This window comes from Cibotium barometz, chromosome 6 (assembly GCF_041138505.1).
Source record: "Cibotium barometz isolate CiBa-2024 chromosome 6, ASM4113850v1, whole genome shotgun sequence".
Classification (NCBI taxonomy): domain Eukaryota; kingdom Viridiplantae; phylum Streptophyta; class Polypodiopsida; order Cyatheales; family Cibotiaceae; genus Cibotium; species Cibotium barometz.
The window spans coordinates 47,905,179-47,977,267 of NC_141051.1; the positions used below are offsets into that span (position 1 = coordinate 47,905,179).

The 72,089-nt window shown below is 42.2% G+C and overlaps 1 protein-coding gene across 1 annotated transcript; it reads left to right on the top strand.

Annotated features, from left to right (window-relative positions):
- The first annotated feature begins 11,858 nt into the window (after window positions 1–11,858).
- Window positions 11,859–58,608, top strand: LOC147637813 (threonine--tRNA ligase, mitochondrial 1-like). The gene is made up of 22 exons (XM_086799644.1): window positions 11,859–12,177; window positions 12,784–12,895; window positions 46,984–47,109; window positions 47,245–47,304; window positions 47,390–47,479; window positions 47,641–47,715; window positions 47,855–47,983; window positions 48,065–48,154; window positions 48,379–48,467; window positions 48,624–48,720; window positions 48,825–48,911; window positions 49,205–49,289; window positions 49,616–49,710; window positions 49,804–49,836; window positions 50,041–50,127; window positions 50,386–50,478; window positions 50,551–50,643; window positions 57,183–57,404; window positions 57,500–57,571; window positions 57,650–57,721; window positions 57,811–57,927; window positions 58,135–58,608. Exons 1-21 carry the CDS (start codon window positions 11,870–11,872, stop codon window positions 57,907–57,909), a joined length of 2,214 nt encoding a protein of 737 aa, XP_086655770.1. The 5' UTR covers window positions 11,859–11,869; the 3' UTR covers window positions 57,910–57,927; window positions 58,135–58,608.
- The last annotated feature ends 13,481 nt before the right edge of the window (window positions 58,609–72,089 follow it).

Below are 72,089 nucleotides of genomic sequence, written 5' to 3' on the forward strand. Positions count from 1 at the left end.
TGAGTGTACAAAGTAAAACATAACAGTGATGGAAGCATAAGCAGGTACAAGGCTAGATTGGTAGCCAAAGGATATGCGCAGACATATGGCATTGATTATGTGAGGAAACTTTCAGCCAAGTTGCCAAGATGGCAACAGTGAGAGTTGTGATAGCAGTGGCTGCGTCAAAGAAATGGTCTTTACATCAGATGGATGTAAAGAATGCATTCTTGCATGGGGATTTGCAGGAAGAGGTGTATATGTTACAGCCACCTGGTTATGGGGATGTGAGTCACCCCGAGCATGTGTGCAGGTTGAAGAAAGCCTTGTATGGCTTAAAACAAGCACCAAGAGCATGGTCTAACAAGATTTTTGAATATCTTGTCACTATTGGCTTTCATGTAGCCAATGCAAATTTCTCGCTGTATGTGAGACACAGTGATAGAGGGGTTATGCTTGTTGTCATCTATGTAGATGACTTGATCATTACGGGGGGTAGCTGTAAATGCTGCCATGTACTCAGCCTCACAGCTAAATGTGGCCACTTCAGTTGTTTCTTGCTGAGCCATGATATGCATGAACCACAAAGAAAGAAATAAAATCTGCTAGTGGACACTTTGATGTCGTAATATCCTGCCCAGTCCGAATCACTGAAGGCATGTAGTTGTGACTCACCCCCCTCAGATAGAAGAATCCAAGGAACTGGGTGCCTTGTAGGTAGCGATAAAAAACTCACTTGACAATCTGTCAATGCCTAGTACATGGGCAATGTATAAATCTACAACTGCGAGACTCCATACTGAATGTGTGACCTCGTGTCACATAGGTAGATCAAGCATCCAACAGCCTGTTAATATAGTGTTTGATCAAAAGGCTCTTCAGAAGCCTAAGTGCTAAGCTTGGCACCAGTCTCAACTGGTGTAGACATAGGTTTACAATCCTCAATATTAAACCTTTTAAATAGTCTCTATATATACTTTGACTATATAAGGACTATCCCATCATCACATTGCAAGAACTGAATCCCTACCTAGTAATGCAACAAGCCCAAATCTGACATCTCAAAAAATCATGTAATTCAATCTTTAATGTCAAAATTTAATCCACATCCAGGCCTAGCATGTCATCAATGTATAAGACGATGACCAACAAATCTTCTTTTCTCTTTTTGACATAGAGGGTGCTCTCTGTGGGACTACTACAAAACCCATGTGAAACCAAGTATGCAACTATTTTCTCATACCAGGCTATGGGAGCCTGCTTAAGGCCATACAAAGCCTTCCATAACCTACGCACTTTGCTTTCTTGACCTTCTGAATAAAGCCATTTTACAAAAGCATAATATGGTTGAATGTATGCCTCATGTTGAGATCCCAGTAGAACATGTATGTGAGGGCTGCATTCTAGGCAAAAATGCATCAAAAGCCCTTCCTCGTTATAGTGGTGAGAACTAAAACATATATCTCCTCGCACATATCACCATTCAAGAAGGCGGTTTTAATATCGAACTGATGCACAGTCCATCCATGGCATACTGCCATAGCAATGATGCTCTTGATGGTGGCTATACAAGACGTGGGAGCAAAGGTCTCATTATAATCTATGCCCTTTTGTTGTGCATAGCCCTTTGCTACAAGTCTGGCTTTGTAGTGATCAATGATACCATTTTTCGACTTTCTCTTAATCTTATAGACCCATTTCGTACCAATAGCTTTCCCTTAATCTTATAGACCCATTTCGTACCAATAGCTTTCTTGCCAAAAGGCAAGTCAACTAAATCCCAAGTGTCATTTTTCAAAATGGAATCACATTCTTATTACATGACAGGCATCTAATGATGATCTTCATGTGCTTCCTCAAAGGAAACTGGTTCCTCATCATCATTACAAGTAGAAAGCAATGAGAGCATGATCCACAAAAATGCCTAGATGTATGGCGAGAACTAGAACATGTTTGCCTTGCCAACAAAGCCACTACATTGCTATCTGCAAGGTTTGCAATAGCCAACGAGGCACCGATTTAGCTTGCTGTGAATTGTTGTCCTCTCTTCTTCCACTGCATCATCAATGTCTACCTGATCAATGGATGCAACATCTAGCATAGCTGATTGTTGATTTATAACCTCTATGGATTGATTTTCACTAAAGTATGGGCTAATTTCTAGCCATAGCTTAAGTGTCCATATGCCCAACACGGTATGTGTGTCCTGTACAAGGGGAGAAAAGTATCAAAGAGATCCTATAAACCAATAGATGGCTGTTTTTTGTTTTCACTCATCTCGACTAACCATAATCTACTAAGAAGCAAGATAGTAGAGATGGTACCCTTTACTCTCTGCACTATAGCCCAAATACATTTCACTACCTTGTCTCATCAAGCTTGGTACAGTGTTGTTCAAGCTCAAGAGCATAAGCCAAGCAACTAGAGACATGCATATGAGCCACATATGGCTTTCGATAATGCCAAGCTTCGTATGTCAGGAGTGATAGTATTTAACGCATTTGTTGGACACCTGTAAATACATATGCTGCACACATAAGAGCTTCCATCCAAAACTTGTGAGGCAAGCTTCGACCTTTAACCATACATCATACCATCTCCATGAGAGACCTATTCTTTCGCTCTAATACACCATTTTGGTGTGGTTTATAAGGCATAATACATTCATGTTAAATGCCTCTTTCTCACAAGAAGTATGCATTAAACTCTTTTAACATGTACTCCCCCACTCTATCTATACGAAAGGGTCTACACTTTGCAACTTGACACATTAGCCATGTGTTGAAACTAAAGCACATAAACACCTTTGCTTTTACCTTCATAGCATAGACCCAGCTAAATGTCATTAATGAACTTGACAAAGTAGAGGTATCCTCCAAGATGGTGTCCACATCGAACCAAAGACATCACTATGTATAAGCTACAATTTCCATGCAGTCCTCACGGAACCATATTTGGGGAATGATGTGTGATGCATTTTGCCTGATATGCAACCCTTAGAGACATGCTTGACAGGTGCATCAAGTGGTGGCCAAGCTAAAACCATGTCATGCCTTTGAAGGCACAGGACGACTACCAAAGTTTATGTGACCAAATTGAGCATGCCATAGTTCAACATCCGTCATCCTAGATATACTGCAAGTGTATCATGTGAAGCTCTCTTATATACATCAAGCTTGTAGAGACCATGACATAAAGTGCCGGATGCAACCATGATATCTCTATCATTGTAATCATGTACACTGCATTTGTCATCAATAAAACGTGCAACTAGGTCAGCCTAGCAATGGTTGAAACTAATAAAATATTCTTCTTGATCCATGGCACATACAATGTATTTGAGAGCATGATTGTCCCATCATTGGTGGCAATGAGCACAATCTTCCCAATTCCTACTACAACATAAGAAGAGTTGTTGGCACATGTAACACTACCCCCCTTGGGTGAATCTCCCGATGAGGTAAATAAATGGTGATGTGACGTAATGTGCTTGCTAGCACCACAATCAAAGTCCCATACACAAGAACATCATATAAAGGGTCATAGCTACATTGAACCTGGAATGCCCAATCATCTTGAGCATAGTTAATTGTTTCCTTCTTTTCAACACTAGGTTGTGATGCGTCACCCACAAACAATATGGAATCTTTCTTCTCCTTTTCCTTACCAAGCCTCTTCCTGCATTCATTGATGCAGTGACCTAGCTTATAATAGTAATTGCATTTGGCTTTTTTCTTGGGATTCTCACTATCCCCTTTGTGTGCATGTTTTCAATCCATTTTTTGGCTTTTAACAACTGGCACCAGATGCTTTGCGTAACTATCCAGAATCTACATGCATCTACAACACTAAGCTAGCACACTCACATAAAAAGACATGAATATCAATTGATAGATTAACTAACAAAGCCATAGGCTTGATAGCTTTGGTTGGATTAGGTGATACACCCAAGTATGAGAATACAGTTAACATATAGAGACATGAAAAGCAATCAATAGATTTGCTAACTTAACTATTATTTATTTGGCCATGTGTTAACATTTTGTTATCATGTTCATTGCTCATTTTGTATAGTTGGGGGCTGCTAAGTTGGATTGGGTGATGCACCCAAGTATGAGTCCTCAAGGCAGCTCGCCACCTTGTCCACAATGACTATCCATGTAATTGATACTGACAATCACGGGGTTTATCAACCCTACTATTTACCTTACCCCTACTATAGTTGGGGGGCCGCTATGTTGGATTGGGTGATGCACCCAAGTATGAGGCCTCAATGCAACTCACCACCTTGTCCACAATGACTATACATGTAATTGATACTAACAATCATCACGGGGTTTATCAACCCTACTATCTGCCTCTCAAAGTCTAGTCTATATCTAGACTCATACATTGTTGGTTCAAAACTAAATTATGTATACACCACTCTCTTACGAGATTATTAACTAACTCATAATAATTAAATGTTTACATGTGTTGCATTTGTGTTAAGGGTAATGCCCCTAAAGGTGAGAGTTATTACTTCTTGCATGGGTGCAAACAAAAAGCCCACTACTATAGTAAATAAGCACGACTTAATGGTTGTAAGTTCATAAAAAGATGATGCAACAATATTTTATGTTGGAGAAGCTTCCAGAGTGGTGTGAAGAAGACCAAGAGAAACTTGAAGGACATATTCTTTAGTTGTGTAAATTTAATAAAACACTACACATACATGTGCAATGATCATATGCTTTGAATAAAATTAATGTATCAAAGCTAATGTAGCTTTGAAACAACAATACAAGAACATATTCTTTAGTTTTGTAAATTTAATAAAACACTTTCATACATGTGCAATGATCATATGCTTTGAATAAAATTAATGTATCAAAGCTAATGTAGCTTTGAAACAACAATATAAGGAAAAAGTAATAAATTGGCAAAGGCTCGACCGCCGCTGCTGCCATACTTGATCATATACATAAAAATGCACATCAAGCAAACATATAACATGGTGGAATGCACACACATGAGGTAATTCTCTAGGGCTAATGCAACATCCATGAGAAGGTAGATACCATGTGACAAGTGACCAAACCATCGTAGTTTTTCAATATGTTCATCTAGCCCTTGCCATTTAAAAAATGCTATGGTAGAAATGGGGAGTTAATAAAATTGAGCGATTTTTGAGAACAACACCCTTCCCTAAGCTTGGCATTGCAAACATTCACTATTTTGTTTTTCTTCCCTCTTCATGAAGAGTAACCAAGTTAACATAGGTCATCGCATACTTGATTGGAAGAAATTTTGTTGGCTACCCTATAGAAAGCAATAATTTGATCCACATTTAATTTTGTTAGCTACCTTAGAGAAAGCTTAGCCATGAGAGAAAGGGAAGTAAGATTAGATGTGGATCAAATTGGTGATGCTATTATTGCTTGCCAAAACTCTTTATGAGTGATTGTTATGAATGACACCCTTCCTATGCTAGGCATGCGAACATCCGTGATGTGGTTATTTCTTCCCTCTTCATGAAGAGTAACCAAGTCAATAAAGGTAGTGGCATACTTTATTGGAACAAATAATGTTAGCTACCTTAGACAAAGCAATAATAGCATTGCCAATTTGATCCACATCTCATTTTGTTGGCTACCTTAGGGGAAGATTAGCCACCATGAGAGAAAGGGAAGGAAAAATAGATATAAATCAAGTTGGTGATGCTATTATTGCCGAATTAAGAGGCTATATTTTGGAGGTTGAGTTTTTTTTTTTTAAAGCCAAAGAGAAATTGTTGTATAAGCTAGTTGCCTATCTACAAGCACAAGTATGAAGAAGAAGTTAGTAACATGAGGAGGTTGTTGAAGGGTGCCAATTGGTGCAAATTACCAAACCATTCGATTAAGAGGCCAAGGCCAATTACAATACATAACATTAGCATCTCCCTTCCTCATGAGAGCATAAATATCTTTAGTTTTTCCATCCTTCAGTTTAACACCATTAGACCATGCCCAATCCTTGATCTAGACTGAAATATATGTGGTTGTGGAACATAACTCACTTTGCAGCAGCTCCAACACCTGTATCATCAAGTCTCTCTCTTTTCTGGTTAACTAAAACTCCAAGGATAATGTATTTAACTCTTTCCGTCCAGCAGCATTACTGTCCCAACAATCAGCTAGGTGTCTAATACCTTTGTTATTGAGGGACTTAGCCACCTCAATATCCAATGATGCAAGAGGAGGGTCAAACTTGTGAGTCCACCACCATAACCCAAGTGACACCCAAATACTCTTCCTCCACCATCCCAGACCAAAAGGCTCAGATTCTCTTTCAAGCTGTTGCAAAGCATTTTACAGAAATCAGAGCATGTAATTTTCAGAGGAGCAGCTGAAAACACTTTGTCTATCCAAGTTAAGTTCCCCCATTTCCCTCTGGCCAAGACCTCATATAGTTCCACCATCTCCCTTATCATCAAGGACCAAGTGGAGAATTGAGAGAGCATCCTAGGTAGCATTAAGCTCCTTCTAGCTTCACAATGGGTGGGCAGATGTATGATACCAATGCCTCCTTCATTTTTGGGCACTGCCAATTTCTCCCAAGCCAACCATGCAGGAACTCTTTTCTTACCTACATCATTTCTCCATAGAAAATCCCTAATAGGACCAGTAATCTCCTTCCAGTGACACTTCCCAAATTTAAGCACTAGACTTAGAAACATAACATAGGCATTCAACACTAAGTTGCATAAATCAATTCTGATATGAAAGGGTACTCTCAGACCTTCCCACTTCTTTAATTTCTCAACAAACCTGTTTATGGCCCACATGACCAGCTGTTTATTGGTAAGACCCACACCAAAGGGAACTCCAAGTAGCCTCACTATGTGGCCCTTTTGTACTACCTCACATCCCCACCTCTGGAGATCAAAATCATTATCCTCTGTCAAACTTATGATCCTAGATTTTAGAAGATTGCATTTAGACCCTGAGGCATCAACAAACTCTTGAACAATATTTAAAGCCATTCTCACATTGCTGTTCTCAGCTTTTAAAAATAAAAGAGAATCATCAGCAAAACATTGAATGACCAGCTGCTCACTATGTTTGAGTTTTAAGCCAGTAATCTTGCCTTCCCTACAGGCCATCTCAAGTGATAGGATCAGAGGATGAGGAGCAATAGCAAACAATAGAGGGGCTAAAGGGCATCCCTGTTTGACTGACCTATTGATTTCAAAGCCTCCTACTATTCTTACATTAAGGAGTACATTAGAGAAACCACCCAGGGAAAGAGAAAAGATGCAAGTAGCCATTCTTTTACAAACCCCATTCTTTCCATCACTCTTGCAATGAAAGACCACTGTATCCTATCATATGCTTTCTCAAGATCTAGTTGCATCATGATACACTTCTATTGGGTTTTAATGGCCACATCTCTACCCAATGAAGTAGCATAAATGTTGTCATATATGGATCTGCCTTTAATAAACCCATGTTGTTTTTTTGAGATGATCTCTTGCAAGACAGGGGTAATTCTGATAGTAAGCACCTTAGCTAAGATTTATACATCATAGTCGGTAAGGTGATAGGCCTCCAATGCCCAAACCTTTTGTTGCAAGCAGTGTGTTTGGGGATGAGTTTCACCAATCCTTCTTTAAAGACTTTATCCCAATGACCAAATTTGAAGGCTTTCTTACAAATGTCAGTCACCACCTCTTTTAAAGAGGGCCAAAAGGTAATAAAGAACTCAGTTAAAAGACCATCCCACCCCCCTTCCCAACTTCAGTAGAGCATACCAGCACTCATCCATCTCAATATCCCTTTCTAACCATTTAGCATTATCAGAGTTCATTTTCTGATTAAGAAGACCAAGCAGCCTGTTTTCAGCTTGGAATCTCCTCAAAGAGGAATCTTCTTTTAAGCTCAATGTAGACCCCAAATATTTGACCCATTTCAAAGCAAGCAGTTTGTGGTCATTTCAAGGAGTGCCATCCTCATCTAAAATGCACCCCCCATCACTATGTCATTTTTATTCTTGGAAAGTTTAAAAAACTTATTGTTAGGTTTCTTTTTATTGCTGAATAGACTCTTTCTGGTCCAATATTCATGTTCTCTAAAGCATTTATCTTCCACCATTTTGATATTAGCTTGACACTTAAAGTACAGCTTAGTGTCACCAGAATCCAGCCCAATAGTTTGTCTTTTCAACAGCAACTCTTCTAAAAGAGCAGACCATTTTTATTTCTCAGCTCTCCTTTCCTAAGCTCTCAGTTTTCCCACATCCCTAATAACACCTTGAATCTCATTGGCAAACTGTTTCCAACAGCCCTCAGCTCCCATTCTCCTTTTCAAATTATTAATAGCTGCTTTAGTATATTCCACAAAGAGAGGTCTTTCAACAATAAATTATTAACCTCGGGGTAATGAGATAAGTCCAAACCAGACCCATCACAGTGAGACCAACCCCACATTAAAGGGAGATGGTCAGATAAAGTAGAGTTGTAATCCACAGTCACCTCAAAGTGTGAGGCACCCAAGCAGCCTGTTGACTAAAGAAAACTCTATCAATTCTTGATGAGGAAGAAAGATATTGCAAACTAAAATATGTATGCCCTGGCTTATCTCTCCAGTCCCCAAGATACCAGCTATCTTTAAGTCCCAGTCTCCTTCTAAGATCTTCCCACTTCCCTTTTTCCTTCCCTATTAAAATAGTGCTACCACCACATCTGTCCACCACTCTTTCTACCATGTTGAAGTCTCCTAACAGAACACAAGGTACTTGAACATTTACACCAGCAATCCAATCCCACATGCAGCTCCTAACCTTGTGATTGTGAGCCCCATAAATATTAATGATCCATATTCTCTGACCATTAAAAATGATCTCTACTATCAAAATCCTTCCCTCAGGATGATTAGCTATAATACTAGGACTGAGATCCCTCTTAAATATGGTCATAACCCCACTAAAACCTAACTTGATGCGACCATAAAATATATCCCATTCCCCAAAACAATTCATCCTCGAAATGTTACTAGAAAGATTATGTTCTTGGACAGCTAGAATAGATAAGTCCCAAGTCTTCACTAGATCCCAAAAAATGTTATATTTCTTTTTGTCTTTAATCCCTTTTACATTCCAGGTACCTCCTTTAAGCTTTTTATGGTTCATTATGATAATGGAGTTTCCAATACCATTTCCACTTCCGCACAATCCTTCTGACTACTTTGAGCCAGATTAACCTCCTTTTGTAGCTTCACTATTAGCTTTATCAGGGCATTGATCTATCAACAAGGAATTCTCTCTCTCAAGAAGTGGACTAAAAGGGTTAGAAAAAATAATAGAATTTTGATTATCCCCCCTCCCACTCCTCCTATTCTACATAGCTTTCCTAGCTTCAGCTTTACTCTGCCTTACATTGGGTCTAGACTTGACTTTATCCCACCCTCTTTTCTTCTCTTTATCCCCGGAATCTATCATCACTTCCTTCCCCTTAGGATCAGCTTTTTGAGACTCCAACAGATCCTTCTCCTTATCAATTCCTCCGCTATACTCCTCTTTAAGATCCTCTCTAGGGATCACCACAGTCGGACAGTCTTTGCTAATATGCCCAAAAGCCCCACACCTGAAGCAAGCTCGAAGGAATGCACCAAATTTGAGACTCAGTTCCAGTTTCCCTAATCGCCCTAAGTCAACTTTGACAGATTTCGGAGTCTCAATAGAAGGATTCCATGTAATATATACACTGTTCCCTTGTTTTCCTCCTACCTCATCACCAGGGACAAACAACACCAAACCCAGAGATTGAGCAATATCACGCAAAGCTGGTCTCAGCCAAGGGGGCAACCCTATCACCTCGACCTAAACAGGGTAGGCGTTTTGCAGACTTTTATTAACATCAAAATATTAACATCAAAAAGAGGGTCAAAGGGAAAGACATGAATTAGCCTCTGACCAAAGAACAAAGGGCCCTTGGCAAACAGTTCAGTCACACAGATTGCCCTTTGATAAATAAAACATTAAAAAAACCCTTACCAAGATAGAATATCTTAGAAATAGCATAATCATGCAAGATGGATTCCTACAGCCATCTCCTTAGTTCTCCCTTCGATGGAGGTTTTCCTAGACAGAACAAGAACACACTACACATAGAGAATAAACCTACTTGGCTTTTGATGAATTTCGGGCTCAGCTTCAGGCATACCTTCTCTTTGACTTGATTACATAGACGTTCGTTAAGCCAATCAGGGGCACACTTCCTTTTGATGCAAACCGCCTCAGCCTCCTCACCTCTTCGCTTCATTTCCTCCTCCGCCTCTGGGTCCCAATCTCCCCATCCAGTCGCCCCGTCATCCTCATGAAGGAGCCAACTACTAAAGACGACTGCCATGCAAGACGCGATACGCCAACCACCCGTCGACGTACACAATACATGCACTCCCACGAGCCGATTAATATCACCACTCGCCCACTTGCGCCTCGCATGCGTGACACGTAGAGAATCAGATCGTTATGTACTGTAATAAAATATGGAATGTAAAGTGGACTGTTTGGCAAGTTGGAAAAAGAGATGGCATGTGCTATGGAACTCTCACATGCCTATAAAATTTTAGTTTTTTTTAATGGAAGGTTTGTATGTGGGCACTTCCTATGAGGTATAAGATGCAGAAAAGAAACATGGCTAGTGGTGTATGCCCTAGATACAGGTCTTCTTTGGAGAGAGTGGTAAGCATCTGTTTTGGGACTGCCCTACCCTAAGAAGCACTTGGGGCAAAATGACGAGGTGGATATAAAAGGGATTAAATTTATAATTTTTTTGGGAGGATTGGTTTCTTGGGAAATGGGCAATTAATGGTGAATGCAGTGGACTAGTTTTTAACATTATTACAGCTTGCATCTTATGGGAAATTTGGACCAGCAGAAATGACATAGTGTTTTTGAAGATTACTTGTACAGGACTGCAGGACTCTGAGCTGATGTATAAATGCATTTGCATGTGTTGGTCTTTCTATAATGTAAATAAAATCTGGTCTGTGGAGTTGGATGTGTTGATTTAGAACTTACAGAGGAATATCTCATAATGATGCCCCCTTTATATTGGCGGAACTTCTTACATACTTAGGGTTACTCCCTAATGTGGACTTGCTGGCTGCTGCAGGTTAGATGTTGGATTGAGAAGAAAGGGGCCCCCAGATTTGGGCCCAAAATCGAGAGATGGTACCGTAAGGAAAAGCAAGTGGATCACACATTTGTGGCTTTTATTGAGAACCCGGTTGGCACAAGACCTACTGTGAAGGTGTGGTTAAAACACGGAGGATTGCTGGAGAAATAGTCTCCTTGGGGCTGCACTACTAAGGCTATGATGGAGGCTTGTTTACTGCTAGGATATGCGATTTCTTGGGATCAATCCAGTTTTTTATGTGAAGATGATAGATGGGATTTCCTTTGTAAAATTCTGAATGAGATAAAAAAGGAGTAAAGTAGTGTGGATGTGGGGTATTAGAGGTTGTGAGAAAGTCAGGTGTGGGTGTGATATATGTTGTTGGTCTGACTTTCAATAGTTAATATATATACTTTATTGTTCCCCCCCAAAAAAAGAGAGGCCAAGGCCAAAGAGTGATTGATGCTATCCTTGATGCATTCATGGCACATGCAATCTTGAGGTAGAGACTATGTAGGTTAATGTAATGCTTATGAAGCCATATCACACCTCACAACCCACAAGAAGAGGACCTAGATTAGGCCATGACCAAGTTCTAGCTAGACACTTGGATAAAGGGCTTTGGTGGCATGGGACATGTCACATTGGATGGAGTTTGGGCAATGTGCACGCTTGGTGTAGGTCTACCATAAAATCTAGGATTTTACACACCTTAGTAGGGATCCCACAACCTGTGGGGGTTATCACTTTATGAACTTTGGAAATGGAACTTTAAAGAGCATCAAACTGATGATGCTGTTAAGAGGGGGCTTTTATGAAGCAAGAGAGCATGTGAGGGTTTTGCGCCTTGGCTGCCGCATCAGCTGTTCTTCTTCCCGTCTGCCCCTCCACCCCTGTTACGCCATGGCGCCTGCGCAAACTCACCGTCGGGAGAATGTCCCCGTGTCCAAGGACCAGGCCTACCTCGACTCTGTCTTGCAAAAGCGCATCAATATGTTCAACAGCATCCAGAAGGAGCAGGCTCTCCGCTACCAGCAGATCGGAGGAGCACCTCTGCAGTATGCATTCTCGCGTCATTGTCGCCTTTCTGCTTATGTTCCGGCCTGCTGTGGGCAGCGAGGCTTTTGAACAGTATTCTTTCTGCATCCTGTTAGGCTTTTTGGACAACATCCTGTCCGGGGTTTGTGAAAACATACTTGCTGCGAGCTGCTAGAGTCATGAAGTTGCTTAGCTGCTTGGAATCGTGAGCATGCTTTTTGTGAGTATTAAGGCGTGCTTTTTGGAGCATTAGGTGTGCTTGAATGGTCGGACGCCATTTCTTGTTGCTTTGACTTTTTGTATTATTTAGGTCTGCTTTGGTGAGCTTCTTGAGGGTTTGGAATGTGCCATTGATCATGTGCGATCAGTTAGTTATTTGCCCGAGCTTGTCTTTACCATGTTGCTTTGCATGGTTCCAACTGTGATATGCTAGGGCTATGATGTGGTCTTGCCTTTTCTAGGATTGTGATGTGATATTTCCTTTTAGGCTTGTGATGTGGTCCTTCCTTTTTATGTTTCTTTGTATTACTCTCACAGCCTGCAAGCAGTTAGGGGTTTGGATGAATTTTAAACTTTGCATCTGTGATGTCTGCTTTTTGTTCACTGTAGTTTGTCATTTCACTCAGGATCGCGCTTCTCAACGGTGCTTTGAAGCAAGGGAGGAAATGGTTGACTACTCCAATGGACATAGCCATAGAAATTAATCCGAAGAATTATCATAATTGGCTGATTGCTCAAGTACGTCTCCTTTTGTGTTCGTTTCGCTAAGTGAAGTGGAAACTTTTTTAAAATGCTTTAATACTTTTCACGATGATACCTCTTAGGAAAGACTTCTATATAGTCACATTTTTTTGAGCAGATTTTTACATGACCATGGTTCTCGAGCAGCTTGTTAACATGCGGCAGTACTATTGAGTCTTTTAGTGTGGGAATTGTTATGGTAGTAACGTCGTAACTTTAAATGTGGACATTGTAATGATAGCTTATGCCTAGTAAACAATTTTCAACTCTACATCTACCATAGAGGGAAATGGAAGAGATCTTCAGGTTAATGAAGGTTTTTACTTAAGGAGGCCCCCATTGGCTTTGTGATATCACATTGGGTAATTTCTGATTCTGCAATGATAGCATGGCTGAATGCTCCAATTCTGGGCAGCCCAGAAGGCTAAGGACTCTCCGTTTTGGGCACTGGGCAAGAGCGGATAGAGTATGGGCTGTTAGAACTTAGGACAGCCCATGGGAACTTAATAATATTTAACTTATTTTTTCAAGGTTGTTGAGGTGTAGGGCAGCTTGACAAGTGTAATGCAATCCAAAGTCAGTTTCCAAGCATTCAAGCAAAGGAGATGGCTCAAGTGCCAGCAACAGTCCATGACCGGCATAAACTCGCATTCAGTTTCTCTTGGGCTCACTAGGTCCCCCGCCCTGGCAAGACTAGCAGCGCTGTGTGTGCAGTTGCCTTAAGTCAGCCGTGGAATCAATCCAGCGCATCATCAAGAGGTCAAGGCTCTCATCGTCAAGAGGTCAAGGGTCTGGTAATGCCACTTTGCACTTTGTATAATTTAGTAATTCAAGCAAATACACTACAGGTTGGTGAGGCCTGTGGGTTGGATTGAGACTTAAACTCGAGTACTATTTCTCATCTCTCTCCCCTCTATGCTCTCTTTATTAAATGCATTGCATCCTTAATCTCTATGATCTTAAGTTTTTTTTGCAATGCATGTAACAGTGGTATTAGAGCTTCAGCTTTGATTGAGGCCTTGATAAGGCGCTTTCAAGTTCATTGAGCTCTTAGAAAAACTTGTAGAGCTGCGTACTTCATCTCTAGTGGATGGGTGTTATGTGCTCCAGTAAACTCGTTGAGCCGCCTACCTATGAGTGCTCATGAAGAGAGCATGATTCCTGAGGAGACTTCAGAGGCCTCACCCTTGGTGATGCTTAGGGTGATCACCAGTGGCACCCCTTCCCCAATGAGCCTTGGAGATGATCCTACGATGTCATAGATGCTACTCATGTAACCAAAGGAAGAGAGTGGAATAGAGAGCATCGGCGCTCCAACGAATGTGTTTGGCATCAAGGCTGACTAAGAGAGGAAGATTGCCACTAAGTTGCGGACACTCGATGCGGAGTGGAGGATAGGGCCTGTTGCAAGGTGAAGAAGGATTGTTGCCAAGCTGAAGATGATTGATGCCACTTGAAAATATTTGCCTCACTCCAATGAATATCTCAGGCAACATCTCAAGTCAATTATCCACGAGAGAAGATTGAGTTCAGTAAGTATGATGTTAAACTTGATCTCAATTACTCATATGTGTGGGTACATCAATTTGGAATGTATTTCTCTATTTCTCATCAAATGTTCGTAAAGGTCAAAGTTTGGCTTGTCGCCCCTTATCACTTGACGGGTGAGGCTTGCCTTTGGTGGCTCTATTGGTCTTGACAACACAAGGATCTTGAAAACTTGCGTTCTTGATTGTCGGTGGGCCAATTATGACGAAGACCTCAAGAGGTTTTTTTGCTACCAGAGTATCCCCCCCCCCCCCCCAGGATGAGTTCTGGGACTTGGGCAAAGTTGGTATCAGGTACCATGTAATCATCTTTGCCAAGAAGCTCACTCAACTGGCCTTGTAGTTGCCAAAGTCCGATAAGGACAAGCTATCACATGAGCGATACAATGGAAAGACTTAAACATATGATTAGCATGTGAGATTAATGCTAATCAAAACTTAGCAAGATACAAAAGAGAAGGAGAGATAAACCTACTTCATAGCACTGCTGGCTGAAATTAGGGTTTTTGTAGAATTAGGGTTTTTGCAAAATTAGGGTTTTTGAAAAGTAGGGTTTCAGCTTTTGGAAGAATTGTCAGCAACAGAATTGCTGAAAACCCTTGCCATCGTGTAGAAATCCATGAAAGAGTAGAGGATTAGGTCAATGTGGGGCTAGAAACTTGTAATTTGATCATCTACAAGCTCCACCATGTAAAAGAACCTCAAGGAGCTAGCAAGAGATTGCATGGACTGTTTTGTGCGTAAATTCCTCGAAAATTCCCTTCCTTGAAGTTGGTGCCCCATTCAAGAGAAATGAGGGAGAGAGAGAGAAGGTTTACATTTGCATGGTGGATGGCCATTGGTCCATCTCAGCATAGGCCACACCTTTGCATAAGTGGGGACGGTGCTTGGTCAATAATGTGGCCGATCAGAATAGTAGATGGCCCAACATTTGTCCGCCCACTCATTAATGAAGTGTGGATGCCCAAACTCACTTATAAATTGTTCGATTGCACTTTAATGAACTGCGGACACGCAAAACAACAAAGTGAACTACAACTCTAGCAAGCTTTAACAAAGAGTTTAGAGTCACACCTACCACTTGCCTACAGCCCACAAGAGAGGTAAGAATTCAAATTCACATTGCACGGTTCACGAGAGGGCGTCCCGTGCTTGTAAACTAGACACAGATCTTGCAAGCAATACATTAATTCACTCGAAAAAAGTTCCAAGCATGCAAGTATGCCATTCATAAGAATGTGCTAGACAATCTTCCTTTCGTTTAGCTTGTAATGAGCAGTCATTCCGAGTGTAGACATTACGTCCACGGGCCAACTGGAATACCATACTCTGAGTATGGGGTCGAGAGTGGAAATTGTGTCTCTCCTACAGTCAGAGAGCATGTCCTCCTACGGCTTCCTTGTAGTGGAGGGAGAGATCGATCACTGTCACCCAGGCAATAGCTCTCCATGTGATGATACTCGAGCATGTCCTCCTACGGCTTCCTTGTAGTGGAGGGAGAGATCGATCACTGTCACCCAGGCAATAGCTCTCCATGTGATGATACTCGGTGAGGATCTCCCCGTCGTGTAGTTGCAAAGGGGCTTTGGTATGTGGCTTGTGGGATTGAGGCACACCGTGCCTTACATGTAGGCCAGCAAGGCGTTACAGGTACACCAATTTGTGAGTGAATTTCTTTGTGCTTTCGACCTCTTGACGAGCTTTGAACCTATGGACGAGCTCCATAGTGGTCATGATGCCTTATGGTAGGGGACTTATGTCAATGCCAAGGGTCATGTGGACTGGCACAGTGGCACCTCATGGCCGGGGACTTGTGTCTACATTGAGGGCCAATAGGCTGGATATGATTTCAATCTGTTGGCATGTATGGTGAGCCCGTTGTGGCGAGGGCATCAAAGAGTCCCTCCCCCCCCCCCGGCAACATGCAAATTTTGTCTTCACTTGTCCCAGTAAGCAACATGTCATCCACATAAAGGATGATTACAATCAAATCCACTTGTCCCAGTAAGCAACATGCAAATTGTCTTCACTTGTTCCACTAAGCAACATGTCATCCACATAAAGGATGATTACAATCAAATCCTCCTTGTCCTATGCATGGATTTTCTCATACCAAGCTCGAGGAGCTTGCTTGAGACCATACGACGCCTTTCGTAATTTTCACACTGTCTTCTTGACGAGGCACCACAAAACCAATGGGCTCACTCACATAAAACTTTCTCATGCAAATCCCCATTGAGAAAGGCTGTTCTAATGCCCAACTGATGTACTTTCTAGCCGATGCAATAACACATCTAATGGTAGTCATCCGAGATGTGGGAGCAAAGGTCTCATCATAATCAATCCCTTTCTGTTGGGAGTAGCCCTTCGCTACAAGTTTGGCTTTGAAACTGTCAATAGATCCATCTGCATTGCTCTTAACCTTGTAAACCTACTCTGCCAATTGTCTTTTTACCAACATGCAAATCTACCAAATCCCAAGTACCATATTTCTAAATGGCATCCATTTCATTTTGTATGGCTCTCATCCAATGCTGATTTTCTTGAGTCTCTCCAAGTGAATTTGGCTCCTTTGGATCACATAGACTACTCATCCAAGCAACATCAAAATGATTCAGTTTCAAAGTGTTTCTAGAACAAGCCCGTGTCCCAACCATTTGCCAGCGCATAGAAGAACACCAGAGGTCAGCAGTACGGCTAGCGCAAGTGGACAAGAGAGAGAGCTGTGCTGTGCGGCTATTTTGTACGGCCAGGGAACATTAGAAGGGGAGTGTCTGTCACAGAATACGCAGCGGAGATGATGACCAAATCTGGAAACACAAGAGCAAACACAGTGCAGAAAAACAGTACAAGAGAAGGAGAGAGAGAGAGGCGTGTAACTCTGCTCTATATACACAAAGAAGATCCCGAATAATGATACACAATGGTGTGGGGGCTATGGGGCCATTTTATATGGCCCCAAACATGCAGTCGGCCTGTAGAAAAGGCAGCCGACTGGACCTAAATGTCCATGACCAGCTATATCCACCAATCGGCTAGCTGTACACAATTGGCCAGCACACATGAGAGGTCGGGGACCGGAAGGAGCAGTCGGCCAGCATCTAGGACACCCTGACTAGCAGTCGGCCAGTGTCTGGATCAGCCAGGAGCCACAAAACTATCTCCCACACCTTGTAAAAATGGGGAAAAATACGCGGAGAGGGGAAAAATGAGAAAACACCTAATAAGGGCGGGCACACCCACAACAGAGGCCCTGGTGTATATATATAGACAAGAGATGACTTCTAACAGTATCTACATTGTACGGCCAGCGCAAGAGGGAGAAAAGGAGACAGCTGCTGTCACATGTGTATGACCACCACACAGCAGAAGGGGAGTATATGCACTATACGGCCAGCGCTAGGAAACCACCAAAGATGTCCATCGTCCTTAGTAGGGCCACTGAGGGGAGAGATTCAACTGTAGTCGACCAGGGAGCTTGAGCGCATGATGATCAAGATACAAGCCCCCCCCCCCCCCCCCCCCCCCTTTGCTTTTTATAAAGACGACTAGCTCTACTTTTGGATTGTGCTTTTCTCTTTTTGCCATAAGTGGTTGAGTGTTCCCAAAATATCTGCTTTTATGCTTTTCCCAGTTTGCTTCCCAAGTTTAAGCTAGGTGTCTCCTTGTATCCACTTATACATGCCCAAAATAATAATAAGTCCAGCCCGTCTTTAATGAGGTGTGAACACACTGACTTATAAACATTATAAGTCACTTTATTGATTAAATTCCCATGTTGCACATGCGTTGTAGCCGACTTTCAGGCCAATCTTTCTAGTGAATGCTTCAGATTTCTTATGTGGAAAATCCCTCTTCTCGTTTTGGTTCTGTTCTTTGTGTGGGCTTGCTCCAAAACATTGATCAAGATTTGTGAAGGGACCAAATGGTGACATGTGGACATATCTGAACAGAAGGTGCATGACTTGGAGTGGAAATTGGTCCCATGTGAGCTCAGTTCGAGATGAGTCAGCCAGGGTTCCAATCTAAGTGTCCAAGGTCAAGTGTGCATTTGTCACATGCACTCTGCACTGTGGTGCATAGTGACAAGATGGCTCATCATCAGTGCATCTTTGTACAACAGTAGGACCCTTTAGGATATATGATATTGTCCTATACCGTGGCTCCATGGTAATCCCCAGTCCGAGATATGTCAAGCACGAGCTATGTAGGTCATGTCAGTCAGTCAGTCAAGTCCCTTAACCCACTTGAAGAGAATCATTCATGCATGTAGAAGTCAGTAGAAGCTTTAGGGTTTGCATTAGAAAGCATTCTGCATTGCATAGCATTCATCCCATGTGCATGTAAACCCTTGCATAAGCCTTATCCATATTTATCATCTAGTTGGTAGCATTATTGCTAAGTCGGCCAGCTTATTTAGCATTAAAATCATCATTATCATATTATACAAGTCGTGTAGCTGCAGTCAGCCAGCTCTATAACTGGTCGACCAGCCACCCACCTCATATAAATAGCCATTGTTTTGCATCATTCCATCATTCAGTCATCATCGATTCAGCATTCAGCCATTGGTTCATCATCATCGCTTGAAGCATAAAGGCATTCAGCAGCAGAAAATGCATCACCATCATCAGCTCAAGGAAGAAGCATTTCAGTCCATAAGCGTTTCTCAGCCTACAGCAGATTTCAGCATTCATACACTTAATCGTTTGCTCCATCCTCCTGGGTGAAGGTAAACACAGCATATTCATTCATTCATGTTGCATATTCACAGCTTAGAACAGTCACAATTCAGCCATCTCTCAGCCACAGTTTGCAGCCTTCCTACAGCCCCTTGGAAGAGTGCATTGGCCTTGAGATTGGACATCATTGGTGCTTCTACAGCAGTGTACAGTCAGCCTGACTCTTGGTCTTCCTAAGGTCTTGCGTTTGGCTTATCTACAGTCCCAAGTTAGTCATTCTCTTCTAAGTAATAAAGCAAATGCTCCTAGCAATAGGAGGGGGCCCTTCAGTGGGTAATTTGGGACCCAATAAGGTGTACAAAGCTCTCTCTTTCTCTCTCTCTCTCTCATCTCTTAAAGTGTGAAGTAGATTGCTAAAGACTCACGAAACTCAGGATAAAGAAGGTGGTGTGAGACTTTGTGTGATAGGATTGTATATCTACGCATAATTCCGTTGCATGTTACATTGGTATTAGATTCAGCTTGTCCACACACACTGCATCCTAGCATGAGAGTGTCCTTGGATGGTCAAACTTCGCTTGGGCATGACCACCGACTTCAATAAAATGTCTACAGAGGAGAGTACACATCAGGAGGAAAACGACTCCCTAGAAGGAGACCATGCTTTTCCACCAGCAACAGATACCATTGCTCTACTACAAGCATAAAATCAACTTCTCATGGAGTGCCTCCAACTCTTGGAGGCTACTATAACAAGAAGTCAAGGGTAGCTGGCAGCTACCCTTGACTTCATCTTCCTCTTCTTTTAGATGGAACAACAAAAATGAGAGGATGAGGCTAGACGACGGGAAGAAAAAGCTGAAGCAGAAGCAAGAAAGCAAGAAGAAAAAGCAGACAGATTGGAATACGAGGAAGCTCCATGTAGGCTTGAAGAAGACTGGCATTAGGTTGACCTCGAAGCTCGAGAGCACCAACGAGAGCTCGACTGAGAGCGAATGATACCCGAACACAAGCGAGAAAGGAAGGCCATGCATCTGCAATTTCAACAGACCCCTCTTCAATTTCTCCATTCATAGGTGCCATCAGCCAGACTCCCACGACATCCACGACCGTCATTCGGACTCGGCCAAATTTTAGTAAGTATGATGGTAAGTGTGATCATGTAGCTGTCAATCAATTTATTCATCAGTTTAATGCATATTTTCTTTGGCAATGCTAACAGATCCTTAAGCTAAAGTTCGCGTAGCGGCTCCCCACCTTACGGGTGAGGCAGTCTCTTGTGGCAACATTGGTCTAGTTTACATATAGACCAAACCACAGGTGTTATAGCTTTTTGCTAGGATACCTTCGTCCATGACCAAAAGACCGGATTTTTCCTTGCCCAGTATTTGACTGACCTGGTAGATGAGTTCTATGGACTCAAACGGAATGAATTACCTATAAGCCCAGCGAGACGTGCGGTGACAGATTCAATCATGTGTCCGAGAGAGAGAGAGAGAGAGAGAGAGAGAGAGAGAGAGAGGTATAGGGATCTTGCACTGTACGCCACATTGAGGAACATGCCATGCTCCCTTTTAAGAATTTATTTAGGAACAATCCACAAGCACGCTGGTCAGGACCAATACAATCAATGAATACAAAACAAACAGATGTGCCAATGTAGGATTATAAGAAGCATGGATCCCTCGTCAATCCATAAGATCAAGCGTGTGGCAGTGCAAGGAGACCAACATCAACATCATCGTTATCATGTCAAACTCTCCACCCTCTCCATTCGCCGAATCTAGGGTGGCGCCTCCTTCTTTTGTCATGTTCCGTCGCCGTGCTCCGCTAGCTTAGCTCATGCACCGTCGTCAGGCAGCCATCGCGCCGCCAGTTGCCTTGTGCAGCGCCGCCAACCGCCATGTGCAATGCCAGCCACCACCCTAAACCTCCTGTGCCACTTGGTTCCTCCCATCGCCACCAGCCGTGACAAGTGCTGCGCTGCCTTGCCCCTACTGTCGCCGCTCGCTCTCTCAGTGCAGCATTGTCGCATCCTCTGGGCAGCCTTGTTTCTTGCAGCCGCTTCCACTGCCTCATCCAGCCAGCCACTAGTGTGAGAGCCGCCAGCAGTGCCAGTGCATCAGCCACCCACTGCCTTTGAAGTGCCGCTTTCCGCCGTGCAGTGGTGCTACCCTCCACCACCAAGTATTGCACTTTCAGCTTTTTATCCAAGGATTTGATCATGGTTCAAAACTCCACCAAAAGAGATTAAGGTTAAAACACCATCTTTGTGTTTGCTCTATCGAAAAGATTTTCTTGAAGATCTTAAAACCAACCCTAGAGAGCTGGAGTGCCATCGGAGCATAGCCTGAGATAGTGACTTCGTGAAGAGGTCCACTGCACTGTCCTTTGTCGAACAGAACTCTAGCAAGATGTCATCAGCAAGGATCTTTTCATGAACAAAGTGCCTCTGGATGACCAAGAATTCCACCACTGGAAACCCAATCTTGCCAAGTAACCTCTGCAACCTCACCACCTCGCAAGCAGCACCACAAGCGGCCCAGTACTCTGCCTCTATCGACAAGGCAAGAGATAGTTGCCTCTTTGCTCTCCATAAAACTACTCCTGAGCCGAGGGTAAAACTGTCACCTGAAGTAGATCTCCTCGTGTCTGGATCTCCTCCCCAATCTGAGTCACTCCAACCTTGGAGTCTGACTCCATCCATCAATCCCCCTCCTATGTAAAAGAGTCCAAGATCCTTCACATGCTGCGAGAACCACAAGATACGCAATCCTGCCTCCCAGAGCCATCTGCAAACATGAGCTCAACAGCCTCATCAGGAAGCTCCCGTCCAATCTGGTATGAATCAACAAAATCAATGAACCATTTTGCTTCCAAGTCAAAGAGGCACCATACTGCTCACAAGGATCAACAACTGTTACGGTGGGATGCCAAGTCCTGGAAATTTGCTGAAGACCACTCAAGGCCTTCGGAAACTTGTAACCAACCCCCTCTAAATCCGGAACCACAAAGCCTCGAGAATGTGCTACCTCCACCTCCTTCTGCAAGTAATCAACTATCACCTACCTGGCTTTCCAAGAGGTCCCCGTGGAAAGAACTTCCTCATCTACAGGAGCTTCTTTGTCCCGAATACTACGAGACATCAGAGCATAAGTTACCTGTTTAGTTTCCTCTGACTGACAAACACAAGAACTACCAACATCTGTACTGGAAAGTTCCTGCCAACTGCTGCTATCAACTGGCAAGCTATCCTCCATCTGGTCCCGAAAAGCCTGCACTTGCAGCGTATCCACACTTAAGTGGCAATTACCAGATTGCCACTCATCACAAAAGTGAGGACCTAGGAGAGAGAGTGCTGAGAGCTTGTAAACTCCATTCTCCACTCCGCCTTCCCAAACTACCTGGCATGTTGCCTTGTCCCGGAGAGCAACAAAATGCTCATCAAACTCCACCTGTATGCCAGTCTTGCAAACCTGATGCACTGACAATAGACGAAAACCAAGTGACGGAACATACAACACGTGGGAGGAATGCTTCCCCCCTTTGCCATCGGGAACAATCTCCAACCTACCCTCACTGTGAACTGGGATAGTGGATGTATCCCTAGTAAGAATGTGACCAGAATACCTGTAGAGATCCTGTAAATCGGAACGGGAAGGAGTCATGTGCCTGGAAGCACCACTGTCTAGAATCCACTCCCGAGTATCCGAAGCGGCGAGTCCTCCAACCTCCTCCTTGCCCGAAGAAAATGAAACATCGGTGTCCATCACCTCCAGGTGCACAAATGTTGGAGTCTTCACGGTTGCTGCTGAGGAGTCTTCACCCTTCTTGGTGTTTCGCTTGGGACACTGCCTCCAATAGTGGCCTTTCTCGCTACAATCATTACAGGTCCTCTCTGCCTTCAGTTTCTCTTGGTCTGAGTCGGACTTCTTCTCAGAAGACTTCGCCGATGAAGCCTTCCCTTTGCCCTTGTTGTTACAACCTTTCGATCGTTGGCCAGTTAAGGCCTTCGAACCTCCGCCCTGTGGAGGGTTCGAGAATCTTTCCTCCTGGTCCAAAACCATAGGCACAAGCTCCTCCCACGAGATGGTGCTAAGCCTGCCACTGGTAATCAAAGACGAGTAGAATGCTGAGTACTGAGAGGGCAAACGTGACAACAAAATGATGGCCATATCCTCTAACGATATCTCCTTCCTAGCCTGAAGAACTTCCTGCTGAAGAGCCTGCAGCTTGTTAATGTGCTCCCGCATTGTGGATGACTTCGCAGGGTTCATAACCCGCATCTGTACTTCCAAGGAAATCCTCTTCATGGGCGATACCCTGTTATAAAGAGAAGCCAAATGTTGCCATATATCTGTGGCTAGCGTCATATGCTTTACATGATTAATTACCTACGGTGTGCAATTGAGGAAAATGAAGGAATGGACCCTAGCATTGACACGATCCCACAACTGTGCATGTGCCTCGCGTTCCTTCCGTATCGACGGTAACTCCCCTTCCTCTACCTCCAGCCGTGGAACCCCAACAACAGTGAAATCAGCAAGGTCATAAGAATAGATTCCATCATTACCTTCCAGATGTCCTAGTTATTCTTGCCCAACTGACGGTCCACTGGGAACGTGAGGAGTGTCGGGATCTTCACATGTCTCTCGGACATCTCAAGCAGATCTGCCATTGTGGGGATGTAACTGAAAAGGGTGGGTGGGTAGGAACAAAGAAGAACTTAAACCTGCAAGTGGTTGTCCAGCAAATCAGCCCACCTTCCTCTTGCTTCTCCTCTTCCCGAACAGTCCACCAATCAGCAACACAACAGTCCCCCTCTTGCTCACACAATTCCCAAGATTTATCAAGAGCCTAGAGCTTTGATACCATGTCAGAATATGCAGCGGAGATGATGACTAAATCTGAGAACACAAGAGCAAGTGCACTGCAGAAAATAGACAGCAATGGAGAAGGAGAGAGAGAGAGAGGCGTGTAACTTTGCTCTATATACACAAAAGAATCCTGAAAATATGATACAAAAGAGTGGGGGCCATGGGGCCATTTTATATGGCCCCGAATATGCAGTCGGCCTGCAGTAGGGACAAGCGACAGGACAAAAATGTCCACGACTAGTAAATATCACCGGTCGGCCAGCTGCTCAGGATCGGCCAGCAACAGAGAGAAGCCGGGACTACCAGTGACCCTAGTCGGCCAGCTTCTCAGGGTCGGCCCTCGCACGTGTGGAGTCGGCCAGCAGCAGAGAGAAGCCGGGACTACGAGTGTTCCCAGTCGGCCAACATTTGGTACAGCCAACAGGTCCAATACTGCCTCTCACACCTAGAAAAATAGGAAAAAATGGAAAAAAAATATGGAGAGTGGGGAAAAATGAGAAAACACCTAATACGGGCGGGTACACCTAATACGGGCGGGCACACCCACAACAAAGGCCCTGGTGTATATGTATAGACAGAAGATGACTTCTAACATCATCAAAGTCTTAGGCATTTCATGTCTCAACCTAAGATATCTGAAAAGCATATAAGATGAGCTAGTTACTTGGCCCAATTTCATTTTCAGATTATGCACACCCATGGTAGAGACAACAAAGTAGCAGATGCTTTATCTCGGAGACCCATGGCTCATGCAGTTTCTATGGAATATCACATGGGCTTCTCTACGATGAAAGATCTTTATGCTACAGATGAGGATTTCGAGGAATTGCATAATGAAGACTTGGTGACCTCTTATGTCATCAAGGAAGAGCTCCTTATGATGCAAACCCGATTATGTGTGGACGTGAGGCCAAAAGTAATGGAGGAATGCCATGCTCCACCTTACATGGGGCATAGAGGTATTTTGACAACAACTCAAGCTTTGGAGAGTTATTTTTATTGGCCTAGCATGAGAAAGGGCATTGAGCAATATGTTTGAGAATGTTTGGTTTGTCAGAGAGTCAAGTCTGATCGACAAAAACCCAAGGGATTATTGCAACCTTTGCCAATTCCCAATGTTTCATGGGAGAATATTGCTATGGATTTTACCTTTGGATTGCCAAAGTCAGGATTTGGAAATGATGGAATATGGACTATTATTGATAGATTCAGCACTTTATTCTCGTAAAGAAGAACATCCACACAGAGCATATAGCAAGATTATTCATTCAACAGATTTTCAAGCACCATGGATTACCCAAATCCATTGTGGGGGATAGAGATTCTCGGACTACTAGTTCCTTTTGGAGAGCTGTTTTCAACAATATGCAGACAAAGTTGAATTTCTCTTCGGCTTATCTTTCTCAAACGGATGGACAAAGTGAGATAGCCAACCTCACTATTTGTTAAAGTGTTATGCCCTCGAAGCGAAGGATCAATGGGAGAAGTATTTGCCTTTGGTTGAATTTGCTTACAACAACACCGTTCGCTCTTTGACTGGCAAAGCTCCTTTTGAGATTATTTATGACAAACCATTGTTGCTGCCCATTCTTAAGACCAATGAAGAAATCTTCCATGCGGACAAGTTTGTTCTAGATTTGGATATAGCCTTTACTCGCTATTGAGACATCTTAAGCAAAGCAAAAGAAAGCTGCTGATAAGCATAGAAGGAAGGTCACCTTTGAACAACGGGATTGGGTCTTATTGAGATTCCAAAAAGCCAGACTTAGAAGAGAGTCTAAAGCTAAGGAGCACAAGGAACCCAAGCTTGCCTCTAGATATTATGGACCTTTTCAGGTTATCGAGAAGATAAACAATATATGCTGTCGATTGGACCTTCCACAACATTGGAGGATACATAATGCCTTCCATGTCAGCCCATTGAAACCATATACCTGACTACCTTCAAAGGAGCTTGTATTGGAGGATCCACCAGAGGTGGAAGAAGAACAAGAAATTTTGCATTCGGAACAAATTGTCTTCCATTCCATGAGAAACAGAGGAAAGACGATTTCCTCTTGAAGTTTACGAATTAGTCGCATTTGGATCAGAAATGGATGCCAGAAGAGTGCAGAAGGTAAGTATAAATTTATTATATCTAACACATATGACAAGCTACGAAGATGTACCATCAAAGACAAGGACATCGATCAAAGAAAAGGCATTGAGATGTTACCAAATGAGCAGAAGGCACCACTTATATGAGGAAAGACCAAATGCACAAGATCACCATATGGGGCTAGTACCTTGAAACATATGGATGGACATGATGTACCATGAACATATAGTACATTTGTATTCCACAATTAAGAACAACTGCAATATAAGAGGGAGGGATGTAACTATTTGGCCCTCCTAGCTCTTGTTCACATGATGGAACTCATGCCCAGACACATGGATAGATGGATGAAAGCATTGGAACAGGGATCTTAAATTTGGCTTATGAAAAAACACCAAATTTGGTCAAAAAGCAAGGAAAAGCAAAAAGTCAAACTAAGTTGACCAAAAAATAAGGGCACCGTTAGAAAGAGGAGACTGAGCCGAACCAAAAAGCTAAAGTCCGCTTTTCCAAAAAGTAGCTTCAGGGCCAAAAAGCAAGGCCTTGAAGCTAGTGAAGTAAAAATCAAGAACTTTGAGCAACATTTGATCATTATTAAAATATAAAAGACAAAAGCAAAGTTTAGGCTGCTTTTGGCAAAAAGCAAGGGCCTCCTTCAAGTAATCCAAGTCGATGTCGATGTTGATGTCAAGGCACAAGATCACTGATATACCAAGCACACCTCGAGGATGACCCACAAGAATCTCTTCACCGGGCTAGTACCAAAGAGTCAAATCCCCAAATCTCAAAGATGACCAAGAGAACTCAATACTTGAATTGTAGTTAGCCAGGAGCTGAGAGGGGGTGTTAGAAGTCATCTCCTGTTTATACATATACACCAGGGCCTTTGTTGTGGGTGTGCCCGCCTGTATTAGGTGTTTTCTCATTTTTCCCCACTCCATATTGTTTCCCCATTTTTTCCTATTTTTCTAGGTGTGGGAGGCAGTATTGGACCTGTCGGCTATACCAAATGCTAGCCAACTGGTCACTGGCAGTCCCGGCTTCTCTCTGCTGTTGGCCGACTCCACACGTGTGAGGGCCGACCCTGAGAAGCTGGTCGACTGGTGATATTTACTGGTTGTGGACATTTTTGTCCTGTCGGCTGTCACTACTGCAGGCCGATTGCATATTTGGGGCCATATAAAATGGCCCCCACTCTTTTGTATCATATTTTCGGGATTCTTTTTTGTATATAGATCAGAGTTACACGCCTCTCTCTCTCCTTCTCCATTGCTGTCTATTTTTTGCAGTGCACTTGCTCGTGTTCTCAGATCTAGTCATCATCTCCGTTGCATATTCTGACAAATGAATCGTCTTGATAATAAACTCGATACCCATAAGATAGTGCTTCCAAATCTTTAAGGCATGAATGATAGCCATTAATTCTTTCTCGTATGTAGGTGCGGTGTTTTTGGCTCCTTGAAGTCTTCAACTCTCATAGGCCACAGCATGGCCCTCTTGGTTAAAGACTGCTCCAATGCAATCTCTTGAGGCATCGCATTCTACCATAAAAGGCTTTGATCAATCCGGAATAAACAACTCGGGTCCTTTGCATGCTTCAAAGGATTCTTTTTCAGCTTTGGTCCTTTGAAATCCCACGGCTTTCTTTGTCAAATCATGTAGTGGACTAGCTACCACAACAAAGCACTTGATGAACTTTCTATAGTAAGAGCATAAGCCAAGGAACCTTTGAACTGCATGCACACTTGTCAACTCTGGCCATTTCATAATAGCCTTGATCTTGTTTGGATCCATCCTGACCCCTTCCTTGGACACTATATGGCCCAAGTAGTGAATTTTTTGACAAAAAGAACTCTCTTCTTACTGTTCACATATAACTTGTGCTTCCATAGTTCCTGAAATACCATATCCAAATGCTTTCGATGCTCTTTCTCATTCTTTGAAAGCATAATGATGTCGTCAAAGAAAGTAGCTGCAAACTTTCTATGTGGTCGAAATATTCGTTTCATCATACTATTGAAGGTAGTCGGGGCATTGGTAAGACCAAAAGGCATCACCAAATACTCTTAAAGTCCAAAAGTAGTCTTGAATGCGGTCTTGTGAATGTCCTCTGGAACAATCCTGACTTGATGGTAACCACTCTTCAAGTCAATCCTGCTAAAGATGGTGACTCCATCCAATCTATCTAGGATGTCATTAATCCTAGAAATAGGAAACCTGTTCTTCACGGTGATCTTGTTAAGAGCCCTATAATCAATACACATACGCCGAGAAAAATCCTTTTTGTGAACCAATAAGATTGGAGAGCAAAATAGTGATGAGCTAGGTCTAATCAAACCCTTTTTCAGTAGCTCGTTCACTTGCTTCATAATCTCCTCTTGTTGTGGTTGACTCACACGATGTGGAGGTCTGTTAGGAGGTGAACTTTCTAGCTTGATGTCAATCTGATGATCTTCCGGTCTCTTTGGAGGTAGCTCTCTTGGAAGAGTATCTGCGAAACAATCGTCATATTTCTTTAAGAAGTCTTCCTTTCATGATCAAGAGTTGGGAGTGATTCATCACTCTCAGACTCCTTTGGATCTCTGACATATATTAAGTACAAAGAAATAGATTGCTTTATTGCTTTTGGAACCTGTACATGGCCGATGAGTGGAATAGAATTTCCCTCAACTCTTACATCAAAAGTTACATTCTTGTCCTTGAAGGGAAACCTTATCTTGTTTCTAGCCCAATCAATGGCCGGATCTATCTTCTTATGCTAGCCAAAATTACATCACAATGTCCAACTTTTCCTACAACTTCTCATGGTCCACATAATCCCCAATCTTTAACCGAAGCTTTCCCAAAATAGGGGTCACCTTTGCTGACATTTCCTCAAAGGTAGCACCTGGAGAAATAGAAGCTCCGAATCTATGCGGAGGGAGGTTCATAGCTCCAACTACTTGGGGATGAGCATAGTGCTGGGTAGCACCACTGTCGAAATGGAAAAGCATGGGTTGGTTAGCCACTTTGTCCAAAGTCTTGAAAATTTGCCTTCTCTCTGGTGGTGTATCATCCTGATGTTGAAGTTTCCCTGGCAATACATTGGTTTGGGCCGGCTTGGCTTCTTGGTTTGGCCTGTCAGGACATTTCACAGCCATATGTCCCTTCTTTCCACATTGGAAACACTATCCTTCTTCAAGTTGCTTGCGGGATAACTTCTTTTGGTAAAGTGGAGGTTTATTCCCTCCCCTTGTCCTTCTCCTCCTATGGCTTATTTCTTCTTTGAGATCCTCCTTTGAACCTCTTCTTTTGGGATGGATCTCGATTTTCGTTCTTTGATTTGCCCACCATCCAAGGTGTATATAGGGCTTCAACTTGCAGGGATTTGTCTTGTGCTTCTTCCAAGGTTTTCGATCCCGCCATGTAAATTGCTTGCATAAGCTTAGTGATGGAATGGGAGTATAAGAAGTAAATTTCAATGAGATGGCTGAAAAATTATTAAGGTAAGGTGCCACATTCTGACTGACTTTTTGCTTTACCTCATTCCAGTCCTTCTGCACATCTACTTCAAAGTTTGCGGGAAGGAACTTCTTGTTGAACAAGGTCTTGAAGTTGGTCCATGACTTTGGTTCGGTCTCATCTTGCACCACTTTTAGCAACCAATTCCAGATGACATCCTTTAAATGCATACGAACCATGGTTGTTTCTCGTATTGATACGAACCTATTTGTACCATATGGTTCATACGGTATGGTTCCGTACAACATCGTACGGTACGATTTATTATTATTATTATTATTTCTCCCCCTCCCCACCTTGAGAAAAAAATCCCAAATGCTCAACAAAAATAGAAATCCTGTTCAACGAAGATCCCAAGTGCCCGCAATACTTTGCAACTTTTGTGTCCGCTCAGCATTGCATATGGGGTTGCTGAAGTTGCAATATTAGAAGCATCTATTATGACTTCAAAAGGAAGATTGGGGTCTGCAATTGCCAATATTGGGCTTGTTGTCAAAGCAACCTTTAGCTTGTCGAAGGCGTGAGAAGCATCATCTGTCCATGGAAAAGCAGGGGCTGACTCTTAAACCTCTGTCAAAGGTGCTACAATTTTCGAAAACTTAAAGACCTTTGTATGATAAAAATTGACAAGACCCAAGAATGATGTGACATCATGAATATTTTGCAATATCGGCCAATCTTGAATAACTTGTATCTTTTTAGGATCAACAGAAATGCCATAAGCTAAAATGATGTTTCCAAGGCACTCCAGTGATTTCTTGAAAAATTCACTTTTCTCTTTATTAATAAAAAGTGCATTGTCTTTGCAAAATCTGAAAAACTTGATGTAGATGCTTTTTGTGCTCATCGATTGAAGCACTAAATACCAGAATATCGTCGAGATAGATAATCACGAACTTGTCCAGAAATGGTCGAAAGAGGTCATTCACGAGACTCCTAAAAGTTGTTGGGGCATTGGTTAACCCGAAAGGCATGAACAAATACTCGTAATGTCCATACTTTGTGCGAAAGTGTCACATGCCCTCTGCACTCAATGCATGGTGACAAACTGGCTCATCATCAGCAGTGCAACATTTGTACAATATTAGAATCCAGTAGGATGATATTTGTCGTACGCCGTGACCCCATTGTACATCCTCAGTCCAGGATAAGTCAGGCACAAGCTACGTAGGTCATTCCTCAGCCTTAGCGGGTCAGTCAGTTAGTCAAGTCCCTTAACCCACTTGGAGAGAATCATTCATGCATGTAGAGTCAGTAGAAGCCTTAGGGTTTGCATCAGAAAGCACTTTGCATCCTGCATGATATGCATTCATATGCCTGTGCATCATGTAGAACATCCAAGAAGCCTTAGGGAATTTACTAGGATTTATCTGGTATTTTTTCCATACTTTATGGTATTTATTTGGTGCATCCTGCATGATATGCATTCATATGCCTGTGCATCATGTAGAACATCCAAGAAGCCTTAGGGAATTTACTAGGATTTATCTGGTATTTTTTCCATACTTTATGGTATTTATTTGGCATTTATTGTCATTTATAAACATAAAGTTTATTAAATTATGACCAGCCAACTTGACCAACCCCTATCTAGTATAAATAGGCTTGCATAGGGCTTAGTTTCTCGTTCAGTCTTCAGTGTGCTAAGAGCTTTCCTCCTCAGCCCTAGGAGTACCCTTGCCTACAGCACTAGACTAGTCTCAACCAGCCGTGGAGTACTTGAGTTTTGCTTCTCCAGCCCTCTGAGCATCTGCGTTTTGCCTTCAGCCATCCACAGTCTTCAACGCAGCAGTACAACAGCCCACAGTTCTTCAACGCAGCAGTATAGCAGCCCACAGTTCTTCAACGCAGCCATACAGTCATACACAGGCCATAACCAGCAAGTACACCTGCGTTTTTTGCATATCCATCAAGTACACCTGTGTTTTCTGCATACCCAGCAGCCGGCCTGTGCACAGTTCCCCTACAGATCTGCGTTTCAGTCTACAGCAGTTCTCAGCCTTCTAATCATCATCCACATCTGCCCCAGCCATCTGGTGAAGGTAACACAGCATTCATAAGCATTTACAGCATTCTAACATAGCTTAGAACAGTTCACCGCCTTCTTTTCTTAGCCTCAGGTGTGCAGCCCTTCCTCATGCCCTTGGGAAGAGTGCATAGGCTCGAGATCAGTTCATTGAGGTGTTTCTACAGCCGTGTACAGTTTAGCCAGACTTCCAATCCTCTGAGATCTTGCGTTTGGCTTATCTGCAGTCCATAGTCATTCTCTCTAAAGTAATAAAGCAAATACTATCTCATTATCGGGATAGGGGGCCCTTCAGTGGGTAATTTGGGACCCAATCTGGTGTACAGTTTTCATCTCTCTCTCTCATATCTCTTTAAAGTTTGAAGTATTAAAATGGATTGCTAAACTCATGAAACTCAGGATACAGAAGACGGTGTGAGCATTTGTGTGACAGGATCTTCCAATACAAAGACTTCCGCTGCATATCACATTGGTATCAGATTCAGAATGTCCACACACACCGTATCCTAGCGTGGGGGCATCCTTGGATGGTTAGATTGCGTTCCGGCACGACCACCGACTTAAGCATCATGTCTACAGAAGAGAGTACTCATCAGCCGGAAGACGTCTCCCCCGAAGGAGACCATGTTCTTCCGCCTACAGCAGACACCATAGCTCTTCTTAAAGCTCAGAACCAGCTGCTCATGGAGCGTCTCCAACTCTTGGAGGCAGCAGCAGCACGTCCTTCTCCGCCTCCAGCAGCACCCGACTACATCTCACTCTTCTTTCAGATGGAACAACAAAGGAGAGAGGATGAGGCCCGAAGGAAAGAAGAAAAAGCAGAAAGACGGGACTATGAGGAAGCCCAACGCAGGATCGACGAAGACTGACGTCAAGCTGAACTCGTCGCTCGGGAACATCAACGTGAGCTTGATCAAGAACGTATGTTACTTGAGCACCAACGGGAAAAGGAGGCCATCCACTTTAGGTATCAGCAGCTCTCCTCAGTCTCCCCAGTCATAGGTGTCACCAACCAGCAGTCCGCAGCAACATCAACCACCGTCATTCGCAGTTAACCAAACTTCAATAAGTATGATGGTAAGTATGATCATTCATCAGTTAATCAATTTATTCATCAGTTTAATGCTCATTTTCCATTAGTTAGGATCACAGACCCACAAGATAAAGTCCACTTAGTGGCTCCCCATCTCACTGGTGAGGCAGTCACTTGGTGGCAGCATTGGTCGAGTATTCATACAGACCAGGCCACAGGTGTCACAGCCTTTGACTGGGACATCTTTGTCCATGACCTGAAGACCAGATTTCTCCCGCCCTAGTACATGACCGGTCTGAAAGATGAGTTCTATGGACTCAGACAGAACCAAATCCCCAGTGCTTCAGTTTTCCGGAAAGGTTATTACTTTAGCACAGCAGTTAGGGCTATCTGTGCAGGCCAAGATGGAGCAATTCATTCGTGGATTAGACTCTAACATTTGGTTTATAGTTCGTAACTTTGAACCAAGTACATATGACCGGGCTCTGACTCTCGCTTCAGAATGAAGAAATGAAGATGAACGGAGGCAAGCCCAAGTAGTCATCACAGTCCAGCACCAAACCCCAACAGGGGAAGGGTAATTCATCTTCTAAAGACACTAAGACAGACAACAGTCCCAGCTCTAGTTCAGGGGGTAAGGAATCCAAGCCTAAGAAAACCCTTGAGGAAAAGGCTCAAGCAGGCATTACTGGAGGTTATCTGCCTCCAGAGGAGCAAAGACAGTATAAGTCAGAAAACCGATGTTTTTTCTGTCATACCATTGGGCATGGTAAGAAGGATTTGTTGGGGTAAAGGCATTATGCCCACCCTTATAGTGTGTACAAGCCCATAAGTTTTATAGTACATAGTACACTTAGTACTTTTAATGTACTAAGTGCACTATGTGTACTAGAGCAAATATACATGTGTGATAGGGTAGTCACACACTCATATTTTGTGAGTTGACTTATCCCCACATGTCTCTCTCTCTCTCTCCCCCTTCTTCTCTGTGTGTGTCTCCCACATGAAACCCTAATTGTTTCAGCTGAGCTTCTTTAGCTCCCTTCAACTGGTATCAGAGCTGCGGTTGTGTCCGTGTGTGCGCGTGTGCGCTTACAGGTGTGCGTGTACAGGTCTTACTGCTGTGCTCTGTGGAGCGTAGGTTTGGGTTGTGCAGGACTCCATGTGTGTATGCGAGTACAGGAGAGAAGTGTCCTGTTGAGAGGCTCTTTACTTGGCTGTGTGGCCAAGGTGTTGTCCACAAATCAGGTACTGTGTGGGCAAATCGCGAGCAGCATCTATGCCAAGCAGCAACGAATTGAACAGCACAATAAGGTCAGTGTTGGCAGATGTGGTGAGTAGTGTGTCCCTATTGTGCTGCCACGAAGTCCAAGCATCAGTTGCCGTCAACGCAGGAAAGCTGCCAGGTGTTGGAAGATTGATGCGCAGGGTCTCAATAGGCGATCAACAGGGTAGAAGCATAGGGACTTGTGTTGCCGTGTGTGGGTCTGATTCACCACCCTGCATAAGCATCAAAAATTTCGGTATCCTGTGTGTGTATAGGGTAGAGTCGCGAGGTGTGTTGAAAGCAGGCAAAAGATGTTACAGAGGTCAACGTAGACCATAGTCACATGGGAACGTCGTTCCACTGGTGTGGAACGGGGGAACGTGGAGGAAGCCACCTTAGGAACGGTGGAACGTGGAGCAACGTTTTTTTATTTTTTTTTCGTGATTCGCGAAACGGCAGCGTTAACGATTTTTTTTTCCCAGATTTGGCAGCCGGCAGCGTATTCGTTTTTTTTTTTAATAAAACGGGTGCCCAACGTTTTGGGCAGCCTTTAAAAAAGGCCCAAATTTTGGGCCTTTTTTAAAGGCTGCCCAAAAAGTTGGGCACCCGTTTTATTAAAAAAAAAACGGATACCTGCGTTGAGCGCCGCCGCTGACCCCTAAAAAAAAAACAAAACAAAAAACGAAAAGATTATGCAACGTTAAAAAAAAACGTTGAAAGACGACCTGCAGGGGTCCCCTGCAACGTTCAAAAAAAAAAACGTCAATATCAACGTTAAAAAAAAACGTACCTCTCTGAGAACTTATAAAATCCTGCACAGTGCAGCTGCAAGTACAGTGTGCATAGCCAAGTACAATCTCTCTCTCATAGCCAAGTACAATCTCTCTCTCTCTCTCTCTCTCTCTCTCTCTCTCTCATATAATGCCTCCTAAGGGAACCAAGACAGCTTTCTCTCTCTCATAGCCAAGTACAATCTCTCTCTCATAGCCAAGTACAATCTCTCTCTCTCTCTCTCTCTCTCTCTCATATAATGCCTCCTAAGGGAACCAAGAGAGCCAAGAAGAACGAAGCATGGTCATGGTGGGATGAGGTGGATATTCTTGAGGCCAATCAAGGCGGAGAAGCTAGGAAGTGGAAATGTCGCTATTGTGGCAGCACCAAACATGGGGGAGTCAACCGAGTTCGAGGTCACCTAATCCATGAGCCGGGACAAGAAATCCAACCATGCTTGTCAATCTCAGCTGAGAAAAAGAGAGAGCTAGAAGCTAGGCATAATGAAGTGATTTTTCGTGCTCCTCCTCCAAGAGCTATGGCTGCGAACCCATCATTCTTTACAACTCCTTCAAGCAACTTCTCCACATCCGTAGGCTCTTCTTCCGTGCATCAACCGCCATCCCCCAAAGGCACGCAAAGAACTCTTGCAGGTTCTTGGAATCCACGCAAACGAGAAGCCGTGGATGCAGCTATTGCAAGGTTCTTCTACCATGACCACATCGCTTTCAATGTGGCAAGGTCCCCTTATTTTCGGGAAATGGTTCGTCTCATTGCTGAATTTGGACCAACCTACACTCCCCCTTCTTCGGAGAGCCTTCGAACCATGAGAGCTTCATAGATATGGAGCCACAGTCTGAGTCGGATGATGACGACCCTCCACCTCCACCTCCACCTCCACCTCCACCTCCACCTGCATCAATGCATGATGCATCTATGGATGATCTAGCTGACATCTTTGCACCTATTTGATATCACCTAGGACTTTAGGTTTCTTTGTTCTTAGCTATCTAGCTTTCACTATGTGGCTGCACATTGTACAAGCTATTGTACTTCTGGTTTTCTAAATATGAACAAGGTCATTGAGTTTGCTATCAAATTCTTGTCTCTTTTTGTCTACTTTCAATTGTATATTTGTCTCTTTTTGCCTGCTTTTAATTGTATATTTGTCTACTCATGTGTATTGAAATATGATAACGTGTCGTTCCGGATCCCGTTCCGGATTGCAAGGGGTCCCGTTCCCGTTCCGGATTGGCCCCTCGTTCCCATATCCGTTCTCGTTCCCTGGTGACTATGACGTAGACAGGTGTAGTCGTTTGTAGTTTGCTAGAGCCTGGATCTGCAATCCGCATAGTGGGACTGCCGAGAGCGTGTCTAGTTGGCCTGAGGCGATTGTACCGGTTTGATATCTTCAGCCTGTGAACTCGGCTACACGAGTCAGCAAATACGACGCCCCCCCCCTTTCAGCAACAGAAATCAGAAATTTCAGAGGTATTTGCTTCAATTTTGGGATTGGCATGTCCATTATCATCAATTGAGTAGGTACAGGTCCTAATGGCTCAGATTTGAGCACAATTGGCAACATTGGGTGACATTGGTCACATTCCGGGTCAATTGGCAGGAAATTGGGTGTCAACATTTGGGGCTTTTGATGTAATTGTGCCATTGGACATTCATACATGCTGTATGATGTGAGCAATCTCACATTCGGGGCTAAACTGCAGGAAATTGGAGTGCAAATCAAAAGGCTTTTGTGCCAATTGGGTTGTTGATTTGCGTGCAGGCACTGGCACTTGATGCTTTGGGCAATGTGTTGATGCCTGTCAAGCACTCAATGTGCCAGTAAATCAAGGGGCTTTTATGTGTTGGATGTATATGTGGCCAGGGGGAAGCATTGTGAAGACTCTCGATGCCTTCATGTGCATTAATGTACCATTCATGATCAGAAATTGATCTTGAATCAAGGGGCTTTTCAAGATTTTGTGCTTGTTGAGCTTGGCAAAGCAACAGGGAAGACTTTTATGCCTTGAACCCTCAGAAATCCACTTGAAGTCAAGGGGCTTTTTCCCAATTTCTGTCCGGGACTGTTGTATGCAGTGGTGGGGATTGTCAAGGTCTGATTTTCACTCGTTTGGACAGCCAGGAGAGCATTTATTGCTACTGTACTTGCTGGTACAGATTTGGTACAACTTTGTACAAGTTTTGGCATGGCTGTACATTGATTTGAGTGAGAAAAAGGCTCATTTTCAGCTGCTGTACTTGCCGGTACAGATTTGGTACATCTTTGGTGAGCACTTAGTACTGTTGTACAGTATTTTGGAAGGGGAACAGAGCACATCTAAGGTGCTGTCATAAATCTGCAGCAACCAGATTTTGGTGATTTTATCACATTCAGTGGGAGGAGAGTTGCATTCGTGCTTCCGCAGTGGGAGATAAACTTTGGGAGAACAACTGTGAGCACTTTGTGTGCTTTGGTGCAGTGTTTGCACATCTTGCAGGGAGTCAGGCATTGACTGTGTCAAAGGTTGCATATTGCTATGGCAACCACAGGTGAGAGCTCTTCATTGCTTCACATCAAGAAGCTTGAAGGCTCGCATAATTATGACATTTGGCAACCCAGTGCTATAATGTGTTGCTCCAGAAGAAGCAGTATAAGCCCATCAAAGAAAGGGGTGTAATGCCCGCTTCTCTTACTGTTGAAGAATGGGAAGATATGGATGAGCTGGCAAGATCCACCATCATGTTGTCTGTGTCAGACTCTTTACTTTTCAGCATACGTGGAGAGAAGACAGCTTGGGGAATGTGGCAAAGATTGCAGGACTTGTATGCCCAGCAAAGTGCCTCAAGCAAAGTGTATTGGTTGAAAAAACTCATAGGTCTTCAAATGAAGGAAGGGGCGTCTATGACAGCCCATCTAAATGAGTTTAATGGTGTTGTCAGCCAGGTCATCAATCAAAAGTTGGCAATGGACGATGAGTTCAAAGCCACCTTTCTCTTATGCACTTTGCCAGAGAGTTGGGACACATTCAGGATAGCCACTAGCAATTCAAATGCTATGCTGTCATATGCATATGTGGAGGGTGCTCTCCTTCAAGAGGAGATGAACAAGAAGAACAACTCTGTTGGAAAGTCCAATGCAATGAATGCACGTGGGAGATCCCAGCAAAGGGGTAAAAGCAAAGAACGGGGAAGGAGCAAGTCCCGCTCCAAAAAGGACTTGGAATGTCATTATTGTGGCAAGAAGGGACATTTCAAAAAGCAATGCTACGAATGGAAGAATGATCAAAAGGAAAAGGGCAAAGGAAAAGACAAAGATAAAGATGAAGCCAAAGATGCAAAGCCAAAGGGCAAAAGTGGAGTCAAGATTGAAGAAGTCAATGTGTCACATGCAGGTGACAGTGAGGATGAAGTCCTATTCATGTCTTCACTTGATGCCCATTCACTCCATGTAGGAGATGGTCATGGTATGCACTCGTGGATCATTGATTCAAGTGCCTCCTTTCATGTCACAGGTTGCAGAGACTTGTTTGTCAGGTATACTGCTGGCAATGAAGGAGTAGTTTATTTGGGTGACAACCATGCATGCCAGATTCTTGGCAGAGGTGATGTGAGGCTTGTGTTTTTAGATGGCTCACAGCTTATGCTCCATGATGTCAGGCATGTGCCTGAGATCAAGAAGAACTTGTTTTCTACTGGACAGCTTGATGATGCTGGTTATGTTACCACATTTGGTAGTGGAAAGTGGAAGATTAGTAAGGGCTCACTGGTTGTTGCCAGAGGCTCTAAGGTGGACACTCTTTACTTCATGCATGCTGGTGTTTGTCACCATGCTAATGTAAATGCAACCGAGCTGCCGGAAATCTCTATGTGGCATAGCCGGTTGGGACACATGAGTGTCAAAGGAATGGAGCAATTGTCTCGCTTTGGTTACTTGCCTTCTCTAAAGTTCTCAAGTTTTCAGTTTTGTGAGCATTGTATATATGGCAGGCAACTCCAGTGCCCCCACAAGAAAGCTCTTGGACAGAAAGATGCTCAGTTAGAGCTTGTGCATACAGATGTATGTGAGATGCATCAGCTTTCTTTGGGAGGGGCAAAATATTTTGTCTCTTTTATTGATGATGCCACACGCAAGGTGTGGGTTTATCCTCTTCGTTTGAAGAGTGATACATTCTCAGTGTTTGAGAAGTTTGTTGCTCATGTTGAGAATCAAACTGGCAAAACACTGAAGGCTTTGCGTTCCGACAATGGTGGAGAGTATATGTCCAAACAGTTTCAGGACTTTTGTGATGCTAAAGGCATCAAGAGGGAGCTCTCTGCTCCTTATGATCCTCCACAAAACGGGACAGCAGAGAGGATGAACAAGACCATTCAGGAGAAGGTCCGTTCTATGTTGTCACATGCTGCGTTACCTTATGGTTTTTGGGCTGAAGCTGTTATGATAGCCGTTCATCTTATAAACAGGTCACCTACCACGAGGCTTGGCGGGAAAGTGCCAGAGGAAGTATGGACAGGGAAGCCTCCGTCCTACAAGCACTTGAGAGTGTTTGGTTGTGTTGCGTACGTGCACATACGCAGGGAAATACGCACCAAACTTGATCCTAAGTCTCACAAATGCATATTCCTAGGATATGGTGACAGAGGTGAAATGGGGTATAGACTTTGGGATCCAGTGAATAGAAAGATTATACGCAGCAATGATGTCATTTTTGATGAAACATGCATGTATAAGGAGCCTGCAAGGCAACAGGAGCCTGGTAGAGTCATCTTTGATGATGATGGACATCATGGACAACAACCAAGGGCTGTAAATCAGCCATTACAGCAACAAAACCAGCCCTTAAATGGTGCTGAAAATGGTCCAAATGGACAGCCAGAGATGGCAGAAGATATCCCTATGGATATCCCACAGTTAGAGGAGATACCGGGCATGATCTTTCAACCTTATGGCATGGAACAGGAGCCACCAATAGGTGATATGCAGGCTGGACAACAACCTGCAAATGATGATCATTGGGTACGGAGGTCCACAAGATCCTCCAGACCCCCTGACAGGTTTGTTCCAGGGGTTGACTACTTGATGCTCACTGACTGTGGGGAGCCCTCTTGTTATAAGGAGGCTTTACAGAGGGCAGACAAGGCTCTTTGGGAGCGTGCTATGAAGTCAGAGATGGATTCTCTGCACAAAAATGGAACATGGAAGTTGGTGCATTTGCCTACAGGCAAGAAGGTTTTGCCATGCAAGTGGGTTTACAGGCTCAAAGTTGCACCTGATGCAAAGCCAAGATACAAAGCCAGGTTAGTGGCTAAGGGCTTCAAGCAGGAATATGGTGTGGACTTTGATGAGATCTTCTCTCCAGTGGTCAAAATGACCACACTTAGAGTTGGTTGCTCATGATGATCTGGATTTGGTTTGGTTGCTCATGATGATCTGGATTTGATTCAGATGGATGTGAAGACTGCTTTTCTTCACGGTGATCTCCATGAGGAGATATATATGCAACAGCCAGAGGGTTATGCAGTGAATGGAAAGGAGAAGCTTGTATGCAAGCTGAAAAAGAGTCTTTATGGGCTCAAACAGGCACCAAGGGAATGGTATCATAAATTTGATACATTCATGAAATCCCAAGATTTTAGGAGGAGTGACATAGATGACTGCTTATACACCAAGAAAGCTTTGGATGGCAGTCTATTGATCCCCATCTTGTATGTTGATGATATGTTGATTGTCGGGAAATCTCGTAAAGAGATGGATGCCTTAAAGAAGAGGCTGCATCAGACCTTTGATATGAAGGATTTGGGTGATGCAAATCACATTTTGGGTATGCGGATACTTCGGGACAGAAATCAGCATGTGTTGTATTTGTCTCAGAAGGAATACATTGGCAAAGTTTTGCAGAGGTTCAATATGGAGGGGGGGAAAGAAGACTAGTACTCCTTTGCCTCCAAATGTGAAACTCAGTGCTATGGACAGCCCACAGTCGGATAGTGACAGGGCTGATATGGCCAAGATTCCGTATGCTTTAGCGTGTGGCAGTCTCATGTATGCCATGGTTGCTACCAGTCCGGACATTGCATTTGCAGTGGGAGTGGTTACTAGATACATGGCCAACCCTGGCAAGAAGCATTGGGAAGCAGTGAAAGGTGTCATGAGATACCTGAAGGGCACATAGGATATGTGCATCTGCTTTGGCAAACAGGATGCATTAGTGCATGGTTACACGGATTTGGATTATGCCGGTCATCCAGATAACCGGAAGTCTACTACCGGTTATGTGTTTACATTCACAGGAGGTGCTGTGTCATGGATATCCAGGATGCAGAAGTGCACTGCCTTATCTACTACAGAGGCCGAGTATATTGTAGCCACAGAGGCTTGCAAGGAGGCATTATGGCTATCTTCAGTTGGCAAAGAACCCTGTCTTTCATGCAAAGACGAAGCATGTGGATGTGAAGTATTACTTCATCAGAGAGGTGATAGAGAACAAGCTAATTCAGCTTGTCAAGATTCATACGGATGACAACCCGGCTGATCTGTTGACAAAGAGTTTGCCTCCAGAGTGGTTTGCTCATTGCAAACACTTGATGGGCAAATGGCCTTGTATATTATCATGTACATGCTGATTTTTTCTTTTCCTTCACTTAAGGGCACATTGCCTTTAAGTGGGAGGTTGTTGGGGTAAAGGCATTATGCCCACCCTTATAGTGTGTACAAGCCCATAAGTTTTATAGTACATAGTACACTTAGTACTTTTAATGTACTAAGTGCACTATGTGTACTAGAGCAAATATACATGTGTGATAGGGGAGTCACACACTCATATTTTGTGAGTTGACTTATCCCCACATGTCTCTCTCTCTCTCCCTTCTTCTCTGTGTGTGTCTCCCACATGAAACCCTAACTGTTTCAGCTGAGCTTCTTTAGCTCCCTTCAGGATTGTCCAAAAAGGCAAGCGGAGCAAGCCTCCAAAGAGCCTTCTGCCACAGTTGTCGCAGTATCCCCCGCTCCTCCAGACCCGCATGCTACCACCAATGCGGTTCAGATCTTACCTTCTATGCATTCCATGCCATCCGTGGTACTTGATGCTAAGCAGGAGGGTGAGGCAACAACCACACAGAAAACCTGATCCGAGCTTATGGTTCTGCCAAGGGCCGACAGTTCATAATCCTTTTTGACATGGGCTGTTCTGAGGACGCCATCTCTCCCCGGTTGGCTACCAACATGAGCTGTATCTGAGTGTCCTATCATTTGGAGGTAGACGGGTTTACACCTAGTCTCCGCACCCACATATCTCAACAGGCACATCAGTTTTATTTTCAAGTTCAAAAGGCCTCATTCTAGCGAGATTTCATTGTCTCTCCTCTTTTGGGATGTGACATGATCTTAGGAATCCAGTGGTTTCGTCGGTATGAACCTATTCCCAATTGGGGGCATGACACCTTTATTATCTCTAAAGGTTTTCCTGAGCTTGTCATGATTCGGAGAGATAGGAGCATTCTTGGTGTTCCTATGATTTCTCATCTCCAGGCCTAACGAGCTATGTGCAAGGGAGCAGAAGGAGCATTGATTTATGCTCAGATAGCTTCTATCTCATCGATAACCACTGTCTCATCATCTTCAGTCCCTCAGTTACCAGATCTCCTTTCTCATTCAGACATTTTCAAGGATGATCTCCTACCCAGTATCTCACAGTTAGGAGAACCTCCTAGCAAGTTTCCCTCTTGTCTTTCCAAGACTTTCAAGGGCAAGCTAGAACAGCAATCAGTTCTCAAACATTTGAAACATGTTCCTTATGGACACATTTTCACAGTCACCACAGACCACCAAGCACTGAAGTGGCTCCCGATGATGCCAAGTGCCGAGTGGAGTGCTCAGCACACTAGACAGGGTCAGCTCTTCCAACAAGTTGGAGGAATGATTAAGTATATCCCTGGTCAGCATAACCCAGTAGTAGATGTTCTTAGTAGAAAGACCAGCATCCAGACCAGTCAGGAGTCTACCATTCTCAACATCTCTGGAAAAGACTTAGAAGATCAGTATGTCGATTCCGCAGAGTTTGGTACTCAACCGAGTTTGGTCCTCAATTTTTGAGCCTGGCCATTATTCAGTTCACAGACAGGCATGTAAGCTTAGACGAGATATCCACTTCAAGGAAGGGGATTGGGTCTCTCAGTGCATCATGAAACAAAGATTGAAACAAGTGGGCAAACATTTTCCCAAGCTTTCATTCCATAGTTTTGGCCCTTTTCCAATAGTCAAAAAGTTAATTGATGTCTCCATGAAGTTAAAATTGCCTACCAGTTGGACAATGCATGATGTTTTCCATGCTTCTTGGCTAAAACCATATGTTGGTCCAGAAGTGTTTGATGTTTCAGATGAACATCAGCCAAATGTGGTAGATAAAGCAGAAGTTATTGAGTCCGAGCAGATCCTTCTTCATTGTTGGAAGCATGGTTCCGATCGACGGATACGTCAGTTCTATACGAAATTCTGAGATCGAGGTACTCACGAAGCCGTATGGCTAGACGACGAGTTCTTCCAGGAGTATCCCCAGTTGTTGGCGGACTACTTGGAAGCCATGAACTTACCGCCAAGCTAAGCAGGAGGGAATGTCACATGCACTCTGCACTCAGTGCATGGTGACAAACTGGCTTATTATCAGCAGTGCAACATTTGTACAGTATTAGAACCCAGTAGGATGATATTTGTCGTACACCGTGACCCCATTGTACATCCTCAGTCCAGGATAAGTCAGGCATGAGCTACGTAGGTCATTCCTGAGCCTTAGCGAGTCAGTCGGTCAGTCAAGTCCCTTAACCTACTTGGAGAGAATCATTCATGCATGTAGAGTCAGTAGAAGCCTTAGGGTTTGCATCAGAAAGCACTCTGCATCCTGCATAATATGCGTTCATATGTCTGTGCATCATGTAGAATATCCAAGAAGCCTTAGGGAATTTACTAGGATTTATTTGGTATTTTTTTCCATATTTTATGGTATTTATTTGGCATTTATTGTCATTTATAAACATAAAGTTTATTAAATTATGACCAGCCAACTTGACCAACCCCTATCTAGTATAAATAGGCTTGCATAGGGCTTAGTTTCTCATTCAGACTTCAATGTGCTAAGAGCTTTCCTCCTCAGCCCTAGGAGTACTCTTGCCTTCAGCACTAGACTAGTCTCATCCAGCCTTGGAGTGCTTGAGTTTTGCTTCTCCAGCCATCTCAGCATCTGTGTTTTGCCTTCAGCCATCCATAGTCTTCAACGCAGCAGTACAGCAGCCCACAGCTCTTCAACGCAGCAGTATAGCAGGCCTTAGTTCTTCAACGCAGCCATACAGTCATACATAGGCCATAACCAGCAAGTACACCTGCGTTTTCTGCATATCCATCAAGTACACCTGCGTTTTCTGCATACCCAGTAGCCGGCCTGTGCACAGTTCCCCTACAGATCTGCGTTTCAATCTACAACAGTTCTCAGCCTTCTAATCATCATCCACATTTGCCCGAGGTAACACAGCATTCATAAGCATTTACAGCATTCTAACATAGCTTAGAACAGTCCACCGCCTTCTTTTCTCAGCCTCAGGTGTGCAGCCCTTCCTCATGCCCTTGGGAAGAGTGCATAGGCTTGAGATCAGTTCATTGAGGTGTTTCTACAGCCGTGTACAGTTCAGCCAGACTTTCAATCCTCCGAGATCTTGCGTTTGGCTTATCTGCAGCCCACAATCATTCTCTCTAAAGTAATAAAGCAAATACTATCTCGTTATCGGGATAGGGGACCCTTCAGTGGGTAATTTGGGACCCAATCTGGTGTACAGTTCTCATATCTCTCTCTTATATCTCTTTAAAGTTTGAAGTATTAAAGTGGATTGCTAAACTCACGAAACTCAGGATGTAGAAGACGGTGTGAGCATTTGTGTGACAGGATCTTCCAATACAAAGACTTCCGTTGCATATCACAGAAAGCCTGCCTTGTGCTCATCACCTTCATGAATAAGATCTGATGATATCTAGACTTGAGACCGGAAAATACTTTGGCATGAAGCAATTGATCAAATAATTTATCAATCCGAGGAGGAGGATATTTATTCTTGATGGTCAGTTTGTTGAGGGCATGATAATCAATGCATTGTCGCATTGACTAATCTTTCTTTTTTATGAGTAAAACTGTGCACCAAAGGGACTTTTACTAGGACGAATATGACCTTTGTCCAAGAGTTTCGTTAAGTGGCGTTGAATTTCTTGTGATACAATAAAAGAGACTTGATATGGAGCACGAGTCGGTGGCGAACTGCAAGGAAGTAAATCAATCGGATGATCCACGGGCGTTGAGGAGGCAAAACTGGAGGCAGTTCCGCAGGAAACAAATCCAAATGTGGGACAAAGAAGGATTGAGTTAAATATGCCACCTTGATAAGGCACAGTCTCTTGTGTAGAGAAAACCATTAAGAGTGTCGAAGAACAACTGGTCTTTCAAACCCACTGCTTCGCCTTGGAGATCAATGTCCATACTATCTTTGACAAAGTGTAAATTGTGGCTGCGGAAACTGATGAGAGGGTCATATTGATATAGCCATTGTTGACCCAAGATCATATCGTATCGAGACAAAGGCATAACCTCAAAATCCATCTTATCGCGATATTGAATGTGAAAGGAAAGTCGAGGAGCCATCGTGTTTCTTTTAAATCTCAATCCATCTGCCAACTCAATCTCGTAAATGTGGGTATTGCAAGTGGTGCGTATCTTCAATCGTTGTATCATAACCGTGGCCACAAAATTGTGAGAACATCTGTTGTTAATTAGGACAGTAATGAGACAACTAGAAATTTAGTCAATTAGTGTCAACACTTGAGTAGACACAGAGGCTGGAATTGTAGAGACAGACTGTGTTTTAGCCACTGAGGTAATGATGCAAGCTTGTGCATGCTGGGATATGACCATAACATACTTGTCTTTAGAAGTATCTGAAGACTGAACCTGAGACTTGTCTTCGGAGGTGGAAGGTTCCACATTGGAGTTCTGTCGATTACTGGGACGTTTAGGGCACTCGAATCATCAGTGGTTTTCGGAACAAATGGTGCATAGACCTGTCTTATGTTGGCTTGTAGTAGACGATTATTTCGGGTTATGGGATTGGTCGCATCTAGAGTCGCGTCCACAATTTGGTCCTCGTGGTTGATAAGATTGCTGGTGCCATGGTCGGTCACAAGATGACCCCTCTCGTTGGAGAGGCTTCTGGAAGGACTGCCGCTGAGAACTGGGTCGGGGTTGAGAACCGCCAAAAGATTTGAAACCATCACGAATAAATTTATTATCGTTGTCGAGAGTAGAAGAACCTGGGCAACCTTGGGACGAAGATCCCCGTTGTGGGACTGGGAGAGTTGCCTTTAATCAATAGATGTGTCCCTTTGAAGAGACGTGTCCTTTGGTGATGACCCATGTGATAGGGTGTGACCCTTCACTGGTGTCCTTTCAATGATTAAGAGTAATTAAGGGTAATTAAGAGAGATTAAGTTAGAATCGTGACACTTACCGAGAGTGTTTGGTTCTTGACCTTGCCTTGTGGCTACGGTTTGGAACTATTGTTTGATTTGTTTTCATGTACTTGGGAAATCTGGTGCTTGGCACCCTCATATTTGTACTTTTAAAGTACTCTCTTTGGAATAAAGACTTTCTAAGCGAGGGTCAACTCTTTCCAGCCCCAGTGCTTGTGTCTCTTTAATTTTATGCTAAGTAAATGGTATCTTAAGTTGTCGACTGTTTAAAGGACTTGTTAATGTGAACAAAATAGTGAGAGAGAAAGAGCCCCTATTGCATAGTTTCTGGGGAACGCCGTTCCTCTTGGTAACAGGTCCAAAAATCCTTTAAAAAAGGGCAAAATGTAAAAAAAAAAAAAAGCATTTTTCCTCTATTTTTCCCACTCAACTATGCATACATAAATTTTCAAAATTTTAGCATATCCTACTTAAAACTCATCATTTAAAATGACATTTTTTTTCAGAATTCCATTTGTTTTGTTTGCCGACGTGGTGTTCCCTTGTTCTTGTTCCCGTTCCAGGGGTCAAAACAATCCAGTTCCTAAGGGACAAAACAATCCCCTGATCCCGTTTAATAGTAACTATGCCCTATTGTCCTCAACCCGATGTCTGATTTCTTTTGCTGTGCTTGTCTGTTTGTTGGGTACATCTCAGCACTTGAATAATCCATGGATACTTTCAATCTATCAGATCAATGTCTCATTGTTGTCTTTCTCATTTGTGAACGTGATGACTTCTTTTCAGGTGAATGGCACCCTTTGGGATATGGCAAGGCCTTTGGAAGATGATTGTACACTACAATTCTTTTCTTTTGAATCGAATGAAGGACGGGATACATTTTGGCATTCTAGTGCTCACATTCTGGGTGAGGTTAGTAGGTTTCTTTTTGAAATAGTGAGTCTGTAGGTTTTCTCAAGTGTGTGTTGCCTCTGCCAACTAGGCATAATTAATTTGTGGAGCTCCATGTGGAAGCGTAGAAAGCTTACTTGCATATATGGATTTCAGTCTCTCGAGCTCGAGTATGGATGCAAATTATGCATTGGACCTTGTACTACGAGAGGCGAAGTAAGTGCGCTTTTGTAAGACCTTACTTATACTTTCTTGGAAGTTGTTGGACATTTTCACTGAATTATTGATGACTTTTCTATAGGGTTTCTACTATGATGCGTACTATGGGGACTTGACACTTAATGAGGATCATTTTGAGCGCATTAAGGCGCAGGCTACCAGTATTGCAAAGGTTATATCTATGCACTGTCTTGCCTGGTTGAGCAATATTATGCTGTTTACATGCTCTTTTTGTAGTGGGGAGCTTTATGAAATCGTAGAAGGAAGGGCATTATTGGTCATGCATCTACGAGCCTGACCACTGAACCTGTTTTCTTTTTGTTGATACCACAGGAGAAGCAACTGTTTGAACGGATTGAGGTCACGCGACAACAAGCTTTGGAACTTTTCGCAGAGAATAAATTTAAAGTAAACTCTGTGGTCTTTCCCTTTTGAGAAAATACCTACTGTTTTTAGGTTTTGTATTTTGTGAGCATTCTTGTACAGATGGTTTCCCTTTACCTTAAAGCTCCTTTGTCTGATGGGTTTTGATGCTTGTTTCTACCAGGTAGAAATTATCAATGAGCTCCCAGAAGATAAGACCATTACTGTTTACAGATGTGGACATTTAGTTGATCTATGTCGAGGACCTCACATTACGAATACGTCTCATGTCAAGGCGTTTGCGGCATTAAAGGTTTTCTAGGTTTCTTTTTTCATGTTTTTTCATGTATGCTATGTTTTATTGATAAACCAGCGTCACTTGTTTCTCATGCAGGCCTCTGCTTCTTATTGGAGAGGCAAAGCTGACCGGGAAAGCTTGCAAAGGGTCTATGGAATTTCTTATCCTGAGCCCAAAAAGCTGAAGGTTAGACTTCTCCTTTTTCTTCCAAGTTTTTAATGGAGTCCAGCTTGTGAATCAAATAAAGGAAATCGTGCTTCCAAGTTTTTAATGGAGTCCAGCTTGTGAATCAAATAAAGGAAATCGTGCTTTCAAATACAGGTCCAACGGGGCTTGAGGGTGGATTAAAAGCTTGTTAAAACGAGAACAAATAGTTTTTAAGTCTCACTAGATTGTATTTTGTCTCTTAGGAGTACCTACATCAAATTGAAGAAGCAAAAAAAAGAGATCATAGGCTTCTTGGGCAAGCTCAAGAGCTTTTCTTTTTTCACCCATTGAGGTATTTGCATAGCTGTCCCTTTGTGCAAATATTTATTATTGAACTCTTTGATTTTATGAGCCGTGACACCTTGTCTATTTTGAAATACTGGTTGAAGCTTTGTGATAATTGAGTCTGCTTTTGGAGTCTGTAATTTTGAGGTTTTATTATTGCCAGCCCTGGAAGCTGTTTCTTCCTTCCACATGGAGCGCGGATTTACAACAAGCTAGTGGAGTTCATTCGTGGGGAGTATTGGAAAGGAGAGTATCATGAGGTTGGTTCAAGATTTTCTCAAAGTGCTATGCTTTGGGAAGATGTATCTTCTCTTTGTGTACTTCAGCCTTTACGTTGCTATTTTACAATTTGTCTAAATTTCAGGTCATATCACCAAACATCTTCAATATGCAGCTTTGGGAAACATCTGGCCATGCCTCAAACTACAAAGAAAACATGTTTACTTTTGAGGTATGTGTGGGATGTATTGGAACAAGCATGCTACATGCTGTATGGGTTGTAAGGTTTTTGCCTAAACAAAAAGAAATATGGCAATGGAAGTTGTAGTCCTTAATCATTAAGTTGAGGTATGTGGGTGATGTATCAAAACAAGCATGCTACATGTTGTATGGATTGGGTCATCGTGTCAGGCCTTTAGCTAGCACGAATAAATACGGCAATGGAAGTTCAATCCTTAATCATAAAAATTGTGATAGCTTAATGTTTATACTCATTACTAGAGGGCTGGGGTATTGTGTCTGCAGGTAGAAAAACAGGAATATGGGCTTAAGCCAATGAATTGTCCTTCCCATTGCTTGATGTTTCAACATAGGGTACGCTCGTACAGAGGTAAGTCTCTCTCTCTCTCTCTCTCTCTCTCTCTCTCTCTCTATACACACATGCGCGCCACACACACACACACACACACACACACACACACACACACACACTTTATACCTCTCTTTTTGGAATACATTGCACAAAGATTGGTTCCATAAGGTACATAGATCTACCCTAAGCGTCAGCTATGCTTGGCTTTTGAATTATGCAGGGCCAGTTTGCTAATGAAAAGGTTTTCCTTTTTGTTTCACCATAAATCCTCACCAAAAGTATTTCTATCTTTTCACTTTCCTCATTCTGTCTGCCTTCTGAGAATAAAACTCTGTTGTTGGCAGAATTACCGCTTCGGTTTGCAGACTTTGGAGTACTACATCGTAATGAGCTTAGTGGAGCTTTGACAGGCCTTACTAGGGTGCGGCGGTTCCAACAGGTCATTATTTGGATTATGGTGTGATTTGTCTCTGTGTATTTTCATATTATCATCTATTATGTCAAGATTTGGATGCTTCCCTTCTGTTTGCAGGATGATGCGCATATCTTCTGCATGGAATCTCAGGTTTGGGACCTTTCTTTTTTGTATTGTTGTTAGTGCATTAGGTGTGGACCATTAAACTTTTTATTTTAGCAAAATCGTATCAAGATGCTTATTATTAAATTTTAACCTTTTACCATTTATATTCAAATCTACAATTTGCTATGTGGAAAGCACAAGGTCTCATTCAAATTAGTGTCTGTCTGACCATTCTTTTTGGTAATGCAGATTTCAAATGAAGTGAGGGGAGTTTTAGACATGCTCCAACGAGTGTACGACATTTTTGGCTTTACTTTTGAACTCATGCTTTCCACGGTAACTCCGCAGGCCCAAAAAGTACATAATTATAGGGTGACCTTCTTTACCTTAAATTGTCTCCATATGATGTGCCCACAATGAGAGTAATGTGGGAATAGCTTTCCTTTCTGCCCTTAATTCCACTACATTGCTTCTCAGTCATTAATTGCGCTCCGCCCCCCCCCCCCCCCCACCCCCCCCCCCCCCCCAACCACCACCACCACCACCACCAATCCTTTTCTTCCCCTTTTGTTGTTTTGATGTACTGGGTTGTAGAGACCTGAAAAATATCTGGGGGAGCTGGAGACATGGCAGCGAGCTGAGAAATCTCTTGAAGATGGATTGAATGCATTTGGGAAACCTTGGCAGGTAAATGGTTTGCTGATATTTGACTCTCAGTTGCTATATCAAAAATGTTTTACCTGGTGGATATGTCTGCAGATCAATGAAGGCGATGGCGCCTTTTATGGTCCTAAAATTGACATCCAGGTGTTCGATGCCCTTAAAAGGAAGTTCCAATGTGGCACTTTACAGGTAATTGGGTTTATTTTGTAAGGGTTGAAATTCATGTCAGTGGAAGCGTTAAAAATGAGTTTGTCATTCATGACATGATGAACACAAACCTTTCCCTTCTTCCCTCTTCAGGTAACAAGGTTTATCTTGTAAATTGGATTACCTGTAGACAAAGGAGGGGGGAGTGTAAGACCCTCCAAGATCTCCCTAAACACAAGCAATAAGATTAAATAAAAGGCGTGTAGTCTAGCTCACCTCCCAAACATAGGTTTGCAATTACAAAACACCCGTGAACCGGAGGCTAAGGCTCACTCCCATCTGGCCAAGTCCATGGGCGGAGTCTCTGGTCTAGGGTCAAGCCCATTGTCAACAATCGTCAACTACTATAATAATAAACCAAGTCACTTATATAGTGTCTACTGTTGCTATAAATAAACATGCAGTCATAAATAGCCAGTAACCATGGATGAATCACCTTAGCCACATGTATTAGCCTGCTTTCCCTAATCCTAGGGCTCCTCTAACCTTGTTGGATTAGGCCACTAATCCCAAAGATTAACGTTAGGTACATACATACTTCCCCTTCTTAAGACATTTCCACTCTTGGGAATAAACATTGGAAACTCAAACTACATCTGACAACTGACTCCATGATGTGGTTCACATGTCTGATCTTTCCACATAGGTACCTATATAGGAACCGGCTTAGTCATAATCCACCACTCGTAGAGGACTATCTCCGCCATGGAATAAAGACGAAATCGAAACCAAATCAAGGTTGTAAAAAACTTAACAACCTCTAAACCCCCCAACTCCCATGGAATTGTGGATAACCTGAAATCATGGAGACAATTATCTTAGCTAATCTCCACCATGGAATAAAGACGAAATCAAAACCAAATCAAGGTCGTAAAAAACTTAACAACCTCTAAACCCCCCAACTCCCATGGAATTGTGGATAACCTGAAATCATGGAGACAATTATCTTAGCTAATCATATTATCTATCTGCACAAGTGCTTTCCACTAAAAATAATATGAGTTCCTTTTCTAAAAAAGTTTTAAGGTATTAATGTCCCTCCCTTGCACATTTTTCCCAAAAAACCAGTCTTTGCTTTTTTCAGCACTCGCCGTGCTTTTGATAAAAAAAGGCCTCCCCTAAAAAAAACATGCCTCACCAGCTTTCTCCTGCCGATGCTGCACAACCCCTCCTCCTTCTTGCTTTTCCGCCGCCCTGTTGTAGCCCTCTCTGCCTGCTTACCTGCGGACAGCAGGACAGCGCCTGCACTACTCTGCACAGAGCGGTATGACCAGCAGCTTGCTACGGTGCTGCTGTCCGCCCTGTACACACAGTGAGACCTGTGCACTGCTGTAACCACTGCTGCCCACCTTGTTAAGCTGTGTGCACACAGTCCTAACCAGACCCTGTGTATTCTTATAAAAACACAACAGTCCAGCAAAGCAGGACGACTAATGCAGCATCAACCAGAGAAAAAAGGATTTAGGGTTTTATGCATTTTAGGGTTCTTGGGAGAGCATACCTCCACTCACACATATGCTTATCTCTCTCTCTCTCTCTCTCAGGGTACATGTTCACGCCATTCACAGCCTCAGCATCGGCGATGTATGATATCTTATATCCCTCTTATGGCACTGGATGGAGTTAGACATAGATCTGCATAGCATGCTTGTACTACCCCTTCAGCATATAGAGATGCATCTTGCCTTAGCACTCCATCCACATCCCCACCCCCCCTTATATTGTTTGTATATGGGGCTCCACCGATCCATGATGATTCACAGTTGTATCCAAACACATGCACACTTTTTCTTTTCTTTCTTTTCTTCCGATGACCGGAAGAACACAATTGTATTATTTTTTGTCTCATAGGCCGACTTTGGCCTCTCGTAGACGTGTTAATATATCTTTCTTCTTCGTTCATTCTTCCTCTCTCTCACAGAATCCACCAAGTTCCTTCATGCAACCCCAACAAAAAACCCTTACCAGATATGCAAATCAAACATGAACATAGTGACCGAGACATACTTGGACAAGGCAAACTTTGTAGGTGATCATGTTGGCTCTGATACCAACTGTGAAATTCCCTCCTCAAAATCATCTAATACACAAGCTAAACACACAAGGTTAGAACACATAGAAGGGTGCATGCAAACTCACTTCCCAACCATAGATTCCATTTGGAATATCCCCCGAGCTAGGGGCTAAGGTTCCACTCCCATAGGTCAAGCCAGTCAGCCTTGGCTTCCCATATCACTAGAGCCTGTCCTAACGGACCCTTGGCAAGATTGCGTGGGAACATCCATGTCCATGGCAGGAGTAAGGCTACTCTGGTCGAGCCATAGACCAAGTGTCAAGTATGAGAGCCTCCCTCAACACAATATCCTATAAGTCACTTGCTGCTATAAATAACCATCCAATCATAAATAGCCAGTAACTATGGATTATCAATAGTACTAACGAACCCTAGCCACTTGTAACTTGCCTACAGCCTTCCCCCTAATCTCAGGGCTCCCCAACCCTCTGCCCAGATTAGGACCTAATCCCGAGTATTAGTGTGAGGTACATAACAACAACGAAGTGCTTGGCTGAGATTATGTATGCACAAGCCCTAGGACTCAAGAACACATACTTCTGCACTTGTTTACTGCTGAAACTATGAGAGAATGAGATGATTTTTGCAAGGGAGTGAGGGGCTGCTTATATATGATCATGTGATCCTAGTCGGTGTCCTTATGCTGTTGTCGGCCTGTTTATTATGCTCACGATTGGTTAAAATACGCATTGAATACTGTCTTCTGTGCTAATGCTTCACACGTGTGGGACTGGCTGCTCCTGCTGTTGGACGACAGGCCTGTATGGGCTCCTGACTGGCTGCTGGCCATGCTGGCTCCTTGGTAGCACTAGGTGGCCCTTGGTTTTCCTCCTTGTGGTGGCCTTTGGGCTGCCAATTATAAGGCAGCTAGGCTGGCGCTTGGGTTGGCCTATAAAGCCTTGACTACCCTTGCTAATCGATGCTTCTACATTGTTGCTTTGGACTCCTATGCTAGGATCACCTACATGAACTGGCTGTTCTCCAAGCGGGTTAAGTGATAGACTCTTGATACCTAACTTCTAAGGCTTGGAAAGACCTATGTAGCTTGTGCCTGGCATGGTCACCACATATGACAAATAGTCCTAAAAAGGTACTAAATTTATACAAGTATAATACTTATGATGAGCCTAGTGTCACGTGGCACCTTAGTGCATGGGTGCATGTTCCCTCTTGCTTTGCTTGGCACATAGCGGTTGAGTGCTTCAGGTACGGTGTGGTATGGTACGTGTACGGTACGAGTACGTAAAGTACGCATCAAGATAAGTACTTTAAGTATGTGCATGTTTTTTACTCTATATATATATGTGTGTGTGTGTGTGTGTGTGTGTGTGTGTGTGTAAAATAAGAAATATCTAGCATCCATACAAAAATAGCATGAAAGACAATGGTAATACTGAAATGAAAACTAATCTATTAACTATTGAGCAATGACCACTGACTAAAATAATTAAAAAACGGGCCGAATAAGTGTTGTACATTGAACCTCATATTTGGTACGAAGACCTTATCCGTACGAGGTACGGTACGTATGGAGTGGTACGAAAAGTACTGAAGGTACTCATCGAATGAGTACGGGTACGGAATGCGACTATGGCGTGGCGGTGGTTGTATGGCGGCCTCCAATATCTGTGGGTACTCTTGGAAGAATTCCTCGTCTAGCCAAACGGCTTGGTGAGTGCCATGTGGCATCCACTTATTAGAGGTGTAAACACACTATTATAGGTGGATACGATGTGTGCCATGTGGCATCCACTTATTAGAGTGATATTTGTATGGGTGAAAAGGTAAGGCTGCAAGCTTGCAAAAAGCATTGTACTTGGTGAGTATCAAATTTCAATCACTTCTATCAATCAATCACATCATTGAGTCGTGCAATAACCCTAGAGTCTTTATGTTCAGACAGACATTGGAGTTAATGGTTGCACTTTTGAGTCGATGTCTTTTTTAAGTTTAGCTTAATATTTGGTTTTGGCTCTTAAGTGCTTTAGGTCTAGAGTTTATAGTTCTCTGTTTTGCTATTTTGTGTTGTTGTTTAGTATCTCAGCTCAAAAGATTTAAGTTCTTATTAAGGAGTGTGTGTATGCTTTTGTCTGTGTGTTTTTTATTTTTTATTTTTTAAAGTTTCTTTCATTCATGTAATTGTTTTGTTTTGTTTTTTGGTTTGTTTGTTTTTTTTTTGTGTTAATGTCTTTATTAAAAGTCTTTGTTTGATATTATCTTTTGATTTCCTCTCCTTAGTAGCTAGGTTTGTTAGTTTATTAATTTTTGATTTTTTGTGTTAATGTCTTTATTAAAAGTCTTTGTTTGATATTATCTTTTGATTTCCTCTCCTTAGTAGCTAGGTTTGTTAGTTTATTAATTTTTGATCTTTCAAATGCTTTGTTTTTGTCTGTCCTTCTTCACTTTTATTTTTTTCTCAAATCTCTCAATTCGTAAGTTCAGATTTTTTTGACCTTATGAAATGTATATAAATAACTCTAGAGTCTCTTTGAGATCTCTCTCTCTCTCTCTCTCTCTCCCCACACACACACACACACACACAAACACTCTCTCTCCATGGACACTTTCTCTTTCTCCTACTTCAGACCACACAATTCAAACATCCGTGACAGAAAAGTGCAAAGCACTAGATCTTTTCAACAAAACCCTAGCAATTTGCCACAAACCCATCGATCTCCTAAACGCAAAACACGAGTGATTAGTACAAACCCCTAAGAGTCAACCGTAGGTTCTATGCTTCAAACCACCCCCGAGCCAGGGGTAAAGGTCTGACTCCCACAAATCCATGTCAGACTCCAGTCCTTCGGCATGGTGATCTATCATCTATGCTCTACCACATGCAGAGCCAGAGTCTTGGTCGGCGGACTCTGACTAATAGTGAGGTTATGATAATAATAACCCATGCTTCACTTATATAGTGCCCACTATTGCTATAAATAACCAAACTGTTATAAATAGCTAGTACACATGGATTTATTAGTATTAACCTTAGCCGCTCGTATTAGCTTGCTTTCTCTTAATCCCAGAGCTCCCCTAACCTTGTCAGATTAGGCCACTAATCCCAAGGATTAGTACTAGGTACGCAACACAATTTCCCAAGAAAAATATTTGAGATTCTCGAAATACTTGCAACCATGTGTGAGACGTGCAAACTTTGCTTTTTCTGCTTCTCGTGTTTAGGTAAGCTCTGATACCAAATTTAAGATCCCTCAAAATCTCCTTAAACACAAGCAACAAGATTAGTACCAAATAGAAGGGGTGCAAGCTAGCTCACCTCCCAACCTAGGTTTGCGATTGCAAACCACCCCCGAGCCGGAGGCTAAGGCTCACTCCCATCCACCAAACCAAGTCCATGGCGGGAGTCTGTGGTATAGGCTCAGGCCCTTGTCAACAATTGTTATCTACTATAATAATAAGCCCACAAGTCACTTATATAGTGTCTACAGTTGCTATAGTTGCTATAAATAACCATCTAGTCATAAATACTCAAAAACCATGGATTTACTTTAATCCACCTTAGTCACCCATTAGCCAACATTCCTTTCCCTAATCCTTGGGCTCCCCTAACCTTGGCGGATTAGGCCACTTATCCCAAGAATTAACATCAGGTACATAACAAGGAGACAGGGGAAGAGGGGGGCGGGGGGGTGGGTGGGGTGGGGTGGGTTATCTTGTAAAGATTGAACACAACTCTACATGTAACTAATTGGGTTTATCTTGTAAACCCAATTGTCTGTAGTGGGAGGCAGGGGGCTGGATAATTGGGTTTATCTATCTTGTAAAGCTTGACACAACTCTGCAGGTAATTGGCTTTATCTTGTAAAGCTTGAAATTCATCTCAGTTTATGAAAATGAATTTAGTCGTTTATAATTCAATGAACAAAATCACTCCCTCTCACTTTCTCCCTTCTCTACAAGGTTTGTTTTCTCCTCTTTTCATACGACCATGATGTGTAGCTCACCACATGAATACCTTTTAAAACTCCAGAGAGTTTTACTCGTTGAATAAACTAGGTATAGGAAACATATAAGGCCTAACCATATATCATATATCCTTTATAAGTTATAAAGGCCTTACCTACTAAGGGCTGCTTAACTGAAGGTCATGAACCGCTGCTGAACCCATGGCCATATTTTTTTCGGTTAATTATTAAGCCATTGCCAATGGTATTCCAATCTTATGAACGTGTACATTGTTCCAAGGTATTGTGTACATCTTCTTTGTTTAAACTGCACCCATTCTTTATACAGTACTATGGCCTTTATTTTTTTTTGAAGTGTGCTAGCTCGTTGTTTAACACATGAAGCTATACGCATGGGTCATGTCTTATTCATCTCATTTCAATTTAACAGTGGTTTTCATGATAAGATGCTTTTGATGTGTACAGCCATTTCTTATATCTTATTTCATCAAGTTTCTCATTTGAGTACTGTACTGGGAACCCAGTTGGACTTTCAACTTCCACGACGTTTCGATCTCTCATATTCAGGGGAGGATGAGGCCAAAAGGGAGAGGCCTGTCATGATTCACAGAGCGATATTAGGATCAGTGGAGCGGATGCTTGCCATGCTGCTTGAACATTATGCTGGGAAGTGGCCATTCTGGCTAAGTCCTCGCCAAGTCATAGTGTGCCCTGTATCTGCAAGGTTCATCAGTTATGCCCTTCAGGTAGGGTCTAGAGCTCTGCTCAAGATCATAAGTAGAAACCCACCTTTTTTTGTCATGAGAATTTGCATTTAATGTAGGGTGGCACTATTTTCCAGGTTCGTGAACAGATACACGAGGCAGGCTTTTATGTTGATGTGGACAGTTCTGACAGAAAGCTTGATAAAAAGGTATGTTTTGTACCAGTTGTATATGTATCCGATTTTTAAAGCTTGTTTTGGCCTAAAACTATGTTGTTTTCTGGACAGATACGGGAAGCACAATTGGCGCAGTATAATTATATCCTGGTTGTTGGTGAAAAAGAGATGAATGATGGAACTGTAAGTGGATGAGAACACTTACTACTCTTCTCGTTGAGGTTTCCATTTAAGTTTTAGTTTCTGAGAGTGTTGAAGATGAACTTTTGCAGGTGAATGTGCGCACTCGAGATGATAACCAGGTGCGAGGTACCAAGAGTGTTCTACAGATTTTGGAAGAATTCAAGGTTGAAGTTAATTCTCATCGTTGAATCTTATTTGGAGAGCAGGTAGTGAATACTCCCTACCTGTTGTTAGTGTTCACAAGTGGTTAGTTTTGGCCCAGCTGCTATATGGTTTAGCTGTTGCCTGTGGAAGGTGTTATTTTGTTTTAACTTAAAAGGTTATAAACAGTCACTTGCTTGCCACTTTTTTAAAGATGCCGGTTGATTGAAGAGACAGGGAGGGAACTACTTACTGTCTGTCAACTTTTGCAGGTTGTTTAAGTACACAAAGATAGAAATTACTGATAGCAATTCAAGGATTTGTAAGCTTTGATTGTGGGGAGCCACACCCCCCCCCCCCCCCCCCCCCCCCCCCCCCCCGCGCGCCGCTCCCCAAACCAACCTCAGGGTTCTGTCCATGGTTCAGTGTGGTCAAAAATTTTCCCCATGTCTGGCCCTATTGTAAATGAAGAGCAAAACTGACTTGTATGGCGGAGAAAGCTAGTGTTGTACTTTGATCCCCACAGTAGGAGGTGGCTGTGGGTTACCTAAGCAATGTGGGTTATAATTTCAATGCCCTTTTCTATCACCTTGAAGGGGAAAAAAGCAGTCAAAGTCAAAGCCTGCCACTGAAATCTGCAGTGACAAGTGCTGTATTTTTCTTTGGTAATCCTTACTCGTTCCTGACCAATTTTGATATTAGACAAAAGCCACCTTATTTTTATTTCGAAATTAATAACATGCTTCTGATAGTGTGTATTACAGGATTCTGGCTGCCCTAGGCCTTCAAAATTGAAGGCCTAGATGCTATCTTGGCCTTTGTTTGAAGTCCATTATTTATTAAGGAAAATTTGCTTATATGGCTTTTATTTGCAAGCTTCATTTCAGTGGTAGTCTTCACTTGAAGGCTAAACTGGCTTTGATGCCCATTGTAGCCTTCAAGTTTCAAGCCTGGTCCGAACCTCCTCCTCCCCTTGCTTGACCACGAAACGTGCTTGGCTTTGCCTTGCGTTGTTCTGGTTGGGGGGGGGGGATTCTTACCTAATGTTACACCTAGGAATTGAAGAGGAATTACATATGCCGCAGATTTTGGTCAAGTCTCAAATCAGTCATCATTGGTTGTCTTTTGTACATTCATGGACTTTGAAAGGTTAAACGATGTAGTAAAGGGAACGATTACATTATGTAGCATGATCGTTTTAATGAGAGTAAAAAAATGCCTTTTTTTTTTTTTGGTTAAGTGTGATATCTTCAAGCTACATGTCCATTGTGGTCATGCTTTTGGTATACTAATTGATGTTATGGTATGGTTTTGAAGTACAGAAAGGCATGATGTCATGAGTGCATGTTTGATTTGATAGTGTGTGCGCAAGCAAAAATAATAATAGGGTCCCTTAACATTGAAATCAGGCGTCTCAATTAAGTATCAGAGAATATTCTTTGAAAGGAAGGCTTTGTTTATCAGTCTTGCTTATTTAGTTGAAATTTTCAAATTCAAAAAAATGGGCAACTTGTCAAAGCGACGTCGCTTCTCTAGAAATCCTTTATTATGAATGTGTGGTGGAAGCTTTAGCCCAATGGTTTAGTAGTGTTCCCCTTGGGTGGCTTGCACGATGGAGTAGTGGACAAAGACTAGAGTTGGGGGCGTGGTTGTGATATAGAGGGAGAGACAAGGAATTGCGTCAAGGCTAAGACTTGGATGTACGTAAGGCCTAATTAATAGAATGAATTAAACATTCAATTTCAATTTCAAAGGTTTTCAATGCTTGGGAGCGAGCTTGTGAAAATAGAATTTGCTTCGTTTGACATAGGATAAAGTTGAGAAAACAAAGCTCGTTCTTGACGTATGCAATTTGGCAAATCAATATAGAGATCAACTCCTTGCAATCCGCCAACTAGGTATGATGCAAGAAGGTGATTGATGGCTGATCCATATCCATGACTTCTTTGCTTTTTGCGGAATTGGATTTACCAAATGAAGTGATCCCATGGAATGCATAAGTTATTTTATTTACAACTTGGATCACTCCAAGATTATGAAGGTGAGATAAAGAGAAGGTGACACAAAGCTAATACCCACCAATGGGCGAGCACAATTTAATCTGCCGACACGGTTCATAAAATTACATATGTAACATGTGAATGATCGTTAATCACAATTAAAAGCAAATATATGCCTACTTAAATTTTGGTGAAAAAATGTTATATATGATAATCAAATAACACTATGCAAGTCTTCATGGTATAGCATTGTTAGTTGAAGTATTAATTTGAATTTTTTAAATTAAAAAAATCCACACCATGAAAAAGCCAAAGATCATTGTTAAGATTATTCTTCTTGATTTTATATTCTACTAAAGTTCTCTACATCGTTTGATACATGCACATAACAAGAAAATTGGATGGTTAGTGGAATTGAATTAAATTTATCAACTAAAGATGTAATGCATGTTAAAATTGGATTGATAGAGAGAATACCAGCACGGAGTGTGTGCACTAAGATTGGACCTAGAAATGATTATGGATTTTGATAAGTGTGGGATAGTATATTATCTGTGCAAAGTTCATAAAACCCTAGATTGGATATTTTCATTTTGATCCTTTAGCAATAATACAAGAACAACAACTTCGAGGAATGCGAGGTAAGGATTTCAATGAAAATTAGGATCCATGACTCTAAGCAGAGTTGACCACTTCGTAGGTTAACATGGTTTCTCTCGATCCACCTATGGGTAAGGTGCTTTGCCGTCTTACTCCCTTGAACATCACTTATCTTTTATGACATAATGTTGGGACATATAAAGCTACCTTACCTTGTGCTTAATGCTAAATAGGGAAAGTCTAGGGGACCTCGTATACGAACTTGCTTAGGACTAGTAATAGAGACCAAGCTATTTTCAAGTTTGGTCGGCGGAGTGTGAAATCTAATCACTTGTTTGTAAGTCATTTTTTACAATAGCAATAAATAATTATTTCCTTGCAATAGTTTACTTGTGAGCTCCTCTCTTCCATGTTCTTGCTTGCATGTATGCTATTGAATCTTACATGTTTAATGGATGTTTGCTAGATAGGATTGGTTGTAGGTTTTCTTCTTGCATTAGCTCTCCTATTCTCTTTTCTTGCGTGCATGCTTGCTATTGAATCTTACATGTTTAATGCATGCTTGCTAGATAGGATTGGCTGTAGACTGTCTTCTTACATTAGCTTCCTCTTCATCCCCTGCCTTGTTTCTTCCATCTAGGCAAAGACAACTCTCTCCTTTACCCCATCGGTAAGGAGAAATGTGGTGTGACAATAGAGTGTGGACACGATAGATGAGCTGCCATACCCATATAGGAAAGTTATAGTTTATGGATCTAAGGCAAGACCCAATGACACATGCTTTGGCAAGGCCAAGGTAATCTCTTGACTTGAATATATTTCATGCTACCGATGGTGGGGACTAGTCTAGGGCTTAGCTTTGTTCATCCGTCCATTCCAAGTTAATGGTATCACCCAATATTGGATGGTGTTGATTATAAGGTCACACTTCGGAAAACATACGGTTCGTCAAGTGGGAAAAGACTTCGTTGGACACCCACACGCGTAATTGCACAACTTAAATATCACAATTTGAAATGGACAACTTAATAACAACTGAAAATTGAAATGAAATGAAATGTTGATAGATGGACACCAGCACTGGGTCCGGAAGAACGGGCCGATCCCCCCCCTCAATATATGATATATTATTGGGAGTATTTAATAAATACAATGCTCCATGGGTTCAAAGAACCAGATGATGTCCATGTACAAGAGTGTTAGTTTTGTTGCTTTTGATTTTTATGTGAACTTTATTTACATTAGAACATTCTATTTTCATATCTTGGGAGGGAAAAACTTGGTCTCTTCATGATTTGTGTATTTTTGGAGTCCATATAAGACTTAGATTTTTGTTGCATTAAGCCAAGGAATAGCTTAGCAATTGTGATTAGGACTAGAATCCACACAAAAACAATATAAGCATTAAGCTCCATTAGGTGTAGATTAGAGTGGGATAGGTAATTTTTGTTCATTTTTATATTTTTAATTATTTATTTATCCATTATTTGAATTGGTATCTTAGAAGCATGTAAATACAACAAAAGATAATTAAAAAATAATTAATTGTATAATAATCATTAACTATAATGAAGATCCTTAATCACTCCCTATCAAGTTCTAAAAAATCTTTAAAAAAAAACTCTAAAAACCAAGCCAAACAAGCTCTCCGGGTGGGAGACATGAGCCCGGAGTCCCATGAAAAAGGATGCAAGTCAAACACGTGAGTCAACACATGTGAGCTTGGAGACATAAATCACATCAGCCTAGAGATGTGAGCCACGAGCCATGACTTTGGACATGTAAGCCGTGATTGTGGAGACATGAAGTTATCAGATGTGATTCAACTAGATCTGAGTCTAGTGGTACATATATCCAATATTGTACTAATCCATTATTATTGTCTTAAAGATTTGTAAGGACATTCCTACTCTTATTTATGTCATTTTTAAGGATTTTCTTGTCAAACAATTTGTGCCAGTCATATTTTTAAAAGAAAATTCTTGTTCTTTGTAATTATAAGATTTTAAAGTATAATTATTGCATAATAATTGCACATGAATCCTCTCATAGGCCTAGTGCATAAAGTTATGTGCCTGAGGTAGGCCTATTTCATAAAAATAAAGTATGTCAACCAAGTTCATACAAAAAAGGGTGTAAGCCGATAGACATGAGCCTAGAGATGTAAGCCTGTAAACATGAGCTTGGAAACGTTAGTCTAGAGGCTTGAACCCAACAAAAAAAGGTTCAAAAAAATAAAAAACTCAAAACTAAAAAAACTTTATCTTTTTGTTTCAAAACAAGTTTTTCTTAAAAAGCTTTAGCAGAAGTCATGTGTGTGAAATCAGTTTTAGACCTGCTTCATGAAGTGCTAGAGAATGTTTTACCTAAAGTGAAACTCTTGTTGATGCAAACCTCATCTAGACTGACAACAATACAATCGACTATAGTGCATCAAACCACACTTCCTTAAACCCACCCAACCTTTAGTGCTAGACCAACACTCAACATAGCACTTGCGTGTTAAGATGACATAACTCTTTTGGATCCACCTCAAACCACCAAGAGCTTTCGATTCACCTCAAGCAAGGAGCTTTGGGATGAGATGAGCTAACTAAATGTAGACGTGAACAGAGGAATAGCAAAACACCTGGATCTGGAGCCATCACCATGGTCTCTGAGCTTCGGATTCACCAAGTGGTTTTGTAAACAATGCCATAAACTTCATGAAAAGAGAGCTAAGCCACCCTATCTTTGGGAAAAGCTCCACTGAGGTGGAGTGGGATGAGGAACCTCAAGGTTCGCTCCCTCATGAAGTGATCAAACTATGTCAAAATGCCACAATACTTCAAACATTTGGTGTTGATCCTGAGTTAGGATTATCCCCAACTAACCACAAACAACAATAGGTAGCCCAATAATTATAGTCTTCAGGACATTTCCCCTTTGCGATACCATTAGGGAGGTCAAGTGTTCCTCGAACCACACAACAATAATAAGTATATACAATGGAAGGAGTCTCACTTTCCATAGGAGCTCATTATAGAAGCTTCTTCACCCCTAGAAGCAAGTTTCTGTTCTTCTCCATTCGGGTGAGGAACATGGAACACAACGCTAAAGAGAAAATATCTACGACTACCTCAAACCAAAGGAAAGGGCATCATTTCCAGCACAAGCCAACAGCCTCAAAGCTAGGATGAGTGCAATTGAAAAACTGCACAGCTCAACCCTATGGTGCAAGAAATCCCAAACACTGAAATATGGTTTTGTGTAACCACTGCCTTACATTTCAGTGCCATGTGAATATGCAGATGGGAAGGGGGGTTGCTACAAACATAATACCTAGATGATGAAGGTGAGTTGGGCAAAACAAAGCCAATCCACATCTCTCATTGATGATGACCAACTTTAATGGAACTAGAGTTTCCATATAGTGTCTAGAGAAGTTTGATCAAATTTATGAGGCCATGGGAAGGATTCATAATCCCACCACCAAGATTTGTTCATTCGAAATTTACCTTGAAGGAAAAGAAGGCTAGTGGGTTTAGGTCTCTAAACCCACATGAAAAGGCAAAATATGAGGTCTTGAGATACATGTTCATTGTGGGATTCTCACCTAATGGAGCCAAATGGAGCCCCATCACACATATCTATAACCTCAAGCAACAGACAAGGGATAAATAATGCTTGTTGGAACCAAGTATCTCCACATGAGATGCAACACCTTGTGAAAGACTAGAAGACTTATCGCTTATCTCTCAATTTATGATTGGTCTCAAGAGCAAGTGGCTTCATGAACGTTTCTACAAGTCATGAAGTCTATTGATCTTGAGACTAATCATAAATCGATCGATAAGACTAGACGACTTATCACATATTGATCGATTTATGATCGGTCTCAAGAGCAAGAGGTTTCATGACCATTTCTATAGGTCTCGATACTACATCTTTGATGAGTGTTGTCCACGAGGCAACAATAGTCCTAATAAACAATTTGCAAGACAAGGATGTAGAAGCCGTTCACTCGAACTAAGAGATACGAGATACATTATCTAAATCCTGAACAACTAAGGGTGCCCAACCAACATCATGTGAATATACATATATGTGTGAATATATAGATATGTGTGTGTGTGTGTGTGTGTGTGTGTGTGTGTGTGTGTGTGTGTGTGTATGTGTGTGTGTGTGTGTGTGTGTGTGAATATACATATGTATATATGTACACACACACACACAATATATATATGTATATATATATACACACACATACATAATATTTATATGTGTGTGTGTGTGTGTGAATGTATATATATATACACATATATGTGTGAATATGTGTGTGTGTGTGTGTGTGTATATATATATATATATGTGTGTGTGTGTGTGTGTGTGTGTGTGTGTGTGTGTGTGAATGTATATATATATACACAAACACATAATCTATATATATATGTATATATATATTGAGACAAGGTACATCGAAATCCCCCATGCATTATTTTTTTCTCATAGGGCTTGGGAAAAATGCAGAAAAATCTTGCCCCCCCATCTCCCTTCTACCTTTTTAAAATCCCTTAGGTACTATATCTATAACTACACTATAAGTATGCATATTTCTACCACCTACTATTTGCCATATTTTCTCTCTCATCTTTATATATATACTTGCACAAGTAAATAAAACCTAAGTCTATTTCCTCATATATATTTATGCCTAAGATATCTTTTTCCTAAAAGTCTCCTTTTGCACCCAACCTACTATGCCCTATCCTAGCTATGCTATGATACTACTATATATATTATTTATACCACCATATTGTATTTATTACAGTTCACACCGAATAGATACAAAAGCCATGCTACACTATATATATATATATACATATATATGCTATATAATATCAGTTTTTCTCCCTCGTTATCAATCTCTACTCTTCGACCCTCTTTTTCCCCGACACCATCTTGTGGAGCCCACATGGGCCCACCCATGCCCATGTGTTTACATGGGTCCCACTTGTCCCACACGCATGCTGGAAGCTCCCTCTTCACACCCTCATGCATAGCCTCTCCACCCGGGCCCACGTGGGCCACCCCGAGCCATCCCGCACACACATGCTCACCCAAACCCTCATCATGCTTCTCTCCCACATGAACAACCCCACACATGCCACCCTCCATGTAATTATTAATTCCTTTTCTTTTTGGAGAATTTATCATCAACCTACAAAAGTCAAAACCATCTTTGGATTGTATATATATATATATATTCCTAAAAGTAGCCTCACTAGTCTTAGGCCCACACTAGGCCTACTTTTTTGAGAAAAATATGTAAGCCAATAAAGGCATGTAAGGAAAGGCTTCTCCAACTCACAAAAAAATGAAACAAATGAGGATACGCACTTTGCTACAAGGATACAAGGCTCCAAAAGAGATATTCAAAGGTGGTCTCCACTTCATAACCAATTTCCAACCTTCCATTTATGGAATAAGGCATGCAAAGAAACAAAATATCAAAGCTTGGTATTATCTCAAGATTTTCTTTTGTGGAGAAATCAACCACTTCTCTAGAAACATTCATGAGGATTCACGGGTTTGATTTTTTTACAAGCTTTATTTGGCGAGCTTTTTGGAGATAAGATAGTTTTATGTGAGCTTGTAAGAAAAATGATACATTTTGGTGAGCTTTTATATAGTAAGTATTTATGAAAGAGAAATAAATACATTCACATACATACATACATATATACATGTATATTCTCAAACACACCTACCTACCTACCTACCTACCTATCTTCCTACATATATGCGTACACATATACACACATTTGTACAATACATACATACATACATGCATGCATACATACATACATACCTACATACCTACCTTCCTACATATAAACACACATTTTATGTCCAAGAAACTTAAATATAGGCACAAAAATACCTATCTATGTACCTTTCTTCCAGTGTTTATTTCAACACAAGTAAAAACAAGTATACCCGGCTCATATTTTCTTACAAAAAGATTGAGTTCACATTTCCTTACAAGAAGATATATGGTTGGTACAACTCCTTTACCATAGCGTCGCAAGCTGCCTACAATAAGACTTTAGAGTACGTGACAGTATACTCCATCCCAAAGCAAGACAAAAATAATATTGGTTCAAATTTTCTTACAAAAAGATTGACTTCACATTTCCTTACAAGCTTAAGTAAGCACAAACATGGAAGGCTTGATTAAAGCTTAAGTAGGCACAAACATGAGAGGCTTGATTAAAGCTTAAGTATAGGCACAAACAGGCTTGATTAAAGCTTAAGTATAGGCACAAACATCCTTGCTTCGAGGACATGATAGTATATTGTCCACTTCCTCTGGTGATAGTGTCGGTTGATGCATTACCATATCCTCATCCTCATTCTTATGTAATCCCAAAACTCGCAAGAAGACAAAATAGATATGCTTACATGCAACGTAAGACTTTCCTCTAGATTCTCTTTGCATGAAATCAGGACATGTACACCAAGGTTGTACCTTGATGTGTATAAAATAGTCCTCTCCACTCTCACATGCCAAATGAAAAATAGAGTAGGGGGACGGCTGCATTGCACTCTCATTAAGGACTGTCGCTGTCATGGCCTCGGCACTACCAATCCTCTTTTCTGCTTCTTTGGAAATCCAATGCCTCCACTTGGTTGATCTCTTTGTATTCTGTGTAGCATCATGTGGCCTCTTGTCACTTTCTTTGTTGCCCGCTGCTTGTGTGGACGTTTCTCCCACCCCCCAGACAAAAGGTTCTTCATGAGTAACATCTAACTTGAACCCTGCCTTTACTAATTTCTCTACCTCTTGACTGGTTATTATTAAGAGACTAAGGTTGAGTAGAAGGGTGAGAGAAGGGTGTGAGTGTGAATGGACTTGAGGTCCACTTGTTCACCTATTTAAAGGTGAGGCCATGAGGCATTTTGCAAGAGAGCAAGGCCTAGTTGTATGTATAAGCAACTTAATAAGCAAGATATTATTCTTGTATTTTGTGAGTCTCTCCTCTCCACACACTTGATCTAGCATGAGCACCACGTTTTATCATCATGGTATCTAGAGCTTAGGTGAGTTCAAACTTTGTGGTGTAGAGAATAGGTCAAAATTATCCATTTTTTGCTCATCTCCTTTGTGTGGAGCACAACCTACTGCCCTTGGAGGCCTTCCACAGTCGTGTAGAGGGCATATCTCTCCAATATTTCTTCATGGGAGATGAAGAGCAGCACTGGGCGCATCAAAACGTACGACCAATTGCGAGGGATGGTGCTTCACCGCGACGGCATTGCGACTGTAGCAGCCCGGCGTTAATTTCCAGCAGCGCAGCAGTCCGTACAAGCATTCGCCGCCTGTGAGTGATCATTTGCCAAAGTGTTTAAGGGCTTTTGAAGCTTACTCCATGCCCTATCTACAGCTCAAATCTGAGAGCATTTCGTCCACTGTAGCGCCGGCTGGAAGCAAAAGACCAGGCGCCCCTTCTTCCTTTCCTTCAAGCTTCCATTAAAGCTTGTTTTTTTTGGGTTTTGTTCTCTCTAATCATCTCTCCCTTCCACTAATCACTCAAGTATGAGAGTGGGTTAGTATTGCTGGTCCTAATCTTGATTTTGAAGTGTTTTCTATCTACATGAGGTAGCCATAAACCTCATGCCCGTCAAGCTTCAACACCGACATCAAGTTTTAAGCTTTCAAAGTGATTAAAGTGTGCTTCTAAGCACTAATTGTATTGTTTAACACTAATCACTCTATTAATCCAACAAAAGGAGGTTATCTTAAAGTGTTTTTAAACACTCATAGTGTTATTAAACACTAATGGTGAGTTAATCACCAAAATAAGTGTTATTTTACACTAAAAATGTGCTTTTTAGCACTAATTATATTTTATACACACAAATGGTGATATTAATCATCAACTAAAGTGTTGCTAAACACTAAGGTGGTCTTAATCATCAAAGGAGGAGGTCATCTACATTACGGAGGCTCTTCTTCATCAACATGGAGGCTGGGCACACACCATAAGTGCTACATTTCAAGCCTTCATCAACAACCGTTTCTTCCAAAGAGGAATGGTGCAACCATGAATCAATTGCCTTCACCTCATAAGCTAAAGAGGTTGAAGAATTCTGGTTTTTTATCATAAAACTCAGATTTTTGAGTGTTCTTAAAAGTTGGGCACATGTACATTAAGTGCTCATCTTCAATGTTTTTGTGTGTTACCCTTGAGGCCCTTGTTTGTAAGAGGCATAGGCAAGCCATAAGCCGTATGCTCTCGTTTCCCAAGCCCAAGGCACTTCATTCCGCTGCATATTCTGCATTTTCATCATCTAAGATGAGTCGTAAGGTTAAGCATAGCATCCCTAAGTGCTTTACCTTATTGGTTGTCATGATTTTAAGCATCTTTTGGCATTTCTTTTATAAGAGGCATTGGCAACATTATGAGCCATGCCCTCTCCTTCTTGAGCCAAAGATGATTAACCTTATTTGTTTGAGTATTTACCTCAACAATTTACTCACTTTCACTAAGCTTGAATCTTCAAACCCTAATGCGTATCTTGTAACTAACATGCATAAAAGCTATTGTAATTGTGGAGTAGACACTGCCCTTGACCAATGCATAAGGCAAGTGGTAAGACCCTCCCTTTCCCTTCCCCATTTAAATCTACCTCATCACTCATGGAGGAGATATGGTATTCAAGGAAGCATAAAGCATGTTGGAGGACCATCTAAAAGCAAACCACTTAAGCAATGGTGGCAGCCTGCTTATGATCATTGTGTGAGAATGGTCAAGGTGGAAAGCATATGGTGGAAAGCATATGGTGGAAGCAATGGCATGTATCTCTCAAGCATGTCATCTACATGAAGCCAAGCAAAAACAAAGAGTGGGGTGCACCATCATTGAGGTGTACATCTTCATCGACAACAAATTAAAGACTTAGATGGCATCAATGTAATAGCCTCTAAGGCTCTAGGAACACTTTTGTAAATCCTAGATAACCACACCTATATTCAAGCCTTGTACGCCTAATGTTATAAAGGCATCTTATGTCCAATACCACCTATTCCATCCTTCCATAGTTGGTATTGAGGGGGGGTATTAAGAGACTAAGGTTGAGTAGAAGGGTGAGAGAAGGGTGTGAGTGTGAATGGACTTGAGGTCCACTTATTCACCTATTTAAAGGTGAGGCCATGAGGCATTTTGCAAGAGAGCAAGGCCTAGTTGTATGTATAAGCAACTTAATAAGCAAGATATTATTCTTGTATTTTGTGAGTCTCTCCTCTCCACACACTTGATCTAGCATGAGCACCACGTTTTATCATCAGTTATGTTGGTCCCAACATCCACTTTCCACATATTTGGGTATGATGGCTTGTATATTATGTTTGGATCTACATGCCATGTGTGTGAAACATCTGAAGGACAAAACCACATCATTTGAGCCTTTGGCCCTCCTGGACTAGGATGTCGTCGCTCTGAGTAGAAGCTAGGGGCAACAACTCCAATAGAGCTTCCCTGTATGTATGAGTTGCACTTAAGTCTTCCATCAATACCTCCCAAACATTTGACTTTTGAGTTCAATGGGGTTCGTCTAATGGCCCACATTGTGCGTCCAACGGCCTCTTCCTTTACATGCATTTGTCCTCCGCTCATTGTGCCATAATGTTGTTTAGGCTCTTCATGTCTGACATCTTTGTTTCCTCCACTCATTGGACTTTTTGGTCCTCCCCTTGAAGCGGGACTTGCTGCACTGTTTGTTCTAGATCTATCTCCAAAACTTACTCTTCTTGCTGTTCCCCGGTTTCGACGATGTCTGCTCTGCATGACATAACCTGGACGATGTGAGCATTGGTCTACTTCTGTTGTCCTCACCCTCTTCCGTTGAATAGTCTCCTTATCTCCATGTAGAGGCCTTGATTCCTCAACATAGGAGTATTAGCTACTGTTTCATGGACCATGCGAGCCACTTGTGGTGGTGTCAGTCTTGACCTTGCTGCCACCCTATCCAGCAACTTGCTCAAGCTTGGTCCCTCACCTTTGTGCTTCCCCATCTAATATGCATATTGCTTTGCACTTTGTAGTAAAGCGTTTGCCATATCTGAAATGCACGCATCATACAAGCTAACCTTTTCCTTGTATCCTTCACCAGCAAGCCAACTCCCATGTACACTTTCAGATAAGTTTGTTCGAGGGGTTTGTGCTAAATCCACCGAGCTTAAGACCACCTGCACACAAGAGGTTTCATACAAGAATTCACAAAATTGACTCCAATGCAAATACATCCATACAACATATCATTTCTCCATAAAATTTCTCACCCTTGACATGAGGTTGCCCCAATGTGCTATTCGTACTTCCCACCAACTCATCCACGTATCCATCACTGATAGTTTTCCCTCATGAACATGTCCATTTCTCCACCACTCACGAATCTCTTTACTTTTTAAGAAAGTTGACTCCTTATTGGTTGCCAATCTCCATTCTTCACACAAGTCAATATGGTGTTGTCAACTTTCTGCCTTCACGCATTGTTTAGCATGCTTCATCAAACTTTGTTTCCAATGGAATAAGCACGTTCGCTCCCTGTCCTCCATAATGTTGTGTGGACCCCCATTGAAAACGGTCCTAACTGCACACCAATTGGACCCTGCTTCATCAGCCATAAACCCATAGAAGTGTGCGGGTGCATAACCGCATTGCTCCATTGTGCTATTCAGCATTTCCCAAAATAGTACTTGGCTTTTTGTATCCTCCTCCTTCATTTCGCATGTGGCAATTGTCAACAGCTCTTGAACACTATAAGATTTTGGAGAGAATTTTTTTCAATCAGCTATCATTCAAGGTAAATGAAAGAAAGGAAAAAATTGAAGTTCGTAGTCTCACCTTGGGTCGTAAACATGACAAGCCATTGTTGACCAACCAAAAACTCGATGAGTGTGATCAAACAAAACCCAGGACTTTGACAAGTCACCTCCACTATCACACCGCATGCGATTCACCAAGTCCACGCCTGATGCTGGTCCTCGCAAAGATATCTTAAAGACATAACATTTGTCATCAGGGCCACCTTGTCCTGGGAAACGGCTACCTTGTATAAGTGAATAGCGAGATCTTCTCTGTATAAGAAGGATGCTATCAAAGCCCTCTCCTGCTGGCATCAATTTTCTTTTCTCCTAGGATACAATGCGTCTAAACCTAAAAAACATAATTTCACAATAAAGAGAGGACCGAATGTAGAAAAATACTTCCAAATATAATTAAGTTACAGAATGAATACTCACCTCTGGTTTTCCACAAGAGGACTCAACTCCTCCAAAAAATTGCAGAGCTCATGATCCCCAATACTTGTAGGTAGCTCATCATTTTGATTCATCATGGAGGAAAATAGCATATCCTTCGCAATATCCATCTGTATTTTTCGAGGACCTGCACTTCTCTGGGCTTTCAGCACTTGAGAAACAAACATTTTCACGCACTCCAACATTGACCTTGAAGTTCATGGCTGAACAGGATGTTCATGCAGCCCAATGTGGAGCATCATTCTTGTAATAGTTGTGTCACGAGGCATTACATAATACACAATACATCTACACACTTGCACACAGTGTGCAGTTTTGCGAC

Coding starts and splice junctions, on each gene's coding strand:
- LOC147637813 (XM_086799644.1), top strand. CDS start 11,870: ATGAACTTTGGAAATGGAACTTTAAAGAGCATCAAACTGATGATGCTG. Junction 12,896..46,983: donor ATAATTGGCTGATTGCTCAA/GTACGTCTCCTT, acceptor ACTTCTTTTCAG/GTGAATGGCACCCTTTGGGA. Junction 49,711..49,803: donor GGGTGCGGCGGTTCCAACAG/GTCATTATTTGG, acceptor TTCTGTTTGCAG/GATGATGCGCATATCTTCTG.